The 72,089-nt window shown below is 38.5% G+C and overlaps 2 protein-coding genes across 3 annotated transcripts; one reads left to right on the top strand and one right to left on the bottom strand.

Annotated features, from left to right (window-relative positions):
- Window positions 1-16,640: 16,640 nt before the first annotated feature.
- Window positions 16,641-21,198, bottom strand: dctn3 (dynactin 3 (p22)). The gene is made up of 7 exons (XM_005929493.2): window positions 21,019-21,198; window positions 18,687-18,771; window positions 18,277-18,363; window positions 18,028-18,111; window positions 17,758-17,816; window positions 17,601-17,660; window positions 16,641-17,374 (listed from the first exon to the last, which is right to left on the bottom strand). The coding sequence occupies exons 1-7, from the start codon at window positions 21,118-21,120 to the stop codon at window positions 17,288-17,290; spliced, it is 564 nt and encodes a 187-aa protein (XP_005929555.1). The 5' UTR covers window positions 21,121-21,198; the 3' UTR covers window positions 16,641-17,287.
- Window positions 21,199-21,246: 48 nt separating this feature from the next.
- Window positions 21,247-69,207, top strand: atg5 (ATG5 autophagy related 5 homolog (S. cerevisiae)). Of its 2 annotated transcripts, none has more exons than XM_005929492.2 (8): window positions 21,247-21,504; window positions 21,944-22,099; window positions 25,953-26,080; window positions 27,327-27,405; window positions 27,754-27,916; window positions 31,379-31,473; window positions 45,647-45,764; window positions 66,785-69,207. In XM_005929492.2, exons 2-8 carry the CDS (start codon window positions 21,992-21,994, stop codon window positions 66,919-66,921), a joined length of 828 nt encoding a protein of 275 aa, XP_005929554.1. In that variant the 5' UTR covers window positions 21,247-21,504; window positions 21,944-21,991; the 3' UTR covers window positions 66,922-69,207. The 2 variants fall into 2 exon arrangements, with proteins under 2 accessions (XP_005929554.1, XP_005929553.1); XM_005929491.2 differs by having other exon boundaries at window positions 21,941-22,099; window positions 66,785-69,206.
- Window positions 69,208-72,089: the final 2,882 nt, after the last annotated feature.

The following is a 72,089-nucleotide window of genomic DNA, read 5'->3' as shown; positions in this document are numbered from 1 at the left end:
CTTCAGTGTTCCATCACAGTGTTCATGAAATGCTGGGTTTATCCCCTCCCTCTCTGGAGGGGAGAGGGAGGGAAAACAGGAGGACAAAGGAGGGGGAACAACTAAGCTGTAGTGCCTCTTCACCTCACTGTGCAATACCTTTTGTGCAATACTTTTGTAAATAGTCAACAGTGCAATAGACTCAATACTTGAAATGTGCAATTCACTTGTATTTTTATTTTTTATTCCTATTTATTCTATTTATCCCCTTCGTATATTTTATTTATATTGTCTCTGTATTTATATATATGTGTGTGTGTGTATAACTCTGTAACTTCTGTCGGTGCTGTGCTTTTTTGGAAATCGAATTTCCCAGAGGAACCCACCCGAGGGATTAATAAAGTTCTATCTAATCTAATCTAATCAAGCAGGACTCATGATCTTCACCAGCAGCTCCCTCACAGGGAAATCTTCAGCACTCCTCCGTAGGCTCGCCCCAGAAGATGGATAAACCCAGCATTTCATGAACACTGTGATGGAGACCTTTGGTTTGTGTAATGTTATAAATACTTGGATACTCCCCAGAGGCTCTGGACTTTTACATAAAGATATTATATTCAGTCCTGTAGAAAGTTGTATATTTAAAAATATATGATCCTCTGTGGTTACTCTGGTATGAATAACTTTGCATCACTTTATGGTAAATAACACACTATCTGCAAAAAACTGAAAGAATTCCAGATCACAAGTTTGTAGTTCAACGTACAAGTGACGACCTTTGACCTTCATCAGGTTTTATTTAATTGTGTTAGAGAAACTCAAACGTGCTCTTCATGCAGCTGAGTACATCAAGTGTTTAAAACGGAAGCTGTGCTGGTCTGAGATCAGCAGCTTTGTGAAACGCCAAACTGAGGTCCTGTTAATGCTGAAATATAGTTACACAGTTACATGGGTGATTAATCCTTTTGTTTTTTTGCCTTTAACTTTATCAATAAAACAGCTGCAGCTTTCACTACAGCACATGTGGTACTTTAACCTTTGTACTGTTTTCATCAGTTCATTTTGCAGTTAACATGTGAACATGTTGGATGATCTGTCTGCTGTCACTGGGTGGTGCTGAGGACTGAATCTGAGGGCAGCTCCTGTAATCACAAAGAGAACAGAACCATCAAACTCAAATATAAATTTTATCCCTCAAAATTGAAATAAAGCTGATTCTTCTGTCCTCACACACTCAGGATCTGAAGTTCTTCTCTTACATTTTTTTCAGTATTACAGTACACTACAGTACTTTAATCCATAGTTCCTGATTAATGAGGAGCTACAAGGTACAAGCTTTTTTTTTTTTTAAAAGTTACTGTCTTTACACATGTGGCAAGAGACTGAAAACATGCTGTTGTTTGCACATATTTAATATTCAGCTCTGCACAGGAGCTGAAGCAGGATGCAGCCTGTTGCTTTTACAGTATAATACTTGTAATAAAAGTACAGTAACAGTAATTAGTGACTGAGTAGCCCGGAGCATTTCTCTTGATTTCTTTAGTCGGTGTAAATTCATTCACTTGCACGGGTTAGCTAAATGAACCCTGACAGCCGAGTCCTCATCTTAGCTAGCTAGGTCTCAGGACCGAGCTAAGGAGGGTAGTTATGGATTAGCTTACAAAACACCCACTGATGTATAAATAGAGACAAGGGCAGTCTCAGAGCGGCGAGTCCCTGAGCCCTCACTCTCGTGTGAGAACTCAGAGCTGCCCTTGCTAAGCAACAAGTAAAACTGTGTGTTTCTCCTCTCTGATTCTCAGCTGAAGAAGTGTTTTAGAATATATCTCTTGACACTGGGACCTTTGCTTAGCGATATGGTGATACAATTACAAAATTGATCATCGACCTGCGGCCTAGAGCGTCCTGGTGCCACGTGCACTTATAGACACTCTTATGTTCAAACATTCGTTATGCTGTTCGTTATGGCCATACTGTTTGCACAGAAGTCCAATAACAAAACACCACTCGGGTTCAGATCCAGGAGGCGGTTCCTCCCAATCACGCCCCTCCAGGTCTCACTGACATTGCCCACATGAACATTGAAGTCTCCCATTAGGACAACAGAGTTCCCAGGCGGAGCATCCTCCTGCACCCCACCCAGGGACTCCAAGAAGGCTGGGTACTCTGAACTGCCACATGGCGCATAAGCGCAGACAACAGTCAGTTGTAATAAATAATATTGCATTGCATGGGGCAATCGTGGCTCAAGAGTTGGGAGTTTGCCTTGTAATCGGAAGGTTGCTGGTTCGAGCCCCGGCTCGGACAGTCTTGGTCGTTGTGTTCTTGGGCAAGACGCTTCACCCGTTGCCTACTGGTGGTGGTCAGAGGGCCCGGTGGCGCCAGCGTCCAGCAGCCTTGCCTCTGTCAGTTTGCCCCGGGGTGGCTGTAGCTACATTCTGTGGTGATGTGTGGGTGTTCATGTGCTAATGGGGTTTTGCCAGTAGGGGGCGCTGTATTTGAGAGGGCTCATGAATTCCTCTATAAAAGAAGACTGATTTGTAAATGAGAGAATAAAAATGTTTGGAGCAGACGCTCGCAAAACACAAGTGGATACTGTGTAATTATTCAAAGCTATACGAAGACAACACACATTCAGTGTGTGAATGGGTGGATGACTGAATCTGTAAAGCGCTTTGGGGCCCTTAGGGACTAGTAAAGTGCCATACAGGCCGTTTACCATTTTTACTTTGCAGTTTTAATAATTTACATTATTAAATACATTACTTCAGCTTACTGTAAAGAGTGTTGGATAGTTTTAATTTCAAATAGTGTTGCACAGCTTTAATCATTTTTCTATCAATATCTATTTGTGAAATATATCTCCGATAGATTTTCACTTTGGGCAAACATTCTTTGATCTTCACCCTTTTATGCTGCTGTATATATTAAAAAAAAGTAACTTATATACTCAGCTGTGGACTGAGGAGCATATCAGGAAACAGAGACTAAAGTTTTACAACACCATTTCTGACACTGACACATTTTCTTTGAGTACACTATCATAGTTTTATACAAAGATATAAGGATAGGGAGATAGCTGCTATGAAAATTACAACTGAAAAAAATTGTTAATCTTTTTCTGAAGCCACAGCATTTGACTGCTGCTGCAGCCACTTCACAAGTTTCTGTAAATGATGAAAATGTTTACGCAAATTCAGTTTAAACAGGAACTATCAAAATAAAGTTATTTACCTAAAGCCAAGCGAAACTCAAAATTATAATTGTGTTCTTAATAAATCAAATAAGTAGTATGAAAGTGCAAACAGCTGTTTAAATAAACTTTAAATAAACTTATTTTATATACTTACAATGTGTATGCTGCAGTTTGCTTAGATATTATTTAGCTTTAGTAAGTTTAATTGTTATTATTTGTTCAAGTATTTGTATTGTATCCATCCATCCTTTTTGGGTTGTTTGTGCAGGTCCAGTTAATGCAGTGGAGAGCCCAGACCTCTGCAAAGGAAGCAAATTTCTGCTGCTTGTATATACAATCTCATTCTTTCGGTCACTCACTACCAACAGCATGTTGCCATATGTGAGCGTAGGGGAAATTGACAGCTTTGTTTTCACACTCTTTCTCTTCACCACAGCAGACCAGCATAGCATTCACATTTGACTGAGACATTGAGATCATTCTTAAGCTCAGCTCGTCCAAAAGCATACCCAGTTTAATGTCTTTGTTGATATAAACGGCAGCGGTCCCCAAGCTTTTTTGCACCATGGACCGGTTTAATGTCTGACAACATTTTCACGGACCGGCTTTTAAGGTGTCACGGATAAATACAACAAAATAAAATGATACGACCAAGGCAAAAACTGTGGTATTTTTTAAAATATAATGATAAACACGAATTCACTCTATAATTGTGTAGCTTTATTATCTGCGTCCTCCTGAAAATGCGCCAACAACATTAAGGTCATGTCCAAATTCATGGGCTGCATCCTCCTGATTACGCATTTGTAGACCGATTACGTCACAGCGACGTGCCGATGGCTGTCCAAATTCAAGTTTTTAGCCCCGCTCGTCCGCCATTGGCGCGTTTGAGTTTTGGACGAAATGCATTCTGGGATATTTAGCTGTACCAAGTCCACACAAGTCACCACCGATGCATGCTTGATAAAACAGGCGGAGCGAGAACACATCCGGGACTTTTTCGCATTCTCGACTTGATGCGTACTTTGAATTGGAACAGTACTTGGTCTCCGACTGATGACGTATCATGAGTACACGAGAATGCAAGTACGCACAAGTACGCATATTGAGAAAGGGCCGTAGACTCCTCCGAATGCAGCCGACAAATGCGTCCTCCTTTTCCCCGAATTTGAAGGATGGGTCGGGTGTGTCCTTCGTGGCCCACCATATCCCAGAATTCATAACGCGGCCCAGCCAAACTCCAGTTTCCGGCAATGGCGGCCACTACTAAGTTTTAAAATTACTCTTATTAATCTTTCTGGTTCACAAAATAAACTTTTAACATATTTTCAGGCGAGAATGTGGGTGTGTAAACTTCAAATATCTGCTCGGTTTATCAAGATATCACATATTTCCAAAAGTGCTTCGACGTTTTCGGAGACATCTGTTACCCACCAGCTCGATAGCTAGCCGGGAGCTCGAGGGTTACTGAAGCCGCCGAGAACGGCACAACTCCCGGCACATCATTTTCAAATCACCGCGGACTTTCGCTTCTCTGGTTAAACGTAATATTTAAGTCACTTAGACAACCTAAAAATGTTACTTTTTGCCTTTTTTCAGTGTTTTATTTGTTCGTGAGTAAATCGATTTGGTTGAGATTAAAGTTATTAGATTAGATAAAATAAAACTTTATTAATCCCCCGGGTGGGTTCCTCCTTGGTTTTCACACAGCTGAATAAACGTCAAATAGGAAAACTGATTAAACAGAAGTGTGAGATGGTCGAGAATTTACGCCAGTGTCCTGTTATATTTTAGATAGCAAGGAGCAGACGGCCGAGTTTATTAAACTCCACCGAGACAGCGGTGACACTAATCAGAAGGCTAGACCGTCCAATTCCACAGCCATTTACTTCCGGCCTATCCGACCTTCTGAGGACCCGGCCCACGTAGACCGCGAAGGCCGGGTCCTCAGGAGGTCGGATAGGCCGGAAGTAGGATGCAGCCCATAAATTTGGACACGACCGATGAGTAACGTCCTCGTCTCTGCCCCTTAATGCTCTCTGATCACTATGGTAACGTGTAAACATTTCTTTCAAAATAAGACACACAAGTACAACACAGGAAAAGACCCAGGGAAACAGAGTTAACAAAAAAAAAAAAAAGTGGCCCGGTGGTTGGGGACCGCTGATTTACACCATAAAGATCATGTTGTATTTACGGATGTGTATGACTAGTCAACAAGTCATTTAAACATTGCTGCTCCTAACCTAACCTAAAAGTTTTTTTTAACCAAACTTTGGTTGATAAGCAAATAAGCAAATAAGTACTAGGTGTAGACTGAATTATACAAATGATTTTACGGTCACCACGAGATAGTCTTGTCTGCAAACATATTGTTCAGAAATGTATATAGGAGGCTGTCTCACAATGGTCCAGCAGGATTCCACAGTTACACTGACTAAGGTAAGACATCTGAAATTACTTCTTTCTATGGTCTCGTCCAGTGAATATTACAGTTAATAAAATATTATGTCTGGTGTCTGTCAGGTGCAGGATAGAAATCTTTGGAGTAATTTTTTAAGTCTTAAATTCTAACTGGTCACAAAAGCCAAATACCAGCTGGAAAAACTGTAAGCAATCTTTCTTTAGCACAACTCCTTTTCTTTCTGGGGAAATTTTTCATGGTACTTTGGTTGTAACCAAACTTTGTGTTTATTTATAGGGTAAATAGTGTTTTATTTAGATTATCTGCTTACCATTAAAGTTACGATTTTAAGCTTTTTCTTTTCTTTTAACCTGGTTTTACAAACTGCATATAGGCCAGCTACAACATTTAAGGAGATGCCTTGATAGTTAGAGTTTTTGATTTTGCTTCTGTAATTTCCAGCCATAAAATGTATCACTTTTGATGCATATAATTTGCTCAGTCTTTCTTAATTTATGGTTATGGAGGCAGATTTGCCAGTTATTGTTTACTTGTTTAATTTATCTTGTTCAACTATTCTGTCCTGTCATGTTTCCACAAAAGAAAAAATGAGGACCCTGATCATCATTGTAATTCTTCAGCTGGCAATCAATCTAATAGAGGCCAACAACGAGGATGTATGTTACTGTATTTTGTTTTATTTTACAATGTTTAATTCACAATGATGCCTTCTTTCTTAATGTTATGTAAAGAAAAAAATGCAGAAAAAATTAGATGTCCTTGGATACACAAAACAAACAAAAATGAATAAACAATTATTGCTACCATAACAGCAGTATTTGATTTGTTTTGCAGGATATATTAAGTTGGTAAAATTTTCTGTTGTCTTTCACTCACAGCTTGAGTTTGAGTTTGGAGATTTAATTGCCTTCCCAAAGTGTAACTGCCTAGGCAAGTCTGTCTATAAGCACTATGCTGTTTATGTGGGTGACAAAGAATTTGATGGTAAAAAAAAAGAGGAGAACATATTTGAACGTACAGGTAAGTGTAATTGATCTGGAAACTACTAGGACTTTGTTTGCACAAGTAAAAATAAGGCAATTCCTTGACCAGCCACTCTGTAAAATTTCACATGTAGTGACCTGTCAGTCATTATAAATGTTCCTTCACTTGATGCATTATATATTGTGTTACAGTATAATGTTTTCAACTGCTTTCTATTGGTTTCTCACATCTAGGTCCAGTTATAACACCAAGAAGCCTTTCAGATTGTATTTTTACGCGACTTGGTAAGAAGGTATACATGAAAGACAACTACCTCGATGGCCTTGAAAAATACCCAAAAAGCAATGAAGAAAGAATAATGGCACAAATCAAAGAGAAGTATCACAAATGTGGTACCTATGGACTATTTAAAAATAACTGTGAACACGTTGCAACGTATGTGCGCTATGGAGTGAGCGTTTCAATTCAGGTATGTTGATTTAATAGGGCATCGTGTTTGTCACGAAATCCCTCATTCGATTAGGAACAGAACAGAAACCATGACTTGGCCAGTTTTAATTTTGCATATGTTAGTAGTTAATTACACTAAATCAGAATTAATTTAGTAAAAGTGAATTAAGTACAAACCAGCCTTTGTTCTTGTCTAGTGTACAAATATGTCATGTAAATGAGTGGTGGCATATTTCCCTGGAATAGTATAAAATACAGAATTACCTCTCTACCATCAGCAAGGAGGGTGGGGCTGAAGCGTGTAGTGGTCCGGTGTTTGTGGTTTTCTTGCAATATGTCAAATTATTGTTACTCCAGTTTCTTTACTTGACTTGTTATAGGAGGTATTTATTTGTACAAAATTCAGAGCTACATTGTAACATTTAACTTCCCTTTATTTTTTCTTGTATTTACAGCATGACACTCATGTTGAAGGATGGTGTAAAAATGATCCAAGCATTAATGTTCAGGAAATACTGGACAGAATGAATGCAAAGCCCTTTAAGTTTGATGAGAATTGCAGCAACGAATGCCAGTTTGAGAGTCGTAAACATGGTTAGAAGTGTTTTTTCAGCCCTGTCAGCCTCTGACCTTTCTACACATAATGAGAAATAAAAAAGAGAAAAAAAATTGTGTTGTATTGTGTCTTTTTAACTGTGTCAAGTACCCACATTTTCACTGGAACTTTTTTTTCTTCAGCATAATCCCCTTTTAATCCAAATACGTTTCTCTTTAAAACTTCAAAAGTTAGAGATTCAGAGATCAAAGTGGGCTGTGTGTGCCCGTATTCACTCATACACACATACCAAGGGTGTAGATTTGGTTTTGGCATTGGTGGGGACAGATGATTCAACCACTGAACCCTGCCCTGTTTCTTTTTTTTTCCTTTTTGTCTTTGCTTCTTGATAAAAAAAAAAAAGGAAAAAAAAGAAATATACTTGCCTACATATGCTATTCAGCATACTTTTAAACCATTTAAAATTACAATTACAATTATATAATGTTAAATTACTATTAAACAAATGACTGACTAAAGTATTTTAGGCTTTAGTTTACTTCAGCCATATTCCATATAAATCAGGTATCATACAAACATAAAAATAACTTCAAATACAGTCATGACAATAAAAGAATATGAATTTAAGGACTTAACAAAATTAGTTCCGTTATATTACACCAACATTTCTTATACATTAGCACTAAGGGAACACTGAAAGACCTGGTGGTTTTTGTCCATAAAACTACTCCTCTAAGATTACCACAAAAGATCTCTCAGCAAAACTATACAACATTTTAGGCACTATTGCCCCGATCAAATCAGTGAGCTGGGATATTTTATTCTAAACATGAACTACTGTTACAGCAACAGACATGGACTACTGGTGCCCCACACAACAACTCAATGTCCACTATGTGAAGGAGCCAAACACATGCCTTCTCCTCTCGTTAACTGAGATAAACTGCTGGCATATTTGTTTTACATCTATACTGTCCAGTCTCTCCTGGTGGACATGGCACACAGCAGCATTGTTTCATCTCATTTGAGTCATTGTTGACCTTAGCCATCTTTTTAGTCTTCTGAGAGCACTGAAGCTTCTTTCAGCCTCAGTACATGTGTTTTATCCTCAGATTAAAATTATTATTATGTGCTTGATGTGCATCACCTTTGGCCCTGGCTCTTCCCCTCTCACTGCACTAGGACATATTGCTACCTGATAAAATAACACATGGATTCGTGCCATATAAAAAGTGAGACATGTCAATTCAGATTCTTTGTCAAATATACACTAATGAATCAATTTATATCAGCAGCCTAACAATTGTCATGATAATAAATACTAGTTAATCTATAGCACCAAATCATCACCTGTGACTTTGCCGCTTCACCTCTGTCTGAGCTACAACATGGCAGAGCTGCCAGAGTGAGACATTCCAAATACATGCAGTCACACATGTGCTTCAAATACAGTAATGAACCACCAAGTCATCATCCAATTCCACCTGTGATCTTGTATCACCATCTCTCTCTCACCTGACAAATAGGACATACATGACAATAAGAATAAAATGTGTAGCTGCTTCAGTGTTTCTGTCAATTTGTGCAGATCTTGACTCATCTGTAATGTTTGTAGGGTGAGTGCATTTTTAAAACAATTTGTGCAAACTGCACTACAAGGTGGAATATTTGCAAAATCATGACTACCTCATGATATTTTGTCTCAAAAATTAACCCTATGAATATGTCAGTACCATTAGGAAGAAATTATTGTGTCACCAACATTTTAAGTTAGACATATAATTCTAACAGCCTCTGTAAACTAATACAGCCTTGCGCGAGGCTGCCGTTTTCTCTGACAGTTTCAATAAAAATTAGAAATGCTACTCTGGGAGACTGAGAAAACTAATAGTGCTGCCTGTTGTGCAGTTAGTTTCCGAAATACTTTTTTATATCCAGGTTCTTCCTTTTTGCTGCCATCCTCCTCTCCTCCTTGCAGGTCCTCGCAGCGCAGGTTTGCCGCTGCTAAGACTAAACGGAGCTCCCTGAAAGGCACAGCCAATCACATTGGCCATATTTGTCACATGACGTAGGACTCCAGTAGAGAACGTAATTTAACTCTTTCTGCACCGCTGGGTGGATGAGACGTTGACAGATCGTTTTTTTCTTCTTATCGGGTTTGTTTTTCTTCACTCGAAGAGATTAAATTATTGGTGGGGACATGCAGTGGTGGTCCTAGCCTGTTTGGCCCCCTGGCGAACATTCCCTCTGCCCCCCCTCCCCACCCCCCACACGCACAAACACAAATGAAGAGAGAGAAAGTATGCATGGTATGCAAATGGATACTAAACAGAAATCATAATTCGTCATACAATGAGAACAGGACAAATCAACAATTCACGCTGACAACAGATGCGTAACGGGAGTCACGTGGGTGCTAGCGGTGACATTAAGAGGGCGTTGTCAGTCTTTCACTGGTTTGATTTTGACAGAGATGAGGGCTGGGTAGCCGTAGTTTTTGTTGTCCGCAGCACAACGAGTTTCCCCTTGTTGCATTAGAGCCTGTGATTTTTTAAGAGTTTTAATCGCGAGCCGATCACATTGCTCTGTAAACTTTTCAAGCACTTTAATAAACAAGCAAGCAATTCCACCTCTTGCATTATTGCGTAAAGTTGACAGCGCGTCAGGCAAATAGGCAGGCTCAATCCCGGCCTCTAGCGACTGAGGAAGTCACTACACTCCTCCTCTTCTTTTCTCTTTTTTTAAACTTTAAAAACGGGTTGTTTGTGAGACTTTAAATCAACAAAATATAAAATATACATTTTAAATTGTTGTTGATCCCTTTACCCCTAGTCCTAAAGTGTATATTCATTTTTTTACTCTTAAATATTTATTGTTCGTTTACTTGCACTGCTGTAACTGGAGCCTCGTCGTCTCGTCTCTCTATATACTGTACTGTATGTAGCGGAGATGACAATAAAGTTTACTTTGACTTCAGCAGCGAGCAGGCACACCGAGGGCTCTCGCGCTCACTTTTCGCGTATAGAATTTCGAAAAAACATCGGTGCAGATATAAGTCTGTATCATAATGTTTGCTGTTTTCGTGTTTGTTGGTTTGTTTTAATTTTGTTTTATTTTTGTTTTATTTTGCAAGTTGGTTATTAGATTCTGCTCCAGCCAGCCAGAGAATCCCCCGCCGCCCCGCCCTCTGCTTCCAAATAGAGCACATTTCATTCATAATTTCGTAAATCCAAGTCCATTATGTATTCATGATTTGTTCCTGGGTTGTGCGAAATCCAAGAAATAAACCCTACAATGTAAGAAATGTACGTAAAAATCACCCCAAATAACCGTAAAATGGCAACGGTAAATTACCATTAAATCAAATAGAGTAAATGATTGTAATATTTATGTTAAATTTCTGTATATTGACAAATGGTGATTTCCTTTTACTTTTACACTGCTAATATGTTGAAAATATATTAATTTACAGTAATATGGCACATTGTCTTCGAAAACAACAGGAAAAATCTTTAACATTATCTACAATTAATCACCCTACAATTTGCATAATAATTCTGTATGAATGACAATCTTTCCAGCTTTTTTATTTGAATTTACAATTTACAACTGTATGTTAATGACTCAAAACATACTGTGCTTTTAATTTTAACAAAATGTCAAAACATTGTTAGAATTATTGTGAAAATTCCGGTGAATTTTTTTTTTTATATTAACAAGCTCAGACTGTTTGATAAAACGGTATATCTTAACAGTAAATACGAGCAATTACTAAAAATAAAAAATATGTTTATTTCTTTAAGTTCTACAGTCTCACTAAGTATAGACAGCTATTTACAATGAAAAAAATATTTTGTGGCATAATTAATGGCATAAGGCCATTTTCTATTGTAGAACCAATTACCCTAAAAATAATACAGGCTGTGTGCTTTTACAGTGTTTTTTAACCCTTTAATACACATCATGAGCCACAAGTGATTGTGTTTTAATCTTCCCTATCATTGCAAAAAAATTACATTCAGATTTAGAATCTCAGGGATTCATCAGTTAACTTGGTTTGATCATTAAACATAATTTCTCCTATTAGTTAATTGCTTACTTCTCTCCTCGAACTTCCACCATTCATGTCCATCCGTTTATGACCACTGTGTACCCATCTTCTGATGACTACTTCCAGAAGGATGATGCACCATATCACAAAACTGTGATCATGTCAAACTGGGTTCTTAAACATCACAATGACTTTACTGAACTCCATCAACCTCCACATTCACCAGATCCCAAACCAAGGGCACCTTTGGGATGTGGTGGAACAGGAGATTTAAATCATGGATTTACCACTGTTCAATCTGTTTGAGTGTGATACCACCTGCTGACATTAAAATTAATTGATAAAAATGAAATGCCAAAAAAATAATGAAATAAGCAAACCAGGGAGGGCGGAGGGGGTCCAGGAGGGACCGAAACAAAAACAGAAAACAAGGAGCATGAGTCCAGAGTAGTTCATAAACACAAGAAAAACAGTGCAACACAAACACTGGAGGTCAGGGAAACGGGTCAAAAACCAAAAAACACTGGAGACCTAGAAACAGTCCAAGAAACCAAAAGTCCAGGAATATAGAAATGACCCAAACAAAACCAGAGCGGATCTCAACACGAGTCCACGAAAAAGTTCAGGGGGTCGACCATGTAGACGGCAACGGTCATGACGGGGAAACAGTTCTGGGGGCCGACTGTGCACGTGGCAATGGTGGCGCAGACAAAACAAATCAGGTGGCCAGCCATGCGGGTGGCAGTGGCGGCAACGAGGCGGAACGGGTCGAGCTGGCTCTGACGGCGGTGTGGCAACCGCAGGACCAGACGAAGACGGCGTCACACCTGTGCCTCCTTTTCGACTACCATCTGGGAAGATTGATAACATCATGGAGAAGCTCACGGCTCTCCAACAGGAGATTGAGAGACAAGTGTCGGACTGCTAGAACAGCTTTGAAATTCACATGAGTTGTTCGTACTAAAGTAAAAACCACCATCATTTCATGTGGCTACCACTTCAGCACCAGCTGTGGTCTCAAGGCTGGAGCCGAACAAAAACACCCTGATAACAAACAGGTCAGAAGGTTCCTTTGTAAGTTCTGCGCCATTAGCGTGCTGCCTGCTGTAACCCATAATTTCCTTCGCGATTAATAAAGTATTCTGATTCTGATACAGAAATAAATGCACCTTGAATTTCAAGTAAAGCTCAGTATTTGGTTTAAATTTCACAGCTATAAATATTGAAATAAATATATTTCAGATATTGATATGTTAAATTTAATGTCCATTTTAGAGTGACACTTGTCTCATGAACTGCATTAGCTAACGGTTATTTACTAGCTAATGTTAAAAAAGTCATGTTTTACGGTCCCGTAGTCTCTCGGCTTCAGATACATCACATAACAATAAAGGATCTCAGCGAAAGTAATACGTTTTTTTTTACTTTGATTTCTGTCAAACAATGCTGTATAAAATTTTTCTAGCTGCTAGTGTGATGATTACTTGGTGACCTGAGCAGCACTTCGGCTATTTACTGGCCAAAGCCACATCCTTCAAAGACACGTCGACACGGATATTCCTGCACACTAAAGCCAGCTAGCCTTCAACTTGGTTATGGTGTTCCATGTATGGCCTGCCTGCCAGCTTCTTGCACTATACTGTTATGTGCTGGGTATGCTCAAACACATCTTTGCACACTTGGGGTCATGCCTAGTGCAGTAGACGCCAACCTCTATCAATCTTGTGCTTAGCGCTGGTTTCTGTGCCTCTGTGCTATCTTTCGATCAAGCTTTGTCTAGCCACTGGCAGGATTTCTCAGTATCAGCCACTTCTTTTATCTGCTGGTGGTACATGCTGTGCATGGGCCTGTCCTTCCATGATGGTTCCTCCTCTTCTTTCTAGTATTTCTGCTGCCTGAGATATTCACTTACCACTAAGTTGCTATAGCAGTTGGTTCTTCCAGATGTTGGAACACTGAGCTACTAGTTGTTTCGCCATTAGTGTTGAAGATTCCGTAGGTCCCACATCTTCTTCATGCAGCCTCTTCTACTGAGGTTACTTGCGTAGTAGCATTCCAACAGCACAACATCCTGATGCCTTTTCCACTTCTCTTAGGCAGTATCATTAGAAGACATAGCATACATTTTCACTGCTATGCAGATGACACCCAGCTCTATCTGTCCATGAAGCCAGGTAACACACACCAATTAGTTAAACTGCAGGAATGTCTTAAAGACATAAAGACCTGGATGGCCGCTAACTTTCTGCTTCTTAATTCAGATAAAACTGAGGTTATTGTACTCGGCCCTGAAAATCTTAGAAATATGGTATCTAACCAGATTCTTACTCTGGATGGCATTACCTTGGCCTCCAGTAACGCTGTGAGGAACCTTGGAGTCATTTTTGACCAGGACATGTCCTTCAACGCACATATTAAACAAATATGTAAGACTGCTTTCTTCCATTTGCGCAACATCTCTAAAGTTAGAAATATCCTGTCTCAGAGTGACGCTGAAAAACTAGTTCATGCATTTATTACTTCCAGGCTGGACGACTGTAATTCATTATTATCAGGATGTCCAAAAAACTCACTGAAAAGCCTTCAGCTAATCCAAAATGCTGCAGCAAGAGTCCTGACAGGGACTAGAAAGAGAGAGCATATTTCTCCTGTTTTGGCTTCCCTTCATTGGCTTCCTGTTAAATCCAGAATTGAATTCAAAATCCTGCTCCTCACATACAAGGTCTTAAATAATCAGGCCCCATCTTATCTTAATGACCTTGTAGTACCATATCACCCTATTAGAGCACTTCGCTCTCGCTCTGCAGGCCTACTTGTTGTTCCTAGAGTATTTAAAAGTAGAATGGGAGGCAGAGCCTTCAGTTTTCAGGCCCCTCTTCTGTGGAACCAGCTTCCAGTTTGGATTCAGGAGACAGACACTATCTCTACTTTTAAGATTAGGCTTAAAACTTTCCTTTTTGCTAAAGCATATAGTTAGGGCTGGACCAGGTGACCCTGAATCCTCCCTTAGTTATGCTGCAATAGACGTAGGCTGCCGGGGGATTCCCATGATGCATTGAGTTTTTCCTTTCCAGTCACCTTTCTCACTCACTATGTATTAATAGACCTCTCTGCATTGAATCATATCTGTTATTAACCTCTGTCTCTCTTCCACAGCATGTCTTTATCCTGTCTTCCTTCTCTCACCCCAACCGGTCGCAGCAGATGGCCCCGCCCCTCCCTGAGCCTGGTTCTGCCGGAGGTTTCTTCCTGTTAAAAGGGAGTTTTTCCTTCCCACTGTCGCCAAAGTGCTTGCTCATAGGGGGTCATATGATTGTTGGGTTTTTCTCTGTACCTATGAAGCGCCTTGAGGCGACTTTTGTTGTGATTTGGCGCTATATAAATAAAATTGAATTGAATTGAATTCTCCCTTCCTCTATATCTGACGCGGACCTTGTTAAGCGACCGAGGTCTGGGATGGATTACATATAATGCACATATCCAAAGTAGGCTTGGGTAGCATGGGATGCCTAGGTTGGGGACCTTTACTGGATACACACGTCAAAGCCCCAACCTAAATTTCCAAAGGCAAACTAGGGCTGTATCCCAATTCAGGGTCTGCAGCCTTAAAGTACGCATTTCAAGGCCGATTACGTCACAGCGGCGCGCCGAAGGCTGTCCCAATTCAAAGGCTGCTCGAAATGCGGCCCTGAAATGTGTCCTTCATTTCCCTGAATTTTAAGGCTGTGGCAGTGTAGACTTCGTGGCTCAACATATCCCAGAATGCATAGTGCGGCGGTGGGTGTGGATAATTTTGCCGAAAAAAAAACGGCGGATGAGGGGCGGCCGAAGAGTAAACTTTAAGTACTGAATATTATGTCACTTATTTATGTGCAAATGTTTAATAACGAAGAGCATTAAAACATTACTGTTGGCCACATGTCGGCAAAGTTATGTGACATTAGTGACGTTTGTACTAACTTGGTTTTAAAGCCTTTACTTTAAAATATAGGCCGTTCAATAGCTGAGCTTAATCTTACAGAGAATGATCAAAGCTCATGTAGAAAGAAACAAACAAATGAACAACAGATTTTCTCCTTCATTTCTGTCAAACAAAGCTGTATGACACGTTTCCAGCTGTTAGTATCATGGTTGCTAGGCAACCTGGGCAGCGCAACAGAGGCTAGACCGTCCCATTTCAGAAGCCTTGCACTTCCGGCCTTAGCGGTCTTTGAGTATGCGGCCCTTGAGGATCGTTGAGGCTGCGTACTTTAAGGCTGCAGACCCTGAATTGGGATACAGCCAATGTTCCCACTATGCTATCTAGCTGCCACAAACACATAATTCATAAAACTTTAGTTACATTTCTGCCACTCTCTTTTCAACCTTTGATTATATATAGCATAACATACCTGATAAAATTCCAATTCATACTTTCTATATTCATTAGAATTAGCAGCTACCTTCCTTTGGGCCATTCTTGCCAGAACTCAGGGAACAAAATGAATTTTTGGCTTGAGACTGATCTTATAACTGAATAACTGACCTATTAGCATATAAAAACACTGGAGCCAACCAACTGAAGCATAATTTTCAATTTTAGTAAGCAACATATTATGTGCCTTGATCTATGCTGCGCAATATTCAACGAGCAAAAAATAGTCTCACCTTTTCTTTGAGCTGTTACGAACAAAATAAAAAGTGCTGTACTTCTGGCCTTACATGAGACAGCAGCAAAAATAATTCTTGGTCAATGTTCAGTCAGTCATGCCATTTCAATTTGTAAAGCACATAGGTATTAAGGTGTTCAGTGTTGTTTTGGAGTAAACATACAGTGACAATATTATATTGCTTCTTGATGTGGTTAATTATTTCCAAGTTTCCAATCTCATCTATTCTGTGAAAATGTGAAAAATGGCTGAGTAACCTATTAGAAACTGACAAAACATCAGAATGCACAAACAGACCTAAACAGATCCAGATTCTGTTGTAAGACTCATATACACACAACATGCAACACTTTTGAATATCCCCCCAAAAAGTCATATTTATTTATCAACATTTATTTGCTATAAGAGAAATCAGATATAATGAAATTGTTCAAACCAAATACTGGAAAAAATACTGAAGCTAATTTAAGGTTTTATAAGTCATGTCAAGAAGCATCCAGAGGGAAGTAACTAGGTGTGTGTTTTTGAACTGGGGGAAGAGCAATTTAAGTCTTGTGACATGCCTACAGTAAGGAGGACAGGAATACATTACAAGTAAAGTACTTTTGTCTGACAATAAACAGCATAACAACTACAAGTTTAATGATAGGAGTGAATTCATCCACAAATAAACGGTTACAGGAAACCCATTTTCTTCCAATATGAGTGTCAGTTTGGAACCACCAGCATTAGCAGGAAGACAAACCTGCCTTCAATATTTACAATCTGCAGTGACTATTTCTGGAATTGTTAATGTACTGTTTCTTACACTTTTGAGTATTTCTTACATCAGGTTAGATTATCAAAGTTATATCACCTAATTCAAATAAATTAAATGTTTAAAAAAAGAAAGAAAATAAGAAAGAAATGTGGTGATGCCATTGCCTCACATATCTGACACTCCCACCACAGTGCAGTGTTTTTCCACTTTCGTCATCTGAACGTATGTTGATAATCACTATTCCATAGGTCGGATTCCTTTGGCCTCTTCCATTTTTCTCAGGGTCTCATCCCACTGGGTGAACTGCTTGGACAACAGGAACATCTGGCAATCAAGAGGTCAGCTGTCAGTGGGTGGAGCTTTATCTCAGCAACAACTTGTGTATTATGAATTTTTCCATGACTGACCAAAGTAGCTATAGATAAAAAACTTTGGTAGTTTGCTAATTAAGTTTAAGATGTTTTTGATTGATTATTACATTTTGTTTACCCAAAGAATATATGTATAGCTTTGTTCTCATAATCACTGGAATTTAAAAATTGAAGTGTACCATTTTGTTGTATTCTTCAAAAAGCTTCTTAACTTCCTGTGACTGAACCTCACTTTGGTCCTGTAAAACAAACAGAATAATATTTACACATAAAACCTAGTGAGAGACAAACCCACAGGAGTAGATGGGGAAGAAAGAGAAAGAAAGAAAGGGCTACCTGCTGTTTGATGTGAATCTGTGATAAGCGCTGCAGCTTGGTGGCATGTTCTGGTACATCTGTGAACAAAAAAACAAGACCTGATGAGGTAAAACATCGAGTACTACAATAGGCACATCTATCACCCATTTAAAACAGGCTGAAACCCCTGGCTAAACGTAGGTAACAAAACTAAGCATAAGATCCCTCCAAAATGATGCCAGGAATATAAAACAACAAAACAGACATTGTTTTGTTGGGTATTAATGTGTCCTACAAAGTGAAACTCACCTCTGATGTAGGTGCTGTCCAGCAGTGGCTGCAGGTTGCTGACCTGTTCCAGTAAAGCAGCCTGCGAAAGCAAGAAGTCTTCCTCTGCAAAGAGACAGAGCAAGAAATGGATTCAGCTTCTACTTGTTTACAATATATATAAAAATTTAATACCAATACAATTTGCACATATAGCAATCGACATTAAAGTTAATGCCTGTGTATGCCTCAGTAATATTAGTTTTCATTTGAACTTTTAAGAGTTCTTACCTGCAAGGATGAACTCCAGCTTCATGGCATCAGGCACAGTGATGTGGTCTGTGAACTCAGGGTCCAAGTACTTTAAGAGGTCCTCAACTGCACCACAACACCAATGAGCATGATTTAAAGTTCAATAGACTCAGTCTAAAATCTAAATAAAGAAAAAAATTCTGCAAAAACATTTGGTGTCTTGAAAGTTAAAGGTTGTCACAGAAATTTAGAGCCCTTTCAAGTTTTTAATTTTCAGTAGCCACATTACTAAACACATCAGTTTATAAAGGTATTATAATATGAATAACCACATCAGTATAAAGTAGTTGCTAATTTAGAGCAATGTTAAAAATATATATTCACAAAAATACAACAAGCCAATAATCTAAAGTGTAGGGGCTGAGAGATTGGCAGAATGTGTGACTCACTCTTCTTGTGCAGAATCTTTACTCGTTCTCTCTTATTGGCTGTGTTGGTCAGACCGGCCTGAATCCTGGCCAATGACTCCGCACACTGCAGGGGAAAAAGTTAGTGGTTATCATCCTGATAGCAAGGGTTTTTGTTGTTGTTGTTGCTTTTTGTTTTTTGGTGGTGTGGTATAGGGGAGTATGCTAGCACATAAAATACATGCAAGAGTCAAGTTTATATGACATTGGGAGATACAGAAGGTACCAATAAAAAATAATAATGGCATTTTACAAAAAAAAATTCTTCTTATGCTTATGAGGACTGGAATCTTATTATCCTAAAAGAAATGTGAGAATTAGCGCGATGCAGGCTAAACATATGCTGTCTGTATTAGGGCTGCCACAAACGATTATTTTTATAGTAGACTAGTCACAGATTATTTTTGCGATTAGTTGACTAATCAGATCAGGCGTCCATTGGACGTACAAGGTACAGCTTATTGCACCAGCATGCATCTGCTCCTATATAACCATCATTAGCTTACAGCTTTAAGTGTATGTGCTAACTAAAAAATAAAGACAAGATGATAGTTTATTCAATTTTAATGAAATTTGCAGATTGTTTCGGTGAAGTTTAATAAACTCAACCGTCTGCTCCTTGCTATCTAAAATATAACAGGACACCGGAGTAAATTCTGGAGCATCTCACACTTCTGATAATCAGTTGTCTGCTTGACGTTTATTCAGTTGTGTAAAAACTATAACTTTAATCTCAGCCAAACCGATTTACTCAGGAACAAATAAAATACTAAAAAAAAGCCAAACAATAACATTTTTAAGTTATCTAAGTGACTTATATTACATGTTTAACCTGAGTAGCGAAAGACGGCGGTGGGTTTGAAAACGATTTGCCGGGAGTCCGGTGTTCTCACCGGCTCTAGTGAGCCTTGCCCCCGGCTAGCTATCGAGCTAGTGGATAACAGATGTCTCCGAAAATGTCAGGACGCTTTTGCAAATATGTGTTGTCTTGATAAACCGAGCACATATTTGAAGTTTACACAGCTACATTCTCGCCTGAAAATATGTTCAACGTTTATTTTGTGACCCAGAAAGAATAATAAGAGTAATATTAAAACTAACTAGCTGCCGCCATTGTTGGAAACTGAGCAGGGCTTCTGGGACACAGCTTCTTCTTCTTTGGGGTTTAACGGCAGCTGGCATCCTTGTACATGCAGTGCTGCCATCTTCTGTTTCAGCCCGTTATTACACTCTCAAATTCTACTTATTCCTGTGTCTTTTGGGATCTTACAAAGCTTCACACGACGCGTGGACTATTAAATTAGTCGTTGATGATTTTGATAGTCGACATAATCGTGACTAGTCGACTAATCGTGGCAGCCCTAGTCTGTATATTCCCTTACTACATTTAAGGTCTTATTTGGCTTTTTGCAGTACATATTGGATAACGGTTTCCACAGATGACCATTGGAAAGAAGTATTACATCTCATGTCACAGGCTGTGCAGCATCAGGACCAGAAAAAGCAGGCATTCTCTTCTTCACCTCTCTTGTGCAATGTCTGTTACTTTGGATGGCTAAACCATGGGTAAATTCGTCCATCTTCACTACCCCTGCTCTTCCCTATGACACCTGTCTCCTTATTCACATACATGCATTCTGTCATGCTTCCTATGACTTTCATTCTCCTTCTCTCCAGTAGAGATACATGATACCTTTTGTTTTTCTAAATTTAGAAAGCATTTTAAATCGTATTACTGTTTTAGTCGTTTAGCTCACAGGAACCTCATTCCTTAGTTTTGTTCCCTCTTATGCTACCTCATGTGTTGAGATGGCAATAATACTCTTAAATCTTTGAATTTAAAGTAAATTTAAGCCTAACAGCACACTGTAGCACTATCTCCACCTTTGGAATGACAAAATCTAGTGAAAAACAAACCAACTTAAATGCCTCTTTGTAAGCCAGAGTGTTTTTTCCAGATCACATGATACCCTGCTGAGTCCCCTCGCCTCAAAAAGCATCTCATCACTAGCTAGCCGAGGTTTCTTCGTTTAACCGTGTCAGACTATTGTATTGTTGATTATGATTAAGCACAACTTTTTTAATGTAAACAGATGAAAGCTAAATAACCAACAGTTATGAAAATAAAGGAATAGCTTCTTGATGGGCAGGAAAGTCAATTTTTCATATTTGTGCGAAACTAAATTGAACAACTAAAACAACTTCTGCTAACATTCTAGTGTATAAATTAAAAAAGGGCGTTTACTCACAACCAACGTTAGCTCCGCAAAGCTAACAACTAGCATATATACAGATATACATAATATAAGCGAACCTTTACAGGTTTTCCACTCTTGTTTTTTCTCTCGCCATATATACGACTCTCTAGCGCCCGGAGACGCATTTCCAGGTTATCCATCTCAGTTGTTTTATCCATTCCCGGAGCTGCCGATGAACACAACAGATCCCAAACAGGCGGAGGAGAGCTACGTAGTTGAGAAGGGCCGTCGCATACTGATGATGCGTCGCCCCCGGTTCTCTTTACCACTCGGCTATTTGGTGGAGGATGGATGCAAAACCTACAACGCTTTAAAATACTTTAAGCATTTAATATTTATTTTTAAAATTTTAGTGTCTTTTTCAACGTAAAATTGCAGATCATTTGGTATATTTCTGTAGTTGGTTTAGTAAGAATAGCGGTCGCCAGTGGTCGCTGTTTTGCGGGAAATTGGATATTTTTGCTGTTTTTCCGGTGTCAGCGGGGGAATGACAACATAGGCCCCTTTTCCATTCAATATATCTACAAAATATCGACTAAAAAGTAAGGCTCCCCCATCTCCTTCTCACAGTGTAAGAATGTCTGTCTGTGGGAAATATTATCAGTACCTTTGTAATTGGACTTTAAACATTTCTTTATTATGTTTCCATTGGGTAAGTTAGCCTACTTAGCCCTCGAGCTAACATCAGTTTTTGCTCTACAGCTGCGTAGTTCGACAATTTTGAAGTTCCTTTGGAGGTCTAAGAGATAGGTAGCGACCTATCACTGAACTGTAACCTAGAAATAACTTCACTGGCAATTTACTTAAGAGATATCTAAGTTACTCAAACCTGAAGTGCGCCAACGTGGTGCTAGCTTAACTTGCACTGGTTATTGAACTGAGGTTCAGCGTTTGGATGCTGAAAGTTTTGTCAGTGTTTGCTTGTTAGCCATGCTCCGATCTTTTGCTGACAGTAGGACGGTTTTATCTCTTCTGAAGCAGGCATCGGTTTGGGGAATTCATTCTTTATGTGCCACTGGGAGCAGCAGCATGGCAGATGACAAGGACGTGTTGAGAGACGTTTGGTTCGGCCGGATACCCACCTGCTTCACTCTGAACCAGGATGAGGTTACTGAGAGGGAAGCCGAGGCTTATTATGTAAGTACAGTTGTTCTCATCTAACATGATGCAAAATCTAGGCCTGACTTAACTTTTGTTTTTGGAGATTAATGCTTTCTGACGAAGCATGCTTCAAGGAAGTCCTTCAGACAACACAGTCAGAAGGAAGCCTCTTATTTAACTTTTGTAAGCCTGCTTACAGAAGGGTACATGACCCATATTCATAAGCATTCCGAGGATCCACTCAGCAGCAAGGAGTTCTAGGATAAGAATTATGTAAAAGAGTTGTCAAAGCAAAATGAAGGAACTAACTACCTAAGTGTGGAGGTGTAGCTGACCAGGCTGTGGTCTCACCTGAACCGAAAACATTAGTGAAATAGTCAAACCTACATAGATTATAGGTGTAGTTCTAAGTATCATCTAACAAAGTGTTTTTCAAACATTTTGTTCTTGCTTGCGAAAATTACATTTCTTTATACTTCCAGGTAGCCAGACATTATTGCAGTTGCTTTTTTTGCTTTGGCTTTGAGTGGCGTTGAACACTGTGCCTCCTTTTGCTCTCATTTTCAGTACAGTCCCTGTAGCTGACCATTCTCAAAATAATATATATATATTAAACCACTTTACACCGTCCAATGAATCATACAAACATAAAAGAAGCAAAAAACCTAACTCAAGGAATGAATCACTGTTGTATCTATGTATAATAAATTTAGGAAGGAACCTGTTTTAAATTATATAATGTGTTGTTGGGGGAAAACAAATCATTTGTTCACATCACTTTATTTGAATCTATAAAAACTGCCAAGAGTAACACAGTTTGACAGGCATAAAATAGTATTTTTGCACCAATAAAGTGATTCACGTATAACTATTAGGTGAAAACATGACTTACCTCAGCGTGGTGCACAGGAAAATGGTTAGGTAGGTGGAAGGCAGAATAGGAAATTGTAGGCCTAAAACACTATCTGGAGCAGATAAGAAGTATCTGAAATTCACACCCTTCAGAAATAGAAAAGAAAACAGCAAAGATCTGACACAGTAGAGGTGCAATCTTTCAGTTTGTCTATCTGCTGTTCACTGAAGCCTCATCAGAAATTAGTGGAAGGGTGGCTGTCAAGAAGCCATTCTTAAGGAAGGGAAACAGGGAGAAAAGGATGTGGATACACAAGAAATGGACTGAAAACACATATTATGGAGTGATAAATCCAAACTTGATGGTCAGGAAAGACGTAGAACAGTGTGTCTCTGTAAAGTGCATTGGAGACTGTCACAGTTTCGGGCTACATTTCAGCCAGGTGTGTTGAGTATCTGGTCAAAATTGCTAGAATTATGATTGCAGAAAAATGCCATCAGATTTTGGTCCATTAGGAAAGCATCTGAGTGGCTATGATCCCACATAAAAAATGCAGTAGAAGGATACCCGAATAGACCAGATATACCAAATACAGATTTTTAGCTTGGTAGAAGTGTGGAAACTCAATGTATTTCCATGTATGTTTGCACTTTTTTCAGTAACTTGCGGCTCCCATTTTCCATTAATCTAAAGAAAATACAAAGAAATGAGGGGTGGCTCATGACTTTTGTATATGTCTGCTGTATCAGTGTTTGTTACAGACTCAGTGGTTTACAAATAAATGAACAAGAAGACAAAAATCATATAGAATTAAAAAACAAATACAAGTACATATAGATATGTCTGTGAAGGTTCTCAGTCATCCAGGTCATCGTAGTCTAAGGAGCTTGGAAAGAAAAGTGTCTGGACTTCGAGTTGCTTGAAGACGTTTCACCTCTCATCCGAGAAGCTTCTTCTAAGGTCAAATGGTGGAGAGTCCCAGATTTAAATGCAGTGGGAGTTTCCCCCCAAAGAGGGACAAATGACCCCCTGATGATCCTCTACCTAATCACATGAGCCAAGGTGTGAAACTGGGTGTGGGTCACAATCAGCCAGGGTTTCGCGTGAGCTCATTGTGAAACCTGGTCCCACCTTATCATGTGATTTCCTGAGGTCAGATGGCCCAGGATGTGAGTGGGCGTTAAGGCGTCTGGGAAGGGATCTCAAAACTGGATTATAGATGGCAGAGAGTTGGTGTCGTAAACCCCGCCTCTGTTCAAAGATGGTCGCTCACAGTGGACGTAAATGGCTTCTTTCACTCCTCTTTCAAACCATCTGTCCTCTCTGTCCAAAATGTGAACATTGGCATCCTCGAAAGAGTGACCTTTGTCCTTAGATGCAGATGGACTGCTGAGTCTTGTCCTGTGGAGGTGGCTCTTCTTGTTGTGCCATGCGCTTGTGAAGTGGCTGTTTGGTCTCTCCGATGTAGAGGTCTGGGCATTCCTCGCTGCACTGTACAGCATACACCACATTGTTAAGTTTGTGTTTAGGAGTTTTGTCTTTTGGGTGAACCAGTTTCACACCTGGACTTCCCTTAAGGAACACAATTGCACTTGCAATGCACACCAAATGGGAATCACTGACCTAATGTAATGGACATTTCAGTTGAATACACTAGCTTTTAGACAATATTTACACAATACTTGGAATTACAAACCAGTTTGTGCCGAAGTACAATGACATGCCTATAATTTTTGCTTGTGTTTATACACCGTTCTGGGATATTTTGTAAGTTACTCTGTTTATCTGTTTATCCTAAGGGAAATAAATGATGAGCTTTTAAAACTTACACCAGCAACACCGTGGCAATTTAAATTAAGTGTGTAATAGTTTGAGACTGTGAAAATGCTGTAAACGATAATGAGATCACTGTGGTTTAACAAATCAAAGTAATTACTGCTACACTGTAACTCCATTTTATGGTTTCTGACACTTCTGATACTTCTATTTCTACCTTGTCTCAATCAGCTGCTGTACAGACTGTAAGAGAAAAAAAAGATACAATTGCTCTGCTGTTTAAAGGCATCCAGCAAGTGGAGTGTTTTCTTGTATGAAACTAAGTACATTGATTGATTTGAGTTAATCAGCACACCATGAATATCAATATAGCAGCTTCAGTTTGTGTTTACTGATCTCTTATGCTAGTCTTTTGTGATAATTGGATCTTCTCAAAAAAAAAAAAGCAACCCAAAACAAACCCATTAATTAACTCAAATATGTAAACTGCGAATTTGTTCCTCACTTGGAGGAAAAATGGTTGCTCTACACTTTGTCTTTCTACCATTTCCTTCTCTGCTGATGAGTCTCCTTCTAAAAGTCCTCCTGTCCACTGCTAACATTTTTTCACATTGAGAGTTCTTTCAAGGGCTGTGGTGCTTTGTGAAAATTTTTTACCTCTGTCAGGATTTATTTTTAGGGTAGAGCATACCGCAGTTATCACTAGTAGCTACTCTTAAGTCCTAAGAAGTCCTGTGAATACAGGCCATAGATTATGCAAATAATCTATTTTGTTTACAAGTCCCAACCAACATGTACTTCAAGTTTCAGGGTATCCATGTAAATTAAGTGTTAAGAGTCTTTGAATGTGGTTAATTCTAGTGAATTGAGGGATTGTGATCTAACAGCAGTTACTATGTAGTTGCCGTAGCTATGCCACGTAGCTCACATGCACCACAAAAATGTACAACATGATGCTACAGTTACTCTATAGATTGTTGTCTGCTGTTATGTGACATATATGTCACAGTAAATGGAAAAAATAACAAAATAATTCATTCATTGTTTATAGGTGTCTTTAATTCACAACTGTGTGAGGACATTTTACTCATCTGTAATATTGGATGTTAATACACAAAGAACCAAGCAGACACACAATATAGCTGCTCATTATGTCATTAATGTGCACTTTCTAAATTTAGCCCACGGCTACCATGTAGTTCAGAGTAACAGACTGTCCCTTATTAATGCACCTCTTCCCCTGTTCTCTTACTTTATCAGCTGCTCTTACCCAGAGTGAGCTACCTGACTCTGGTCACAGACAAGGTGAAAAAGCACTTCCTCAAAGTGATGAGAGCAGAGGATGTGGAGGAGATGTGGTTCGAGTACGAAGGAACGCCACTCAAATGGTGAGAAAATAACTGCTGTTGTTTGAACTCATTTCAATCAGTGCATCAATGGAGTTTTACTTTTCCAGTCGTAAGATGGTGGTTTGGCATTCGTGGAAGACAAATGTTAAAAGAACAGAATCTCATTCTCTGCTTATCATGTTTAAAGTTTGTTACTGTCATGATTATTTTTATAGAAATGTCTACTGATGAAATGTTTTTTGGCTGATCCAGTTAGTTTATTGTCCTACTTTATAAGACTGACACCATATTACAGCTAGCAGTATTATCTGGAAACTGGGTTGGGGTTTAATGTTATATTTAGGCATCATCTTGAAAATAAATGTAGTCAAATCTCTTCATTGGGAATAAATAATCTATTTGATGTAATTGTCTTTTGTTTTGCTGCCTTATGTAAACATATATGTTCTCTAAAGTGTTGTGCAGTCAGGACTATTTATTCATGCCACTATCAAGCATTCGAGAACAGCACAGAAGCTTTTGCCAGTATTTGCATTTCTTTTCTGCCTACTGACTGCTAAAATCAGAGCCAGTTATAAAGATGGAATTACAGCATGTAGCCACAAGATGTCAGTAGTGCAACACAAGTGATTAGCCTATTTCACAGCCTAAGTAATAGTAAATCGCTAAATAAAAAAGTAGTCATTAATTACTTATTGTCATATAGAAAAGTAATTTTATCTTCTTAACCGTTATGATAACCAGTATGATTAGCATATGAGTACAAACATGAAATGCATGCATTATTTTAGGCTCTGATGAAGAAAAGCCTCTTCATTTCTGAAACATCGAAGCGTGTTACAAACCCCTTTCTAAACACTGGAAGTTAGGATTAAAACTGTTATGATTATATGTTATGGTTAAACTTACCAAACCACTGCGCAAAAGAAAAAACATAGGATTATGTGAAACAAAGTCCTGATAAAATGATCTATGTAAAGATGGGACTAGACTCTCTAGTATAAGTCATAATCTTTAGTATAACTCACCAGCTGAAAGGCTTCTACAGGGGCCTGGATTTGAGTCAGTCCTGGGCCACCTCCAGTGTGTTTTCCTCCCAGTCTCTCTCCCTGCTTCCTGTCTACTCTACTGTCTACAGGTGATGCAACTGATCAGCTTAAATGTTTCCAAGCCCAAAGATAGGGGTAAAACTAGTTTCTTGGCTTTGGGAACAGATGCTGAACACAAACATTCAACAGGTTTTTCTCTTGTACCATAATTTTGTTTTTGCATTTCATGGATACAGGCACTATCCAATTGGAGTCTTGTTTGACCTCCATGCTTCTAACAGCGTCTTACCCTGGAGCATCACTGTGCACTTTAAGGTAAGAGCTGATCACAAGTTTATTGATTTGATAAGTCTTAGCGCTCCTATCTAATTTGTTTCTAGAAGCATGAAGTTCTGTTAAACCTCTTACTTGCTCAGCTACAAATACAATACAAAATATTGGAAATAAATACACAACAAAATATTGAAATAGGGATGAATGAAGAGGATTACTCTGGTTGGTGAACCAAAGCAGAGACAAAAAGACTGTGTTAATTGCCAGTTAATTATTTGTAGATATGTCTGTAGATATGTAAATAAAATGGCCTGAGAACATGTTTTCTTGTTTCTTGTGGTATCCCCATCATCGAGCTTTAAATATTTTTGCCATGTGAATATGTGTCAGAATTTTCCAGATCAGGACCTGCTCCACTGCCCATCCAGCTCTGTGATAGAGGCTCACTTCATGTCCAGCATCAAGGAGGCCGACGCCCTGAAGCACAAGAGCCAAGTTGTCAATGACATGCAGAAGAAAGACCACAAACAGCTGTGGATGGGCTTGCAGAACGGTGAGACACACGCACATGCCCATTTCAGGGTGTGGCGTTGACATGCACACAAAGAATACATCCAAACAGATTGGCAGATGATCTTGATGCATAAACAAACCAAAGAGAGAGACGGTCTGAGTTTGCAAACTTCTTTCCAAACGCCCACCAGTTTGTATTTCCACACCATCATTCCAAGCAGATTAATCTCCTACCGGCTTTATAGAATAGTCAAAGCTTGTGTTGGGAGAGGTGTCAGGGAGAACTGGATGCCTCTGATTTGTGGTTTGTTGTAAAACTTGTGCTTGTTTTTGAATTGCAACCCAGTCTGCAACATGATGTGCCTGGAATGTCTGCTGGTCAAGCTGATTAAAATGGTAACTATAAACACTTCAACCACCAGGACGGCAGCCACCCTTTGGACCACTCAGCAGCAAATGTGTCATCTTGGTTTTCTGTATAATTGCCTGCTTCTTAGTTATTATTAGAGCACACAAATGTTATTCCAGACCAGTCACGCTTATATCTAAATGTCTAAAGTGGAATTTATAGTTCTGCAAATGTGTCCGTCTGTGTACACGTTTCCATTTCGAGAGGGTGGAGAAAGGGATTTATACAGACTGCTGACGCACTCCCGTGCAGTCCTCCGAAATGCTACATCTACATCGCTGGAAGTGGATGACATATGCGTCTCCCAGATGCTGACTGGTTGATAGCGGACCAAAACTACAGCAGAGTTCACCAGGAAAAGAAGAACTGCAAAAAAAACCCCTTAAAGATAAAAAAAAAAAAATCCAGGATGAAAAGCACAGAAGGTGGCTGCAGTGAGCACTTCTCGACGTTGTCAACACTCAGTTTCAGTTCTTTGTATGTTATAACTTCACTCTTCTCCATGGCTGGCTGACATGGAGAAGAGTGTTTTTGGTTGATGGAGCAAAGCAAGAATGACCCACAGACTGGTTGTGCTTTTCCCCTGCCTCCATTTATTAACAGAGCTCACTGCAGGCACACAGGGTATCCTTGGACTGGGGCAAACAGTAAACACACCAGCCATCCTGAACAATAAATTCTGCTTAAAGTAGCAAAAGCCATTTATATGAATATTATTACAAATAAGTTTGCATCTAATGGTTCTTTTGGTTAGTTTGCATACTCTATGGATGTGAAAATTGTTAATGCCCATCTCTCAGATAGTTTGCTTATAGTTGTTATTATCCCATAACTGTCAAAACTGCACACTGTGCATGTGGCATTTGTAAGAGTCGAACAGGTTTGCAGAAAAACCCAAGGGTGTCAAACCCGCAAAACTTCAGCTGCTTGTCTCTCTCCCACTTTCCCCTGAAACTCGTGGTGTGAAAATAACAAAATATCACATTATTATGAAAAGGCAGATAAAAGTGAATTTAGAAGATTCTTAAAAAGATAAGGTTATAAACTTGTTTTTTTAACTGAGGGTTTTGTTTAAAACTGCATTTAACAGAGAAGAAGCAAGTCCTTTTAACCTATCCAAAAAGAAGGAGTTGGCCCCAGACATGAAAGTGAAAGATGAAACTTAATCTGAACTAAAACTTTCACATCCAAAACAGACCAGAAACAGAGAGGTCTCAAACTTTCATCCAGGAGAGAGAAAAACAGACTGTTCATGTGAAAGTAAGGCAGGGATGCAGGTGGGGGGTTCGACATTAGCATATGCTGTGTGGAAACATTTTGATGGTGAAAGATCACACTGTAACTAAAAGACTAAATTCTTGTGTTGCTTTGACAGTTGGCCCGAGTAATACTGACACTAAATTTCAGTTTTAGTGACGTGTCTCTATCTTTTACTTTAACCTCCATTTGAAGGTGCTGAGGTGTTTGAAAACTGGTGTTTCTCAGAGTTGAAGAACAATTTCATTCTCATTCTAGCACATGTCTTAGGCTAGGCATGTATTCAATTCAGTTCAGTTTTAATTTAAGCTACACCCACTCAAAACAACAGTGCTTTATATTGCACCCGCTCCAGCTCACTTAAAAACCAGAAAATCCCATAGAGTCCATGCACCCAATCTTAAATCTTCACACTAATTAAAAATCAAGTGAAAGTGGTGCATTTCCTTGGAAATTTTATGTAGTAAAGATAAACAACACAGGCTGTTGTTTTTATTGTTTATGTAAATTGCTAATGATACCCAGACATATGTGTCCCTCATTGCCACTGCAACACAATCTTCAAAATAAGAGCAATAAATGAGGGCCAGACTAATGAGTTAATCCACAAAGTGACCACCTCCTATGACCAGTTTTCATTCACTTTTTATATAAGTAAATACATTTTATATAATTATGTCACTGTGAGTCATTTTAATCTTCACGGCCCACACTTTGAGAATCATTGCCCTAAGCATTTGGGGACATTAAAAGGAAGAACTGTCTGTTAAGTAGAAGAGACTACAAGCAGCACCATCCCAGCCCACTAGCAACCCAGGACCTGTTAGTACTGTTGCTGCAGTGATCTGGATGAACTGAAGACTTTTAGAACGGCTCTCTGAGGCAGATGTTTCTCATTTTAATAGTATTGCATATATTTAAGGCTATCCTAGGCATTTGTTTCGTGAGTGTTAAGAGACACATCCTGGTCAAAAATGACTCAGAGATTTCTCAGTGCTGGAGGCCGGATAATGTTATTCAGAGTAAATGCCTGGATAGACGCCATGTTTCTGTTCAATAATCAATTTTTTTTTTTCGTAATTTAGAAGTAAAAATGACAGATGTCAGATGTACCTGTGGTTTAAAAAGTTTATGTATGTCACCTGGCTTTAGAGATAAATATTCCAAGGTAATCGGCATCAGCAACATCACTACAGCGTTTTCTAACAGTATAACTGTGTGATGTCAGAAATATTGGTCACAGCAGAGAACCCTGTGGAGCCACGTTGCTAACTTCTGTCTGTGAGGAAGTGAAAGTTTGCATCTATCACATTAGTACAATTGAAAGCAGCACAGAACATTTCCTTTAATACCAACGGTGTATTCTACTCTCTGTAATAAAATGTAGTAGGTGGTATTGAGTGCTACACTGAGGTCGAGCAGGACAAGCACAGATCAGTCCACTGTCTAAGGTCATAAAAAATAAATAGTAACCTTCACTAGCGCTGTTTCGTTGTTATGGTGAACTCTAAATTCTGACTGAAACTCTTCAAATAAATCATTCCTCTGCAAACTATCGCATAGCAGATTTACAACAAGAATTGGAAGAGTTTTCAGAATGAAAGGAAGGTTTGAAATCAAGTAAGGGATTTTTAAGGAATTACTTAGGAACAGCAGCCTGAATTATTTTGTGATACATATATAAAGAAAAAGTGTAATAACAATAATTTTTATTAATGGTAGGACTTATTTGAGTAATCTTTTAGGGACGGGGTCTAATAGGCATACTGATGACCTATTAAAAAGTTAGTTTTATCTTTGTGTGATTTTTATGTTATGTGTCTGTTTTTGTGTCAGATAAGTTCGACCAGTTCTGGGCCATGAACAGGAAGCTGATGGAATATCCCACTGAGGAGGGAGGCTTCAGATACATCCCTTTCAGGATATACCAGGTAACATGCATAAGGACACACGAGTAAAACTTAAAAACCACAAACCAAACTCTTTCCCCCACAGAAATATGCTTTGAACATAGTATTTCCACTTTGCACAATGTATTTTTAATTCATTGAAAGGGAAATTTTCCTCTTCTGCCCTGTAGATGGTGCCAAAGGGCTGTGCAAAAGTAAAGCGTGTTTCTTTAGCAGATAAATCAACCAATGATTTCTCCAGCTACTCACTGCCTCTCTTTGTCTACTGTAGTCTACTGTTGAGGTCACAGAATCTATTACTTGGAGTCACGATCTGTATTTAAAACAGCCTGTTGATTTGAAAGAAAGAAAGAAAGAAAAGACTAGAACTCTTGATGAAATGAAAGATAAAATGAACTCTTCTTTCTTTTAATTTTAAACCCTCAGATAATAATTCCTACACAATTTAAGAATTGTACCTAAGGATGGGTAAATATTGCTTCTGCCTGCTATAACTCTACATTAACAGTAAAAGAAAATCTTGTCAGTCATCCATGTTAACCTCTTCTTGGACCTTTTCTTGGTATAGTCATAACTTTAATAAACAATAAGAGCCTTGGTTCATTCAGTTTAGAACACACAGCCAAGTTTGCAGAGGAATGATTTACATGCCAGTCATAATATTCACCTGACACCTGAGTGTAGGTGGTTTTAATTTCTTTTTCATGCTGCCCGTAACTTCATTGCTTTACATGTTCCTACTTGTAGTCATGACCTATGATAAAACAGTCGCTCTGTAAATGATGTAAGCAAATCAAAAAAACAAAATATTTCTCGCAATATGCGTGTGATCCGTTGTGCCTGGGTTTCTGGGGAAGTTATTCATTTGTCCCTGTACATTTGATACCTGTAACACTCACAAGTTTGTCAGGAGTTTCATTGACCCATGTTCAGCCAATGTGTAAGCCTAAGGGTTCAGTCTGGTTTAAGGAGGTGCAGGCAGACAAGCAGCCTCAGGTCGGGTGTTTCCACTACGCCGATATAGCTTAATCCTGACTCAGGTAAAAAGTCCCTTTGGAGCACAGAAACAAGAAGGGATGAATAAGCAACTGGAAAACATTAGCCGTCGCAAGCCAGACAGTGGGGGAAAGCGCTTTGAGTCAAGTGTTGGGGGTTTCTACACCGATCACAAATGGCCGAAAAACGTCTGGAAAATGAACTTTACAACTTCTAGAGTACTTGGTACAGTTCACAGAATGAGTAAAAATGCATTTCTACAACAAAACATGGCATGCTAATGGACGAATCTGTAGCACCGCTGTAAACATATATAAAACAAGTCTGTTTTTATCTTACCGAAGAGTATCATTCAGTCCAGTCAGGGAAGTAAATGGCATGAACACATCTGGAATTTTGTAGCAAAACATGTTGACAGTCTGCTTTGAGTCTAATGCCTCATTGTGAGTGCAGAAACTCCCATCACTGTTGTTCTGTGAACAATTTAAAACTTTAGTCTGTCAAGGCAAGTTAGGAAATATAATATGAAAAAAATGGAGTGGCAAACAGTGCAAAAAATAGATCTGGTCTTAAATGACTGTGTCAAGTGTTATGTTATGGAACCGAAAGAGATTTGTAGATGTTAATAGCACAGCAGGACTTCAGTGTAATGGTAAGATGCTAGAGTGAACTTTCCTACTAAGCATATTTTTCCGTCACCATATCTGCTGTGACTGCTGGTAATTTCCCATCATGACGATTTATTATCAAGTGTTTTAAGTTTTAATTAGACGTGCTGGGCTCCACATATGGCAGCATTTACATTCTACACAACAACAAGGGCGACGGAGCAGCTGTCAGTCACTGTCAGCGCTGACTGTTTTGCATGAAATTCAAAGCTGAAAATGCTTGTTTTTACTTTCACATCTTCAGCACATAAATAAAACATTTTACACTTCAACAAAAGCATTCTTGTTTTCAGTAATAAAACATTAGCGACGCTTTAAAGTGGTACACAGAAACATGCAGTCCAACCAGCTCAGCCCGCCCTCTCAGACATGCACTTGTTGCAGCCACAAAGCTATGTAACTTCTCGTGGGTTGAAGAAACCCAAACCTTTCTACTTTTGGACATTTTTCATGACTTAATTGAAAGTTTCAATGGTCATTTATGAGCTGTGTTGGTTTCATGACAATTGTAGCATCAAAGCCTGTTACGAGCTCACATTGTAATTTCCAAATACACTAGAGAATGTCAGCATCATTCCTGAAAAGTCTGGATTGTTGTGGAGATGGTGTGGTTTTAGTCTTACAAACTGCTAAATATTTACAACCAAAGAAAGTCTGGAAAGTCTAAAGAAGAGTGGGAACAGAATCAGTTCATTATGATCTTAAAAATACTGCAGCTTTCTGCAGTGCTGGCAATTACTTTCACGGTCTTAAAGTCCTATGAGTGTCCACAGAAGTTTGCAAAAATTGTTTGGAGAAACCAAAACTCATGAATGTCTGTACTGTTTCATAAGTACGGCACAGCTTTGCTGAGCAGTAACTGTGGCTAAGTAAGTAGCCTGCTTTTAGAAAGGCAATGTTTTGCTTTTACCTAGATGACCAGACACCCTTTTGTTTTTGTTTGTTGTCGTTTCTCTCAAATGCTGTGCTCTACGGTGTTCTGTCTACAGACTTAATGCTTCTTTATGACATAGTTACAGTTTGAGATAATGAGGCTAATTGGGGATAACTCAGTAATAATTCCTAATTGACAAAGTTAGTGGCATTTATTCCTTTATTTTATTAGTTTATTACATGCTGATTACATACCTCCAACTAGGTGTGGGCAATATAGACACAAAATTACTTCACAGTATTTCAAGGAAATTTCCAAGAATGATATTTCTGAAATTTTTAAAAAGCAATGTTTTGTCATGATTGCAGCTTGTAGGCAGCAGGGTTATTCGCGGAAACAAATGAAGAGCATTTTCCATCCTTTTTTTCCAACGAGCTTCTGTCATTGGTGACAAACTACTTAAATTAAAGTGTGAATTTATTTTAATAAGCTGCCAGCAGCAGCAGGGTAGTGAAGTGCTGTAATATAGTGCTATGACTAAAGTCACTTAACCTTGTAACTCTTTAGCGGCATGCATATTGCCACAAATTAAAAAGTGAATTAAAACATCTCAGGTGAAAAATATTTTTTTATCATAGGTCGAGGTTTTTAACCAGTTGCTTAAGGCCCTGATTTTCCACCAGGTAACCGCATCAGTAATTTCTATCCACCGTTTGCTCTTCCTGTCATATGGAGTGCAACGAGTGACTGATCCAGAGATGCTCGGTTGAGTCATTTGTTTACTTTTGCTAATATATCCTCCTCGCGTGCTTTCATACCTTGGTTGTGCTCGACAAGTGTGTCTTTACCTCGATTGTGTCTTTACCTCGAGTGTGTCTTTACCTCGAGTGGTGAAACAAGCGTTGTGTTTGCACCTTAAGCGGTAACAGTCTTCTTGCATATTTTGCAAAGTATTGTGTTTTTCTAGAGGTTGTTGATGTAGCTATCTTTATAGCCACAAAATCATCATCAGAGGCTGCCACACAGCTCTCGTTCTCAGATATGCTTGGGCTAGTCTCGTTGTACAACCATATCATTAATATTGCAATATGATACTTTTATATCATGTAAAAACGTACATTGACATCACTGGCGATATGACATGGCACAGCTGCACCTGTATGATCACACAGCACAGGAACAGTTTTGGATTCTGTAATAATCAAAATAGAACCAAGTTAATAACACCTCTTGGTGTATTGTTAAATCTTCCACATAGTTTACATGATGGCTTGTTCCATCACTTCTAGTATTATGTTTGCAATAATGTAAGACTGGTCTATTTCACTTTAAGGGTTCAATTAAGCAATAAGTGTTACATATCCAGTGTCTGAAAATGTCTGGCTAAACCTGATCATCTTAAGTTTAATGTTTTTAAAAACTCATTGCAAACCCAGAGGAGTAGTATGAAGCTAGTTCAACACAGCCAGACCTTTCTTTGGATTATGCTTCAACAACACAGTTGTAGAGGACTGTTAGCAGTCATCTGTCAACCACTGGTATCAAGAGAAAAATGCATGTTTCTGACTGGTTGTGAGTGGTCGTCTGCCGAGCTCAGCTGCAAAGATGATGCTGCACCAAAAGCCGCCTTATGATTGCTTTGGTCACTAGCAGATTGCTGCGGTTGTCTGTCGTTAGTGTAAAAGACACCAGCTAATTTGCAACGACTCACAATTTTCCTCTATGAGTAGCACAAACTAAACCACTTTTCACTCTTTCACTACCACTTGTTGAGTAGTTTGCCTGTAATTGCAGCCAGGTTATGCTGTCTGTCATACAGAACAACAGCAACCTATTAGCAAATAAAGCATTTACAAGGAGGTTTTCAGTGCAGCGCCGTATACCTCTTTGCAACTAATTTCATACTAGCAACATCCAGAAACCACTGTCAGCAGCCAAAATACACGCTTTCCCTAGCGATCAACAGTTAACAGGTTGCTGATGAGTCTCTAGACCTGCATGAATGAGACTTGAGAAGTTGACTTGCCAGGAAGCATTAACTCATTAGGGAATACACATTTTTCCCATTTGTGACTGGTGGTTGGCAAATGGTTGCTGACAGGTCTCTAGGCCGATGTTAAAGAAGCAGTGGTTGGCTCAACAAAACCTAAGAACCCTATTAGACATAGTCAGCATAACAACAACAACAGTTACTACCTTTCCTTCTTAATCCAGGATTTGTTCATCAGGGTTATAAAAGGGCACATTTGTTTTATTGTTCAGAAAATGGATTATACTCCGTTTGCCAAGTACGTTTCAAATGTCCACAGGCAGCAACTTGTAAATTTGTAAATTCTAACCCTAACCCATGTTTATTGTATCACTAAGTGCTCTTTCGTTGCTGCCATTTATTTCTAACACCAGGGGAAATGGCTGATATATAGAAATAACATTTTTTTTATTCAAGCCGAAGTGAAAGTCTTTTTTTTTTTTTTTTTTTTTATGGTTGTTATCTGTGACAAATAAAGATGGCTGCTTTGATTTTTAAGCAGTATCACAAGTGTGGAACATACCAGCCAGCAAATCAGGAGCTTGCATAAAAATATACTTATTTGTTCAGCATTCCTATTTGAATATATGGATATTGATCTAGCAAAGTTTGGCTCAACAGATTTGGAAATAAAAAATATCCCTACAACTGAGAATCTGTATTGCTCTTGATAATGTCATCAGGAAAAGAACTAGTGATTTGTACAGCTGATTTCAGTAGGAAACTCTAAGAATAGAAATAAATATGCAGCATTATGCATCTTTAAATATGCAGTTACCATGGTAATCTAACCAGGTCAGAAGAGGTCCTCTTAACGACACTTAAAAGTTTGGCTTTGGTCTCTACACACACAACTAACTCATTCATCTTGTCGGAGTTTACGCTCCTCAGATTTGTCTTTTTGAGTGGAACATTAATACTTTTGAAGAGTGAGTCCTAGAATTAGGGGGAAAAGATCTAGAACTGGATTTATCCTTTAATTAAAAAGCTTTATGCTCCACTACAAAGGCCAAAACAAAGGAAGGAATTAAAGCAAGCAAAAAAAAAATTACAATTTATTTGAAACAACAAAGTTTGTAGCAGCTCTCCAAGGCATATTTTGTTGCTATGAGTATAGTATTTTGCTAGCTAGATTTGTTATGGCAAGACCAAGCATGATAAAATCAAGCTAAGCCACAAGCTTTGGAAAAAAAAACTAGATAGACTAGAATTGAAATGATATAGACGCTGAGAAGAACAAAGCTGCTTGGCACTCAGGAGTCATTGTGGATGACTTAACACGAGGCTGCCTTGAACTGAAAAATGACACCCCTACCCTCCACCTACAAACACGCGCACACACACACACACACACACACCCTCCCTCAGTGAGTCCTTCAAAGCCAGATTGTGGTCTTTAGTGTAAATAACATGTGCTGGGTTTGATGCAGACAGAATTAATGACAACACTCAGTCCAAATAACAGAGGGCTCATTTCCGTCTGGCCTGCTGTCCTTATGGAGATGAAGACACCTCATTGGCACGAACAACACATTTGTCTCTGTGTGTGCGTGTGTCTGCATTGTCTCCCACAAACATCATTAATAATTATTATTCGTAGAATTAAACTTCTGTTTTTATGAATGCTGCTTTGTTTCTGTTCTGGTCAGATCAAATTGACAGATTTATATTTTAAACCCTGTTTTCCCTCCAGGCTGTAACAGTGTAAATTATTTAGGTAAGGTTAATGAACAACCACAAATTCTCAGAATAGCTTTTTGATGGTCTTGACATACTTTTCACAACTACCTTTCTGTGTGAACTTATACATCTGCCTTTTCAAGCTTCTGTTTTTGTGTTGCAATTTTCATTTATTTGTATTTGTCATCAAATTGCTTCCACTTGAGCACTTTTCTCGTGTTATTCTGTGTGGGTTGTTTGGGTGTGTATGTGTGTGTGCAATGTGTGTGTGTGTGTTGTGTGTGTGTGTGTGCGCGCGCGCGCGCGCGCACATACACTGGAAACCAAAGAACCAAGTGAATCTTTCTGCTCCAGCAGTGACCCACTCAGTGATTTAAAGAGGCAAACAGGGCCGACCGTCTCGCTGCACGGAAAGTGAAAATTACTATCCTGCTTTTGAAGACCGTTTACATTGTTGCTGTACAGGTACTCCTCTCTGTTCCTGCTCCGTGACTAAGTGCTGAGTCACAAGCCCCTGATGTGAAAGCAGGCAGTCCGCCTCCAGCAACCTCTGTTGTGGTGTTCGGAGGGTGCCTGCTTCGAAGAATACAGGTTTATTGCCTCCGAGATATCTTGTAATGGCTGAGTGAGAAGAGGGGGAGGTGATGACTACACAGACAATTACAAAACTTGGGAATGCTGGAAACAGTTGTGCGTAATCTTGCCACAGGCAACAGGTGAATTGCTTGTTGAACTCGGGAAGAATGTTTTGCAGCATTTACAGTAATAAGTTTCCAGTATTTCTAATCTGCTGTTACTGCCAAGCCTTTTGGAGCAGAAATTGTGCAGCGATTGAAACAAAAAACAACCCTAACCCTACGAGACAGTAAAATACCCCTGGTTTTTTCACTTTTAGGGGTGGGACTCAATTAAAAAATCTAATTAATTAGATACTTTGTAATTAATTAATCTTGATTAATCGCAAAAGAAAATTTGCCCCAAAGCGCAAATGGGGTTTTTTTTTTGTCTGTTTTTTTAAATTTTAAAGGATTTTATTGGGCATAACTAATAGACATGGACATAAATATTGTAAACTCAAGCACTTTTAATCTATGGGGGAAAATGCATTGAAACTGCATTTCAATGCAAAACAGAGGAAAAAAAATAATATCCCTGGCCAAAATTGTGCAGACTTCAAAATAAAGTGTTATTTTAAGAACTTTAAGTACATTTTCAAAATGGTATTGTCTTTAAATAATAATAATAATAAAAAGTTTAACATAAAGTTCAGTTTTTCTTCTTAAAAAAATAAGGCAGAAACGTATAAGTTTATTTATACAGCTTCACCTTTAAACTCTGAATAACCTTAGCTAACATTATTTTGTACATTAGGCTAAAACAGTGTGAACATTAAACATTTTGGTGCAAAAAATAACAAATCTGTTGGACTCACAATTTACTGTCCATCTCTTTCAGCCAGTTACTTTGGCTACGTTCACTGCAGGTCTTAATGTTCAATTCCGATTTTTTGATCAAATACGATTTTTTTTTTGTCTGCTCGTTCACACTACAAATTAAATGCGACAGCAAACATGCGCAAAAGAAGACGTCACACACAACGCGCTCTGTTTAGACCCAGAGCAAACAATATTGTTTGACTGATGGCCCTTAACCCTTTAAAACTGGTCAGAGCGGGCACGCTCCGTTTTGCGTAACTATTTTTAAATCCCGGTAGCACTGCAACCATGTGAGCTAGCGCAATAATTTTTTTTGCATAGGAACCGGAGGAGTTGTACTTACATCTTATGCCATCAGCTTGTCCTAGGTCACAGTTTCCTTCCACATACAGCTTTGCAAAAACTGCATAAAAAGCACTTGCAGCAACAAAAACATAATACTCCAGAAACACGCTTTGCCGATCTGATCAGCTGTTCATAACACTTCCTACGTCCATCAGCGTGAACTATCGCATGTCCGCCATGACCTGCCCGAAACCGGAAGTGACGTCATTTTCGCGGAAATGTAGTTTTTTACCATCAAGGCCTCATGAGCTTATACTGGTGTTTTTAAAAGTTATCTTTGACTTTATGACTTTCTGTGTCGTTTCTGGGATGCTTAGGACTCATATTGCACTGCTGGAAATAGTTTATTTTGATGCATATGCTGCTTTTTTGCAAATTTGCACTATAATATTTATTTTCGTTTTTCCTGCAGTGTATAGAAATTGGTGTATTTCAAAAATAAAACTATGAAGAAACTCAAAATAAATTTCCTGTGGTGGGAAACTATTTTGTGCAACTTTTTTGTATTTACAGTTTTGAGGGATAAGCCTCTTAAATTTCTCTAACTAGAAATATATGTTAAAAAACAAAAACAATTTTCAATTTTTTTGTCGTTTATTGCACTTTTTTGCAATTTATGTAATTACTATGCACTTTATGCATGCATATTATTAACATTTAGGCTGTAATGGTTGTATTGATGTATAGCAACTTGAAAAGCTCCCAAAAATGGCTCTACAGCATGTAAAAATATAATATAAGCTGTGGCGGACTTGGTTCTATGGTAGGTCTTAAAGGGTTAATATAAAGACTTCGGACTTTACGTTTCCCAAGTTATTTTGTTTTTTACATAATAATGTAGATAACCTAATAATTATCCTTATTGCTGTTTTAGAGGAGCGGTGCTTCAAAGGATAGTCGCAGAATCCTGTCAGAATCTGCAGATTATACAGTATAAATAAAATGTTCACGTTTTTCCAACGTTGTCTTCCCAACAGTTTCACTGACATCTACGCTGGATGGCCAGGAAGCATTCGCGATGTCTTATTGGGTGCTTCTCCGGAGCTGATAATTGGCATCTGTCTTGTGTCGGTGACGTAAAAGACGGATTTAATGCGACATGACTATTCTAAGACATCGGATATGTATCGGATTCAGTACCACATACAAAAGTGACCCAGATCGGATTTGAAAATATTGGATTTGTGTCGTTCACACTGTCATACCATGATCTGATATGGGTTGCATAGGGTCAAAAAAATCGGATTTGATGCGCTTTCGCCTGCAGTGTGAACGTAGCCTTAGACAAACTAGCCTGTTCACATTTTCAGAGCTCAAGTTTGCATTTTTGTTACTATGTGACCTGCAAGTCTCTCACATGGGACAGAAGTGGCAGGACTAATCAAATAGTTTCAGGCCAGGACAGAAAGCTGTGGGTGGGTCCCTGCTCGTCTGGACCACCACTGTAGTCTGTCTTGCTGATGGTTACACAGGGCTTCCTCATCTGAATCTGTAGCGCATTTTCTAACCCCCTATGTTCTACCACTGACAGTCCAGACCAATCCATTTTGCGAGAGAATTTGCAACTTTGTCCGATGTTGACTTATTAATTTCCTCTTGTTTCTGGTCCTGAAGCCAGCCATTTCATCAAGTTTGGTCTGCTGACACTTTTTGTTGGTACTCAAACTGCTAGCATAATCGGTATACCATGAAATCATGCATTGACAAAAGTTTTCCTTTGTAATGCAAAGTGCATTTAGATGCTTTACTTTTTTTCAAACTAATTAATCGAAAATAGCACGTTAAACCCCCACCCCTAGTTATTTTGTATATATCGCTTGGTGTTAGGGTATTCTCTGTCTGGGATAACTTTGGATTCCAGTTCCCATTTAAGTCATGGAAAAGGCAGCACTAGCTAGCTATGGTAGAATGACCTGCTAGCAAGACTACTAGTTGCCATAACTACCTATTTTTCAACATGACTTTTTATAGCTGTGAGCACAAAAGCAATAATGTTGGTTTAAAAAAAAAAAAAGGTAATTTATAGCCCTCGTTACTCTAGCCTCATGCACAGACTAAGGTACTAGCAAAATTTATATTAACTGATATGTTTGATTTTTTTTTTTTTCAGAAGTAACCATAGTCGATGTATTATGTTATCTTCTAGATTATTAAATAAATGCAAACTGCTGTTTGTAGTTGTTGTTTTTCAGTGCTTAAATGTTGGTGATGCCACAGAGACCAAAGTAAAACAGTGAGCACTGTATCAAAAGCCCACTTCTGTCAAACGTGTCAGTGTCGTGTGATAGTTTTTCCTCCGTAGGTGTCCATGTCAAGCTCTGAGGAAAATGAAGTTGAAACTTTAATATACCAATGGATGGTCTCAGAGTTCAGTGGTAATCCTTTGCCTCACCCCACTCAGTCTGTAGAAACACATATGGATTGACAGTGCTTTAGGCGTCATCCATTGTTTTGCCTTCAATTAGGTGGATTGAATCTCCTCCATCAATTAGCCGACGTCTTGAGTTCCACTGTTCTTTTCACTCAGCGAGAGCGGTTCATCTCTTTTCACCTGAATCCCAGTGACACCTCGCCCTCTTTTTGTTGTCATGGGCTGCTGTAGCAGCTAAGGTGTCATGCCAGCTAAAAAGAAAAGTGTCTTCATCCAAACAGTATCACGCTTCTCTCCCAAGGGATCAATAGCACCTTCTTTGTATGCCAACTGGCTCAATAATTCATGATGCCAATTTAAAAATGCAATGAAGTAGCTGTCACTTAGCACACTCTCTCTGCTCTGGCCCTTGGAGATGATCCCGCACGAAAGGCCATGCTTCCTGTCAGTGACTCAGTTTTTCTGTGTAACTTGAGCATAGGCTTCGCACCTCTACTGCAAGCTTCTTCTTGCTGGTTCACGCCTGGCTCTGTGGTGCGTAGTTACCACTCGGTTATTCGATCCCTGTCCTTGCTGGTTTCCTTTTTACGGCTCCATGATTAGCCCTATAGTGTGTCAGACTCTCCGTTTGACACCTCAGGTTGGGTATCTGCCTGTACTAGGTTTTTCTTTGTGAGGACACATTTCTTCCATTGTCTAACAATGCTCAGCAGGTAGAGAAAGGCCCAAAATTTCCCATTGGAATTTAATTGTAATAAAATGATTGCATAGTTTTATGCAATACAATGCATACAATTAAAAAGATGCTATTTTGTGATGTACACACATTTTAAAACACTGACTTTATGACTACAGCTGTTTTCATTATTTAATAATTGGATAATTGGGGATAGGCAATAATCTAATTAATTTCAAAATTTAAGTGAAAAGGAGATATAATCTTTGCAGATGATTTTTTTTCATTGTCCTAGTCAATTATTCACTTTATTATAATACTTGATACAAAAGCGAGCATACATGGGAGTGCTTTTCCTTTTGATGATTTACAGATTAGGACAACATGTAGCAAATACAGCATTCATGCTTTGTTGCAGACGGGTGTGGTGCACAAGTTTGCTTCTCTTGATTTCAGTAATTGGTTAATTTCCCGTCAAACATACAACCATTTAAAATAAAATTTCATGGTGTAATGTTTCGCTTCATCAATCAAATGGCACGCAAAAGTCACAAAGAGTTGCTGACATCTGGATTGAGTCCAGAGGACATGGGTCACTGTAACAAGAACTAATGAATTTTTAACTTGATTCTGAAGCGATAGGGAGAAAAACCCTTACGAAGAACATAGATGCTTACGTACTAGAATCACATTTAATACACTTCAGGGGTATTTTAGGGGTGTCACAATATTTTTATGGTGTTATGAATAAATCATTGTGCAGCTGTGCTTTTTGTATGCCTTTTTACAGATATTGCAAGTGCATGGAAGTGGTATATCACTTTTAGGCACACATATATTTTGCCCTAGACATTTATTATTATTATTCTTCACTAATAATGATTTAAAAAGTGAAAATACTTTTTTTGGCACTTTATATAGTTGGGTGGAAACCAACATTTCCCTTTTAGTGCTTGGCAGTAGTGGAGTCGAAAAAATCTTTCAACAGGAAGAAACCACAAAGAGTGGGTTTCTACCTAGACTGGTGTAGAGGAGAGAAAAAATGTTTTTATATTTTGAAGTGTGGTTTTAAGTTAGGTGATTTCTACAGTTTAAAGTTTTTATCCTAACAGGTAAAATGATGCTATTTGTAAATGTATTCTTATTTGTGTTTATTTTATTTGCTGTTAACATCACATATTGGGTTGGCTGTAGCTCAGAGGAATGAGCAGGTCATCCTGAGCAGGTTTGATCCCTGGCTGCTCCAGTCTGTAAGCCCATGTATTCTTGGACAAGATACTGAACCCTAAGTTGCTCTCTGATCCAATTATTCATGTATGAATACTAGATAGTATTTAGGTGTAGAAAAAATGCTCGTATGGGTGAGTGAGGCATGTTGTATAAAGCGGTGTGGTGTGAGTCTACATAAGAGCCAGCCCATCTACCATTTTAAAACCAATCGTGCATTTTTCATCACTGAAGAGAAAGTTTTGTTTTCATTGGCTCACTATTTTTGAAAGTAGTGACATTCATTTGTGACAAAGGGCATGCCAATATGCCAGGAAAGACTCTCTTGAATCCTGTGCTTTGTGAAGTCCATTATCGGCTTCTGACACAGTCTACTGCGTTTTTTGTTTTTTTTTGTGCTGCCTCCTGGTAATTTCCCACACATCTCACTCAGGGAATGTGGTGGCTGGTTGAGCAATCTGCAGCATCTGAAGACCTCTGATGAACACTCGCGGGGATATTTGCTACATACGTCACATTTGTTCACTGCCCTATAAATAGTTGCTTAGTTTACATGTTGGGCTTTTAGCGGTCACTGTTACCTAGAACTGTCTCACTGAGACAGTAAAGCTCTTATCGTAGAAGGAATGTACAAAATGTGGGTAAACGGGAAACAAGGAACGGCTAAGATAAATAATAATTAGCGAGTTTTCTTCAGTTTTCTGCTTTTCATTATTTGGTTTTTGATCAAATATTTGTTCAGTTTATTTGTTATTCACTATGCAGCAGCACTTTTGTGGAACAGCGAGAAAGAACCCAGTTTACTGAGAAAACCACCTTCTCCATAACCTCAAACCATCTCTTGGAGAAGAGTATTCCTATCATGAAACAATAAAAGATGTCACATTTAATTCTATGGTTCACTGAACTATTCTCTGCTTCTGAGAACCTGAGGATGAGCCAGATGAGCTTTTAGTTTTGGTAGAAGCTGATTTTTCTGCCAAGTACATACTAAAGCACTCTTTAATGATTTCCAGGCTTGTTCAAATTGGTAAAACATGTCAGCATCAATTGTAACATATGTTGAAATGCAGTAGATTGCTAAATCACATTCTAAGCAGTCAAGCTCATCAAAGCAACACATTCTCAGCTGAGCTCAGAACACTGTTTATTCACAGCATTTGCATGCTTAGTGTTTTGGACTTCTTCCTCCATCTTAACCTTGTGAACTCTTTCTCGCCTTAAAATTTCCTCTGGTGTTTTCTCACGTTAAAATGGCCCACTTACGGGATATTTTGTCCCAGGAATTTTTCAAATTAATATCACATGTCTGATGAGTAAAATATTGAAATTTTATTAGTTTTCCTTAGCATGGAAGTTGGAATGAATATCCATATTTAATGTCTGACTTGAAGTTATGAACTAGCAATGACCTAACGTCTGAGCCTCTGGTTAATTCATCTAGTGTTCACTAAAGCCTCGTCAGAAATGGTCTCATTGGAACGGTAGCCTTCAATAAGCTATTTTTATGGAGGTGAAAAGGCTGAAGTATGCCAAAGTATACAAGAACTAGATTGGAAATCAGTGGCAGCAGGTATTATGAATGGGAGAATATGAAATTTTCATCAGTTCAGCATTGAGTGCCTACACTCACTGTTGTCCAAACACAACACCAGTGCAGTAAAAGTGTACCTGGGTAGAACAAAAAACAATTGAACACTCAGTCATGGATTGGCCTCTCCAGAGGCATTACTGAACAGAACAGAAGGCAGCCAACATCCAAAGAAGAGCAATGAATGTCCCTCAAGAAGCCTGGAGAACTATTACCGAAAACTTTGATGTTAAACTCAAATTTCATGTTTGATATACTATAGTTATGATTCTATACTTTCCTCTACTCTCATTACTTACAGGCAATGAGCGATAGGCCATTCATCCAGAAGCTGTTTCGACCAGTTTCACCTGAAGGCAATGCATACACCCTTGGTGACCTGCTAAAGGAAATGTACCCAGCTGCTATAACAAATGATGGTAAGTGGTGCACACAGGCAAGTTCGAAGTGAGGGAGTGGGTGAAATGTTGTGTCTTCACTTTTTTTTTTTTTTTTTTTTGTAGTCAGCAACGTAGTCACATTTGCATCTCCTTAATAACAGATAATGGCAATGCCATCAGGAATAATACAAGCATAACATCACTAACATAAACACACAAGACTGTAATGCCGACATCGCCACCAGTTAACACAAGAAGTAACAGAATGTGTTATCTTTGGTTTTCTTATCAAATGTGGGTCATGCCATATTCCAGAAGTGAGAGGAGAAAAGAAAGGATCCCTTCTTCTTCTTCTTTTTTTTTATGCTGCTACATGAGACATGTCTGAGATTCATTCTCAGAGATAATAAGGTAATATAACCATGAGATGGTCTCGGTGAAGAAAAACGGTGGTAGTTGCCAGAAAATGTGAATAGATATGGGGATGGGTAGATAAAGAGTTGTGAGTCATTAAGGCTTTGTTCACACTGCAGGTCTTAATGCTCAATTCCAATTTTTTGATCAAATCTGATTTTTTTTGTGTGGTTCTTCACACTACAAAATAAAATGTGACAGCAAACACGCTCTAGTGTGAACGGTTCACGGCCCTCAAAGCAGCCTGCATGCGCAAAAGAAGACACACAACGCGCTCTGCTTACGGAAGTAAAAGTGGCGGCTACAGAGTTAGTAGGTGTTGTTGCAGCCGTCTAACAATTTTTGCACAGTCGAAACCGACAGAATTTTGACAAATTAATTAGAGAAAGAAGAACACTGAGAAAAAAGAGAGTGCGTGTTTTAACAATGGGCTTGTCTGGAGCATGGGCTGCTACCTCCGTGCAGAGGTATATATGGACACAGAGTCGTTTAGCTTGAATAGAATTGTCTACCCATATGCCTCGCTCCGTCTCCGGTTTCCGCTGCCATGCTTTCTCGTTTGTCTTCTCCGGCGCTGATAATTGGCGTCTGTCTTGTGTCAGTGACGTAAAAGACGGATTTATTGCGACATGACCATTCAAACAGCAGTCGCTTTCTAAAACGTCAGATATGTATCGGATTCAGTGACCCCGGTTGGATTTCAAAGTATCGGATTTGGGCTGTTCAAACTGTCATACCATGATCGGATACAGGTCGAATAGGGTCAAAAAGTCGGATTTGATGCGCTTTCGCCTGCAGTGTGAACGTAGCCTAACAGACAAAGTCATGTGACATAAAGTCTTGAGGTGAGCTGTAATCTTAATAAAAGGAGGGGGGGGGATGTTTGGTACTGTATTAATAATAAATAGATATACAAATGACAACACCTGTTTCTCACTATCAACTCTAAAAATGTATGATTTTTACAGTGGGTTTTCAGTAAAAGAATTTATTTTTATTTTATGTTTTTTAAAAAGAACATATTCTGCCATTTAACAATAACTTTTCACAGAAAAGTGTGCATTGAGCTAACGGAAACTTTTCTCTTCTTGTGCACATTTAAGAGTCATGCTGAAAGACGTCTTTCATTTCCCACAGCAGAATTTCTTCATCTCTAGAAAAAACTGAAATGTATTGTTGAAAATAGACTTCTTTTTTATATTAGAATATACCAGGGATTCAGTGTGTCGTTGAACCTCTTAACACTGACAGAAAGGGTCATTTTCACTGGTCTAGTCCACTTGAGATCAAAGTGGGCTATATTTGGGCCACGATGTAAAATGAGTTTGACATGCTTGTGTCGCCTGTGTTACAGTTTTAAGAATAAGGAGAGAAATGGATCAATATGCTGAGATTTACTTACTTTATGTCCAGGTTTTGGGGCAGTAATCTGAGATGTCTGCTAAGGCCACAATATGATATTTTGAGCTCTGGAACCTAAAGATAATGGCTATGTTCTGTAAAGTGACCACTTGGGGGGGAAAAGTTACAAACAACATGTTTATCCTTTTTTTTTTTTTTAAATTATTTTATTTTATTTTTTAAATAAAGTGAACTTAAAGAGCAATGCCAGTTGCATATACATAAAATGACACCTAGTGTGGTATAAAGGCTTTGTTCACCTGTGGCATACACAGTTTACTTGCAGCTGTGATGGAGGCATGGAAATAATGAAAGAAGAGATAAGAGGAGAGGAGGAGAAAGAGAGCAGCAGCAGTCTAAACAGGCAGTGTCTGCGCAGGAGGAGAGAGGAAGTAGATAAGGACACAATAGTGTGTTAGGACAGAGGACCCACAGGAAACTCACCTGCATGAAAGAGACAAAACCATTAACAGCCCCCCTTCTCCCTCTGTCTGCCTAACTGTCTATTTAACATTCACTCTCTTTCTGTCTCGCCCTGATTGTTTACATTTAGGGCTTTCCGCAAGGATATAGAGCAGCCATTGAAGAAAACTAGCCAGCTAGGGACGTGTAGGTCCCCCAAAATAAAAACATGACTATAAAAGTAAAAATCTGGCCAATATGTTCACATGCACCTATTACTTTTTGTTAAGTTCTCTCTTTCTCTTATATTTAAAATAACTAAACTACGGACAACAAGCGACTGTTTTTACTTTGTTGTTAGCAACAATGACGGTAAACCCAGCGCTTGCCGTCCACTTATTTTCTACATAAACCTTTCACAATAAAGCTGAAGATCCTGTTGAGGTTTTTCAAAATAAACTGAAATGATGACAAACAGAAGGACCAGTCAAAACAAATCAAGGACCTTATTTCTAAACGAGGGGCTACCTCTGACATGGACATGGTTTGGTTCTGAAAAGTGGGACATGGACAGAAAAGAGCCGTCAGGTGCTCAAAATAAAAACCTTAGACTCAAATGTTAGAACAGGCTTTTTCCAGCAGCATGCCGTGTAATAAATACTCACAAAGAAAATGGCGGCTGTTACAACTTACGTCTAAAAATGTAGTTTCATGTAGGGCTGTGCGATATGACCAAAATCTCATATCCTGATATAAGACATCTATCGTCCCAATAACGATATAAATCACAAAAATTTAACATTTTCTGTAAATTCAGTGAATCTCGGGCAGCTCGACTTGTGTGAAGTGTTTCCAGTTGGGCGTCATGTAGCTGGAGTCGAGTGTTTTAACCGATGCATGAAACTATACATTTTTAGACATAAGTTGTAACGGCCGCCGTTTTCTTTGTGAGTATTTATTACAGGGCGTGCTGCGGGGAAAAGCCTGTTCTAACGTTTGAGTCTAAGGCTTATTTTTTAGCACCTGAAAGCTCTTTTTTTTTTCTTCTCATCGGTAAATACTCTGCATACTCTTTCACGTGATTCAGTTTATTTTGAAAAGTCTCAACAGGATCTTGAGCTTTATTGTGAAAGGTTTATGTGGAAAATAAACAAGCGGACATGCGATGGTTTTACCGTCGTTGTTGCTAACGACAACGCATAAAAACAGGCGCTTGTCCGCCTGTAGTGTGGTTATATTAAATATAAGAGAAAGAGAGAACTTTAACAAATTAATATAGCCACTGCAGTGATCATCAAAACCATGAAAAAATATTGCCGTAAACAGTTTATTTTGCGACACCACGAAACAAATGATAGTTTTAAATGAAACGATGGAAAAAGGACATTTTTATATTGTCATCCGATATACATCGTTATATCGAACAGCCCTAGTTTCATGCATCGGTCAAAACACTCGACTCCAGGTAGACGACGCCCAGCTGCAAACACTTCACTCAAGTTGAGTTGCCTGAGATTCACAGAATTTACAGAAAATGTAAAATTTTTTACATTAAATACACAATAGCACTAAAAAGCTTGATTATTATCATATTTTAAATCTCCTAAAGTATGTAATTAGTTTTATTTCGGCACCAAGCCACTGCAAGATTTGCTTGTATCAAAGTAACCCAAGATGTTAGATTTTTTCCAATTCTATACAACAAATAACACAGCACACAAAACACATCTTTTGCAGCTAGTACACTCAAAAATAATTCAAATAAAACAATAGAGTAGTGCTTTTTAGTATATGTCGACAAAAATGGTGCTAAGGGTTTAGGGTGTGATGCCAGCTTCTTCACTGTTTTGGTTTACCCTCACCCCTCTATAGCCTCAAAGCCCAGTTGAACAAAGCCTTTAACATCCATTGTACATTACCCACTTATCAGTAAATGGGAAAACGCAAAGCACAAGATATTTCCTTTAAGAGTTGGTTAAGCCCAAAAGCAGACTTAAAAGTAAGTAAATATTGGAGATAGAGAGGTAGCGCCCTACCTGCTACAGAGCATAGCCATTAACTTTACGTTCCAGAGCCAAAAATATGGTGTTGGGGCCTTAGCAGCAATATGGTAAAATATATTGTTTGGAGCACCCAGCATGGACAGGAATTGAAATCACTATATCAGAGGATATCATCAGCATAAGTGGAGCAGTTTGGAGACAAAGTAAGAGAGGCAGGGCTGAGACTGTTTGAACTTGTATAGAGGATGGAAGAATGTATAAAGTAAAGGATGCTGAATATGGAGCTGCCAGGCATTAGGAATAGAAAAATGCCACAGAGAAGATTTGTTGATGCAGAGAACCAGTGAAGGAGAACATGTTAGTTGGTGGAGCATGCTAGGGACAGGCTGCTATGGGTACAGATGATCTGCTGCAACAACCCCTAAAGTCAGCGGCCAGAATCATGAGTTGTATGAGTTCTTAGAGTTTTAAGATTGGATAGTGTTGTAGTGTAGCTGTAGGGTAGCGCACTGCGTTTCTGTGGCAGATTATGAATTGTAACAGAGAATGACAAAAGTGGATGGTGTGCACTTGTTGTTTGTTGTCTAACAGAGTCTCTGGATTACCAAGAAATTGTCCTGACCTAGTATTAATAACTAAAGCTTTAAGTGAAAAAGTAATTCAGAAATCATAATCTGTCCTTGTACAGTGCGTGTCTTTTGTGTTGTCATAGTTTCACAGCCTTTAGAGGCTTGAAACTCGGCAAGTACAATGTCTTTGGTTTCAGTGAAATCCAGCCAAGACGCGGCATCTCTGTACTGCACCGTAACAGCTGTCATAGTTTCCGTCACAGTTTAAGAAAGTTGTTAGAAGTTCATTTTATATGCATTGTAGTCATTGCCATATTTTAAGGTTTGCTTTTTTGACTGTTTGAAGAATGGAAGTAGTGGCAGATAAATCTTCTTCCTTGTTCTTCTTTGCTTTTTGTTTTTCTGTCTGTATAGTTTTCCTGATCTAAGGCTCATTTTTCCTCTTTGATCATCTATCTCTATCTCAGGTGTAGTCTTCATCTTCCCTGTCTGCTTTCGATGTCTTTCATGTCTTTGACGTTAAATCTGCTTTTCTTTGCTCTCCTCCCTCCCAGAGGGGTCCGCCAGCCTGCCTTCTTGATCAAGGTGAAAGTGGCCTTTTGTCTCTTGTCGTTTGTTTGGTTTCCACGTCTTCCTTGGCTGCTAGATGAGTTGGGTGATAGCCAGGGATTATGGCGGCATGTTTGGATTAGTGAGACCGGGACTTGTGTTCAGCGACTGGGTGGGGTGGTGATGTTTGGGGGGAGGGGGTTTGCTGGTACTATTCTTGAAGAGTTCAGAGAACCTTTCTCTTTTTATGCCGGCACTCGAACAAAAAGAAAATCTGGGGTGCTCTACATCTGTGTGATCTTTCAAACATCAAATAACAAGGGTTTTTCAAACAAACTCCTCCTCTGTTATGTCTGAGAGAGGATTGGTGCTGACCCTGCCAGGATCCAGAAACCAGTTGTAGCAAACAAATGGAGGTGGCTTGAATTAAGACATACAAAAAGGGGATTCCCAAATCATTCTCTGTGGTGGCCGAAAAGCCTGATTTGCCGTTAGGCTTTCGTTCCCTCCACACTGCGGGAAACAAACCCAAAGCAACATTTTCCTGTAAGCAGCGGTCAACACTGACGTGTGCTGAAGCTGTCTCATCTATTTAGGTTTTTTTTTTTTTTTTTTTTTTTTTTTGGTACCAGGTGTGTTACTGAGCAAGCTTTTGTTAAGAATTTAGCTTAGATTTGCCACAGAAATCACAGCCTGAAGGGTGACGCTGCCCACACATGACATGTGTTTGACAGACAGTTCTTGTAAGCGAAGTTGCAGGTTTTTATCGGAGGCGAGTACAATCATGAAAAACCCTTGCATTGATTATTGTCCATGAATAATCGTAGGAAAACCCCTACCTCATCATAGCCCCCACAGCCCCACCCTGACCAACCCCCCTCTTATTTGAGTGACAAATCCACACAGCGATCTCTCAGCGCACCCTCTTTCCTCCTCCCACGTTCACCCATTTCAGTAACATATTTGGTACAGCCCACTCACTATTGGCAGGCTTCCCCATACGGTTCGGCTTGGTTCGGAGGCTCGAGGGGAAGTGTAGGTTTCAGTGGCTGTTTTGATACAGCAGATATAGTGGGTTATGGTTCATGTGCGGGGGCGTCTGAGATGTGCACCAGACAGGGGAATTCAGAATGGCTTGAAAGCCTGCTTGATGACTCTTTCTATTGTTGATTAAAATGTGGTCAGCTGAGATCTTCTGCTTTCTAATTCTATCCGTACAGCTTTACTGTAAAAGACTGCGATGCATGTGAATGTTTTGATAAAAATTTCTATTGCCTTGTAGACCTTAAGCAAATGGAAACATGAATGCACTGCTTGTGCTGGTAGGATCGGTGATGTTAAAATTTTGTCATGTACAAGGTTTTTCCACATCCTTAAAGAGTCTTAAATATGCATTTATGAATAAGAGGAGCTAACAAAATACTGTATTATTATAAATGTTTTAAATCGACATTTTCAGAGTAAATTTTCAGCACACAATGCTGCTATTTGCACCCCCTGTATAGATATATATCATTCATTTTGCATTGAGACCATGTTTTTGTTTGCCTAATTCTTTCAGACTGTTTTTGTCTAGTCTTCACAAGGTGTTAAAAAGACAGCTCAGATGAAAAACACATGAACAAAATATTGCATCTTGTCATTATTTATTTAATTAAAAAAATCAAGACAAAATGCACAAGCACTTTGTGAAAGAAAATAGGCACATACCATGATTCAGTTACTTGTAAAACCATTTTTAGCAGTAATAACTTGATGTAAGCCTCATTATATATTATATAGTAATATAGCCTCAAAATTACAGCACTATATTTAAACGAAATTGATAATAGTATTTCTGACAATATGGACGTTTTGGACGTGATGTCACGGGCACCATATTGGATGTGATAAGTGGTAGCGATCATATCCCGTCACTCAGAAAGTTTACATAGAAATTATGACTACTTCTTTTTTTCTGCCTCACAATCTCCCTATATTCTGCATCAAGGACAGAAAGAGGGTTTTTTAATCACTTTTCTGTTTCAGTCTCACTCATGAACTGAAGTTTGGGTTCTAACATAAGAAATCCTATATGAACATATTTAATAAAATTTTGATATTATCACAATAAGTTATCGTCAGCAGATAAGTCATGCGACCCTCCCATCTTTGGACAGCTGACTGTTGATGGCTAATCAACAACATAACTCTACAAGGTAACATCATGTCAGCTAGCATTAGACTTTAGCGTCTTAAAAGTTTTAACTGCTTTCCCTTTGATCAGCATTTTGATTACGTCACATCATTAGATAGTTTATTTGTTAAGTGCAAGTCTGCTCATGATAGAGCCACGTCAAAAAAAAGTTCCTGTGTTAATCGTGAATAGGGGTGAACTATTCACGGATAATACAGGTAAACTAACAGCAGCGCTTACTGACAGAAAATTATGGCTATCTTTAACAAGTTACCTCAGTATTATTGTTGTTAATCACAAATGAGCTATGTTGACAGTTTAAAGGATAATGCACAGATGTGTCAATATCAAAATGGAATGCCCATCTTCACACAAAATACTGATTCAATTCAATTTTATTTATATAGCGCCAAATCACAACATAAGTCGCCTCAAGGTGCTTCATATTATAAATGTACTGATAAGCATTCACGTTTTTGTGGGCCTTCACATCTTGTTCAATAAAATGTAAGGGGTTGTTGATAATATAATGATATAAATCGTGTGACATTAAGACTGGGAGAATGTCAGGGCTACACTTCACAGCATGGGTAAACACACTCAGAGGGTGAAAGTTAACATCCATCTTCACCCCTCCCACATAACGAGGAAGATGCTAGTCAATAATGTGTTTTACTTTCTCTGAAATAACATATACACTTGTTTGTTTACTCATGGTTGCCATAGTTTATCTTATCTACATAATGTTTAGTAGGTTTCTCACTATGTTTCAAGAGTATTACACATCCTAAATAGCCGACCTCTATGTCGGGGGGTGGACAGTGAACATTGTAAAATGAATGGCAATTTCCACCCATCCTTTCCAGTTTTACTGTCAATGATGACGCAATTCAAAGTGTGAATTTTTTACCACAAGGTGCCACCACCAGCAGCAGCAGCATTATGGTGCAATAGACACTGCAACTTCAAGTGTAAAAGTATAAAATAACACTTTAGTTTTACCAGCCTGTGTAGGATTTTCATATAATTAAAAACACAAAACAACAACAATAACTCTTGCACACTGACTCACGTACTGGTCCTGCTGCCCTTCAAATGTATTAGCAGTAAATGATGCAAGAGTTGCACTGTTTTTTCTTTTAGCAAACCTGCCATGCATTCAGGTGTGAATGAGTAATTTGCCACATAATAAAATTGAAACTGGGATGTTGTAACTTGAATTGAGCTCTTTAATCAGCTGCTTTTCTACCGTGTAATTTTGTGATTAATTTCCAGCTACAGTTTGTTCTTACTGTCATATGAAGTGATAATTTATGAGCTCTCCAGCAATGGTCTGTTGAGTCATTTGCTTACATTTGGGCTTCACATCACCAGCTTCTAGCTTCTCTTCTATGGAATTATTGACATAAATATGATACCATACTCCTCCCTCATAATCTGGTTGTACTTGATGTTGAGTCTTTGCCATCTGTTGAAACAAATTTGTTGTTTACACCTGTAGTGGCAACACTTTCTTTGCATATCTTTCAGAGTATTGTGCTTTGTCAGAGGTTCAAGAAGCTCACTTCTAATTAACAATCATCACAGGCTGACACATCGCTTTCATTCTCAAACATGTCTGGTTTTGTCTTGTTGTTTGTGCAAAAGCAAAAGTAGATACACAGAATCATTATATCACTGATAACTTTACTTAAATTGTTAACACTTTTACATCACGTGAAAATGAATACTTTTATTATTGTGGACAATATGATCGGGTTATATGCACTGCTCTCTTGAGGTCCTGCATCAGCATTTTAATTAAAATTGATTTTAGGATTAATTTTTTTTTTTAGCTTGAATAAAGTGATATCGATGCATTGAATCCTGAATCGATTTTTAAATCTAAATGTATTTCCGCAGAAACGCCAGAATCTCAGGTTAAAGCTCACAAAACTATTTCAACAACCACCAAACAGCTAAAACATCAAATGAGAGCAGGTAAAAGACGTAAACACAAAACACGGATCGTTTACATACACGGATGCGCCATTGGGGCTGAAAGCCGACATCTCACAGATTCTGATGCTGGAGGTTTTGTCACTCTCTGACCCAAATTCAGTGAACCAGCTAAAACTACACTTCACATTTGATAAACATTGTCATTAATTCCCTCTTACTTTTGCTGTTTTGCTTCCACCATAATAAAATCACACTTCCACCATTATGCTGCTGTTTTTGTTTTGTTTTTTTAATGACCTCCCACAAGAAAGGCTTTATGCTGTTCAGTATCGAAGATATGTAAACTTTTACAAATTATCCCAAATTGCAAAATGCTTAGTTTTGTAACTTTGCCCTGCTTCACTTCAGCAGCATCAGTTAATGTTCATATGTTGATTCATGTTTTCTTCCATTTTTGATCTACTGCAGAATATTTTTAACACAGTTATCTGCTATAAAAAGCCAGACCAGGAAAATCTCCTTCATGCTTTTCTGTGTTTTATCCTCAGATACTTTGACACAAAGGCATCTGCCGTGATGCTCACACCTCTAAAGTCTCACAAGTGTCAGCTTTGTATTTATACATTGATATAAAAATATGTATATGTACTGATAAATTATCAGAATTATAATATTTCTGACTGTCTGAGTCAAAATTGCTCAAGCAACCCAGCTGAGGTCTGGAGTTCAGACTATTACAACATATTATTTCTTCGTTTTTTTTGGTTGTTATGTATATTTATTGGTATGCTTTGGATTATTTTTCTGTTGCATGATTTTTGGCAAGTTTTAGTTGTAGATGGCCCCGCAGTTGACCCAAGAATCCTTTGGTCTACAGAAGAGTCCATGGTTTACTCAATGGTTTACACTGCAAGGTGCGCAGGTCCTGTGGGGCATTCCCCTGGCAATGCTGCCAAATAAGCCACACTTGTTCATTCCTTTTCATGATTTGACTGTCATGAATTACAGGATTTAACATGTTAACTGAGGCCTCTAAAGTCTGAAATGTAGCTCTGTCTTGTTTTTGGGTGGGTTTTTTTTTTTTTTTTTTTGCTTTGCAAAGTTCTCTTTCATCTTTGTCACTTTATAGCTAGATTTTTGCTAAATAACCAAGGTCAGAAAATCCTAGAAAGTCAATTTGGTTTCTCTATAAACGGTGTTATCAGTAAGAGAAATGTTTCATCACTCATTCAAGTGACTTAGTGTCAGCTGACTGCAGCTTTCCCCAGCCTCATAAATAGCATCGTTGCACAACATTTAAAACTAGCACCATTGCTTAACAGAGAATTCTCATGGTCATTGAACAGTGATCATGAGAATCTGCATATTTATGATCATGAAACTGAGCTCATGGCTCATTGTTAGGTAACGGCACTAGTTTCAGTTGTGCAACTGTACCGTGTATAACTTTGGGGAAACCTGCTGTCAGCTGAGACTGAGGAAGTCACTTAGAAGTGTGATATAGCGTTCCTCTCACTGAAAATGCTGCGTCCAGATGAACAAAACCAGCTTTGTGGGACTTTTTCACTGTAGGGTAACAAACTTCAAATTGTGTGATCTGTTATAACCCCACTGATGGACAGCAACAATTGCTTCTCTAAGACCGTGTCTTTTCATTGTGTTAATACACATCTGAATGCTGCAGACCAGCCACACTGCCACCATAAGTAAAAGTAGCCACTTCAGGTCACTGAAGTATGAGTATGAATGATACGTTTAACAAAAATGTAAACTCGGTAGGGACGGGTTTCGTTTGCAAAACCACGGCACTAAACTCCTTGAGATAGGGTTACAGTAACTTATTCTAAATGGATATTTCTCAGTCTATTTTTAAATATACAATCACATTTAATTTGATTTGTCAAAGAAGTTATAAACTATGGATAATGGGATATCATTTAGGACTGATATTTTCATTGCAGTAATCACAATACAGTGATGTTACTAAACTCAACCACCTTATTGCAGATTTTAAACAGAGATAATGTTTAATGTGATTGCAAGTTTGTGCTTGTTTTATATTTAAAGTGGTAATCAAAATGTCCTAAAACTTTTGTAGTGTTGCCGACCAGTTTATGTAATGCTAAGGTTGCATTAATTCAAAAGTCAAGTCAGTTTTACATGTATGGGCTAAAATTAAGTTTGTATTTTCTGTACATTAAACAAATAAAAGCTCAGTCCACAAAACATAATGTGGATGGAGTGTTTTTGTTTCTGACTCAAATGTGTCTCTAGCACAGTGTTTTCAGAAGCTCAGTGTGTGGTAAAGATGATTAATTTCTATCAAGACACTTATGATTAAGATATATTATTTCGCATTTTTTCTAATCACAGTTCTTGTGCTGCTGCAGGTTAACGGTTAACATATGAAAACCATAGCTTTTATCAAAGGTCAGTGGTTTTGTAGAAAAAAGATATTGAAACTCTAGCATTCAGGGTCATTATCTAAAATGCTGCCTACTTTATTTCTATTATGTACAGGGGCTTCATATACCCATATGACTGAGCAGAAGTTAAAAGATGTTAGAATGATAGTTTAAAGAAATAATTTGCTAAATCAAAAGTTCACAGTAAGATCCAATAAAATGTTTTAAGCAATATTTTTCTACATATAGTGGAACCCCGTCTTACGAATACCCCATTTAACGAAAAATTCAAGTTACGAAGGCACTTAACGGCAATATTTCTGCCCGTGTTACTGCAAAATGCCCGCGTAATGAAAGCCGCTGGCTCTGATTGGCTGAGCCCAGAATGCCTACAATGCCCACAATGCCTTACGAATCATGTGACAACCCCCTTGACTTTCGTACATGCGCTTCACTGTTCCACTTGAATGACGTATTGTTGTTGCAGTTAGCAATTAGCCTTTAGCCTATCGTTCACTCAAAAGGCGCAATGGGTGCTTCGACTTACGAAATTAATTCGTTCCCGAGGGTCTTTCGGAAGTCGAAGATTTTCGTAAGTCAGGGTTCCACTGTATTGTAAATTTTATATACAATCTGTGGTGCTAAACCCAAATCATATAGGTACAATGTTGAATACCTAAAAAGAAAATGGATAGCATCTTTACAAAACCTAATGAAAATCAGTTTCACCAATTTATTTTGGCCATGTCAACGGACATGTTAATATTTCAGCCTTGCAGCCTTCATCAGAACATTAGGTCATTTTATTTGCGTACACCTTTGTTTTTAATTACTATCCTATTTTCAGAATATACATGAATCTTTGAATCTTCCAGACTGTGAAAATGTCATGACATAAATGAAATGAATAACAAATTATTAACGGTGTATTAAAATGTGTCAGACAGTAACATTACATGATGACTTTTCTTCAAACATGTAATCAGAGGCCACTTTATTAGGTACACCTCGCTAGTACAGGTTTGGACACCCTTTTGTCTTTATAACTGCCCTAGTTTTTTTCATAATATTAACACCCCACATTTACTGCAGATTTTTTGGCTACACATCTAAGATGTGAATCTCCCGTTCCACCACATCCTAAAGATACTCCATTGGACTGAAATCTGGTGACTGTGGAAGCCATTTTAATAATGATGTTCAAGAAACCCGTTGTGACATTATTTGACCTTTGTGACATCGTGTTTCATCTTGCTGGAAGCAGCCATCAGATCATGGGTACATGAGCAACAATGTTGAGGCAAAGCTGTGGTGTTCACCTTATGTCACCCCCAAAGGATTTGTGTCTTCGTTTTCAAGGATTGAATAGGTGAACTTGTTAAGCAAGTGTAGTAGTAGTAGTAGTAGTAGTAGTAGTAGTAGTAGTAGTAGTAGTAGTAGTAGTACCATTGTATGCAATGAGCACTGCCCAAAGCAGACGGGCCTCTGACCTCCGACACCAACAAGGCATTTTGACACAGGTATACCTAATAAAGTGTCCATGAGCGTGCACTATACTGAACCTTCTTTAAATAGTCACACAGCGATCTTTGTGTGGTGACTGTCAAGGCATTTTTCAGTTATTGTATTTATATGTACTGTAACTTAGACGAAATTCCTGCATGCATACTTCAGTACATCAGTAAGATTTCCGTAATACTCACAGAAAGTGTTTCCATGTGGAGAGTTGGACTCGCCAGCTTTCATTCAGTAGCTAGGTAGTCATTTTTATCCACCAGTTAGTCATTAGTAATTCATTCTGTCAACCAGAAAGTCTGACCAGCTGCCAGTCATGCAGTCAGCCGCTGTTTGCTGTGAGGAGACTGCAGCATTGTGGTCTTTCTAAATAGTCTTTGGCCGCGCTTGGTTGACAAAACATGCTCTCTTGGCCAGCAGTTGGGTACTACTCAACCACAGGGTGTGTGTGTATGTCAGCAAACAAATTACTCTTTTTTTTTTCTTTTTTTTTCTTTTCATATAGATTAGACTGTTTATTTGCTGTGTAAACGAGTTATTATTAATGAACTGATTTGGATTTTGGAGTGAGCCAACTGAGCACTTACTATTAAACCATAAGCTCTCTGTTTGGTCTTTTTAGCAGGTGTGGTCATGATTTCTGGACATGGAAAATCTTCCACTAAGCAACTTCCATTACAGAGATTTAAAGATATTTACAATCATCACTGATTACGTTTCTTGGATTTTTTTTGTCCTTTGGACAAAACATTTTTCCAAAAATACTGAAGTAATGGATTGTTATCTTCTTGTCTGTAAAAAGTACTTATGAAAATCAGAAGCTGGAATTGCACACTACAGCATAGTAATGTAGTTTAATTATACAATTTAAAATGCTGATGACAGGGAAAAAAAGTAGGTGATTTATTACTTAGCAGTAGAGCTGCTGGATATTGATGACTAGATCTGCGTGTTAATTCTTGTCAGCTGGCTTCAAAAAGATCTTTTCCCGGTGTTAATGGTCAGAGCTGTCACACGAATGATTCACAGAACTGTATTAGTCAAATCGGGAAAACACCACTTTTAAATCTCTATTCCTGTATGATATTCCTCAGCATTGTTTTTTTTCTTCTGTACGTGACACTTCTTCTGACGGTTATACCTGTACTTCTGGTTGCTTGAGGGGGAATCAAACTCTCCATCTTGAATATAACCACCTTTTTTCTTGGCATTAAAAAACAGGTTAGTGTTGTTGTTTGTGTCACTGCCAGAATGCTTGCTCATGGGTCATTTAACCTCAGTTTGAAGGGATTTCTTTCTAACAAGACATTGTGGACAACCCATTCTTACCCTTTTTAATGGTCTTTACCTCACAAATAAACTCATTTCACCTTTTGCTTCACTCAGCACTTCATGACAAGTAACTTGGTCTTGCTCTCATGAGAGAGAGCGTAAGAGTTGCTGGTTTTACCACGACTTCATTTTCCTAGCTTGTGTGTCTTACTGTGGTGTTTCAAAATGTTAAGCAGGAACCAAACTAACCTGCTAAAATGCCACAGCCTCACAGTGGTAACCAGCAACTCCATTTTCTGCGAGGTAAATGGAGTTGCATGTTTCTACAAATCAACAAACTATGCCAAACTTATGTAAAACTATGTATGCATCCATATTGGCATACATGCATTTTTAACATCAAGTTAAATTCCAATTTCAATATTCAAATGTTATTTACCACTATACCTGTGTTGTGCTCCTTTGTGCTGCAAGGGAACTTTGAGAGCAACCTTGAGATTGAGAGGGTGTGTGGGGGCGGGGTGTGAGTCAGACAGGGTAGTACGAGAAGAGGCATACAGACGCTGGCACGGCTCTCAGAAAAAAATATGATAATATATTATCAAGCTGTAATAATATAAACTGTAAAAATGTGTCAGCCTATCTTAGAAACTCATTTTCTACCCTGCTCTAGTTCAGAGTTCACATTGTGTGTCTTTCATAACACCTCCGTTTTATATACTTTCCTGGTAAATACCCATGTTTTTTTCAGTGGTTTACTACTAGCGCCTCACAGCGAGAAGCCTCTGGGTTTGAAACTCCTGGTCGGCTGGTGCCTTTCTGTTTGGAGTTCACATGTTTTCCGTGTGCCTGCGTGGGTTTCCTCAGTACTCCGACTTCCTCTCCAAATCTAAAGAAATGATTAACTAGTTTTTCTACACTGGTTATAAATGTGTAAAAAGTGCATACTGGTTGGAAAAAAGATGATTGTGGCATTTAATTTGGGTTTTAAAGAGCTCTTTATTAATTATGGTCCATTCCATAATCCTTATGGCATCATCTGAGTCACTAAATGCTTTCTTATGGCTCTGTCATACTAGATTACAAATAGGATGGCAACCTCCTGGTTAGTAGTTTAAAAAAAAAAAAAAAAAATCAGTGGTTGTCCGGTGATTGCATTGAATTTTTTTTGCTTTTGGCAACTGATTGTAATTAATTATGGTGATCAGCCGGTCACCCAGAGGTTGCTCATGCTGCCACGGCCATATACCGATCACAAGGAGATTACACGGGTTGGCTGGTGAGAGTTGTGAGGATTAGTACTTCATGCACATAATAAAATGAACTTGATGAGCAAGAATGTTAGGGGCAAAAGGTAATTTTACTTGCTTTGACAATGTCCTGGTGGTTAAAGGCTATTTTAGCACTCTACAAAGTTCAATTCCTTTGACAGTCTTTTGCTGTATTTTGATGACCTTAAGTCATCTTAGAAAGTTAAGGATTAAGTAGGTTACATATGCGCTATCTCTATTTCTCTATTTCCTTCTCATATAACACGAATATGATATGTTTCTGTGGTTCAAAGGAAAAAAGCTTGTTTTAATTAACTGTGTCAATTGTTTTTGGCTTAACATGTGTCAGCTGTTCCAGTGGTGCAGATGTTCGATGTGTTTTTTGCAGACGAAGTCATCAACCCAGGCTGACCTTACTGGCAATTCAGTTTGCCTTTTCCTGCTTTTTTTCTCATGTGTTTCCCAAATACTGTATGAATTTGTGTGGGTTTTAGCGTGACACTGCACACATTCGTCTGACTAATTTGGGTGCAGGTGGTTAAAGTGATGATCTAAAGTAATATTTATGTGTTTGAGTAGTGTATGGATGTATGAGAGTTTTTGGGGGGTGTGGCCCATTGCAAATTTCCCCGATTTCTCATAGTGATACTGTGATAATACGCCTCCTCCGCCCCCATCTGCCTTTCTGTTGCCAGGCAAGGGGTAAAGGTTAGTGATGGTTAAGAAATACCACCCAGAAATGTGTTGTGTGTGTGTGTGTGTAGGCGTGTGTGTGTCTGTGTCTGTGAGTGCGTGTAAAGCAGAGAGAGAGAGCGCGATTAAATGAGTGAACCAGGGAAAGTGTGTTTTCACTCTTGCTGTCACTTAAGCAGCATCTCACCTTTTACTTTCTGTGCTTTTGAACTAAATTGCACTTTTTCTCATGATTTTTTTTTTTTTTGGACATTATTGCCAAATAGTTAGTTAATCATTGCTCCCCACCCCCCAAACACGGTGTCACAATTATGTACTTTGTTTCACTGTTCACAGTACAAATGAATGCAGATTCAGAATGATCAATTTCAGCCTCTGACGATTTTCACAGGTTCATTGTTTTTTTGGTTTATATTTTAACACATTAAAGATTTGCTGCTCATAGAGGACACTATGGAGCGGATTGTGCATTGTAGGACCATAATACGACCTTACTAAAAGGATTTTGTGTAAAGTTTAAACCAAAAGCTGCCCTTTCTTAGTTGCACGCTGTACATTCACTATTTCTTTTTTCTTTTTCTTTTTTGCGTAACATTTTTCCCCTTTTCAAATTCCTTGTAACACATTTCAGTTCAGCTGTTTTTTGCTCAACAGCTCATCTGTAAGTAATGGACCTCCACCCAAAGATGATTTTCTTCAGAGTGTGGACTCTTCAAATGCTGTCATCAAAGAAGAAATAACATTTAAAAAAGAAAAGAACAAAAACTTTTGTTTTTTTTATCCTCTTTCTTTTTCAGATTGTGGCTAAGTGGTTTGAGCACAGTTAACCAGAAGTGCAAACAACACATCCTTTTAATTTCGCACTTCTTGAATCTTCAAACATATTTTATTATGTTTAAAATGCATTAATAATGCTATTGTGAGATAATTTATTTAATTTAATTAATTAATTAATTAATTAATTTCATTAATTAATTTAATTCCACCAACAGCTGTACTGGAAATGAATGGTGAAAAATCATAAATAAATTAAAAATTCAACAAAATAGTTATCACTGTTTAGATACAATTGGTAATGTTTTTTTTAAATTATTTTAATTTTACCAACTTGTTTTTTCCTCTCACATCTACATGGTTTGTACTTTTCTCAAATGCATTTCTAGGTGCTCAGAGGTTTAAAAGAAAAAACACTTAAAAAAAGAAGAAGTTTTATTTCTGTAAAATAAAGTCCTGTTTAGATGCTTACACATGCACAAACTGTATTCACCAGACTTCCTGCATGCACATAGCATCAGTTAAAATAAGCATGCAGAGGCCAAGCCATTCCTCTTTCTTTCTTTTTTAAAAAATCATCTGCTGGGGTAATCTTATGAACCGCTACTCTAAAATAGCACTTTAGCTATAATGATTAAACAATTCTGGTTTGTTTTGAAGACTAGTACCAATACTGGATTACATAAAAGCAGTTAAAGAGCTTTTAAATTTAAATTCCAGCTGCCACCAGTAGAGGCAGCTCACAGGTCTGGCCTAAATGTGCACAGCCTCCATCTTCAGAAGCAAACCTTTGCTGCGAACTTGCATTGCTTTTTCATTTTAACTTATTGCATGTTTCTGTTTGCCAGTAAGTCAGCAGGTGTGGGGTGGAGTTGCTTCTCAGACCGGCAGTTAACGCTCTGTCTTAACCGTCCTCCTGATATTACGTGGAACTGAATGAGGACAACAGTGTGTGTGTGTGTGTGTGTGTGTGTGTGTGTGTCTGTGTGTGTGTGTGTCTGTGTGAGGACAACAGTGATAGACAGGAAAAGGGCAATCACTGTCTGCCTTTCTCACGCAAAGACAAATGCAAAGTACAAATGGTAAAAAGCTCAAAAACGGTTTCTCAAAAATAAGTTCACGTTTAAAATTTCAAATCTAAACTAAAAGAATTGCAGTGTCATTTCTGCCTGTACGATGAACTGGACCAAAAAATTTTGACTGTTTTTATGTTAATTGACATATTAAACATAGTTTCTGTTTTATGGCCAATTAAAAGGTTTGTCACCTTCTGGCCTGCTCACTGCAAAAATATGTCTTGAAGCATGAATATCAGTCAGGAAGGAATTATTGGTCAGAGAAGTCAGAATATTTATGACTTTAATGAAATTAAAATATGAACAGATAACATAATTTGAGTTGCTTTATATAAACTGCCCTGCACATTACAAAAATGTAATGATTTTGTAATTTATTATATTAAAACTAGAGGTCAGTTCCTTACTCTAAGAAGAGATTATCATTAAAGCTCAGTGGTAGAAAATATGCGTGCATACTTTTTTTTTTTTTCTAAACATTTCTGGTCTTCAGAAATATGTCTGAGGCTTGAAATGAGTCTGAGCTGCTGTATGCATGCGTCCAACCACTACTTGGATAAGTCTGTACTTGCATAAATCTATAAAAATTCAGAAGCTTTTTAACATTTTAAAATCTGCTAAAACAAATGTAATTGTGTCTTAAAAATTGTTGGAAAGAATATAAAATGTACTAATTATTAAGGCCTTAGTATTAAGTACAGCTAAAAGTAGTAATAAGGATGGTCATCTTGACGTGGTCTCCTGTTCATTGCTCTTGTGTTACCATGATTATCTTTTCTTATTTTTGTACCATTTTTACTTTTATGACATTGAGGTAGTTTAGATGAAAGGAAAAAGCTAGTGCTTGTAATTGCTAAAGGAGTTTTATTCTTAATTTCCCATATTAAAATGAAATAATTTTCCAAATTCACACCTTATTTCTTCAGACTTGACAGAGCTCCTTCAGAGGACATCATGCCACTGCTGATAAAGAGATCATTGGTTAAACTAGAGGAGTTTACAGATTAAAAGTTGTCATTTAATCTTTAGAAATGTACACTCGACGAATGATCTGACCTCCGCAAGTTGAAAAGGTCGAGGAAGTTGTTTCTCATAACGTTCGTTTTTTTTGTGTTTTTAGTCGTGGTCCTTTGAGGGATGGGCGTTACCAAAGGACGCTGACTCTCACTCACCACGCACTGTCAGAGTGAAAGTTTAAAATTCGAATCCTGTGACAGGTTAACAAAAACAATAAACTGCCACTTTGCTTTTTAACTGAACACACACTCACATTTCCACTCATACTTTCTCTCTTCTTTCTCTCTCTCATCCACCACACCAGTGGTATTACTGTACTATCTGATGTGGTCTCTCTCACCTCATGTTAGCATCTCTTTTCCTCTCTTCTCCTGCATTACTTCCTAGTCTTTGTGCTTTTATCTTGTTTCTTTTTGACACCGTTGTCTTTTCTTTTCTCTACTCTGCTCTGACTTTCTCACGTTATTTCATTTTTTTCATCTCTCTTTCTCTCCTTTCTGCTTTTAAATTGTCACATGATGTTTTCCTTTGTTTTTTCCTCCTGTTCATTAATTTATGCAGCACTTTCACACTCTTTTGGGATGTCCTCTGTTTGTTTTATATCGGCACCCTTTTTTTTTCAGAGTTAAACTGCAGACAGTTTATCAGGCAGCCTCTTTTACTGTAAGCCATGCTGTTGATGTGTGATGTGTGGAAACAGTGGTTTAGCATTTTCTTGCTGTTAACAAGCAAAAACATGTTGGACTGGATGCCAGCAAAACCTGTTGAGCATTATTGGGACTGCACGAATGTGCAACTTACCCACATTGTTGTGCACCGGTGCTTCCGCTTACCATCATCAACACTGGTTTTTTGCCCTGCGGCGTTCTTGATTCTATTGCTCACATAACAAGACACCTTTACACATCGGTTCGTCTTAATGTTAATGACTCAGGAGTTTCTGGATCTCGGGTATATCAGTTTAATTTGCATAACAACTTCATTGACTGTGGCTTTCAGAAGGGTTCCTGTGCCATTGCAGTGGTTTCCTTTACAGAAACCTGTCATTTTTTTGTGCAGCGCATCCTCAAGGCCTAAGAATCACATCTATTTAGTATTTCGTATCTATTTAGTATTTCTTCTGGGACCTAGTTGCTTGCATGCTGTGATCTTTCCATATTCTCTGAATCCTTTCATGATAAAAATGTGCAATCCCTTAACCTGCAATGCCACATTGGGGGGGAAATGATATTCTGAACTGTTTTCCTGTACAGTTTTTACAGATTGATGAACTATTTTACTCGCTTGGATGCGCTTTTCAATTTAGACCTACTGGTCCGTTGCCAGTTAACTTAATTAGTTTTCACTGTTTTGTGTATTGGGTTTTTTGTTGGGTTTTTTTGGTCAAAGAATCTTTCAATATTTGTGTAATTGTGGTTGAAATAATTTGCATTATTTTGGGAGTGTAATTGTATATTACAGGAACAACGGCAGATTAAACACTGAGTTTGGAAAACCAGCACTGAGAAAAGAACATATTGTAAATTTGTACTTTTAAATAACTGATGGTATTTACTAACTGTCCCCTCTCACTCCATCTAGGTGAGCAGAAACGTTATCAGGTGGTGATCCACGGCATCGAGCCGCTGCTGGAGACGCCTCTGCAGTGGCTCAGCGAACACCTTAGCCATCCTGACAACTTCCTGCACATCTGTGTTGTTCCCACTCCGAGTGATTGAGGCCACTTCTGCTCCTGCAATGTACTGTCACTGTGATAAGACACTGGCCAGCCAGTTGACCAGCGTTTTCTTTTAGTGGAAACCTTAACGTAACAGAACTCTTTAATGAGAAGGAGGATGCAAAGGATGCAAAAGGGGATATTTACTAACCCTTTTCCAGCTTATCTATATATATTTATATCCTCTTAAAATTACTACTGCTCCTCCTCTTTCCCCCTCAAAAACTTGTTTAAAAAAGGAAAGAACTTTCTCCTCTCCTACAAGGAGAAGCAAGAGTTGAATGAGCAAAGGATCTCGTTCTTTTTTCTTTTCTTTTTTTATTCTTTTCCCACGTCTTCTCCTTCCACTCCTCTCTGAACAAGCAAACATCTCAATGGGAGAAGAGGAGGTGAACGAATCCTTTGTTTCACAAATCTGGCACACATCTTCCTCCTTGTCTTGTCGGTAACTTTTCTGTAGACAGGGAAATGGAGTTGTTTCTAGTTTGGGGTTGGTTCTAGTTATCAAATCCTGCTGAAGTTGCCTTATTTACTGCACATTATCATCTTTATCCTTATTGTCCTCTCATCAATGTGTGGACGTGTGCACATGAAGTCACTTTAAGCTCACATCACAACCTTTTTGTTGGTTAAAAATACGGATTCATTTGACAAAGTGGGCTTGAATAAAAAGAGGATAAACTGATTTGGAGTTTTGGCAGCAGTGACTGACATAATTCACTGATCTCAGCATACCCAGGAGGTGTTTTGGGCTGACTGTTTACCATTGAATTTTGAGTTATTTGCAAAAGCAACTTAGCAATCAGAATGTCCAAAGTGTTTCTGTACTGTTGATGAATTAGCATTAAATTGTAGCTTTGATTTTAAAATTATGAAATTCCTTTTTTTGTTTGTTTGTTTGTTGGCAGAGAAAAAAAACTGCCTTTGCACAACTTAAGGTCTTTAATTTTTTAGATTTGTTGCCCAGTGGATGGTGGGAATCTGCAACGCTCAAAACCAAATGTCCATAAACTAAAAATGACATGGTGGCATGGTAAAAGCCTGTTTTTACTACTAAAAAAAACAATGGAGATGTTGAATTTTCACAGAGTTAACATTCAAAAATCACGTAGCTACTAATGAGGCTAAAGCATTTACTGAGAGACTCATGGGGAAAAAAATCCACATGTGTTTTCAATAGCAGGTGTTGATATCTTTCCATCAGTACAACACTCTTTAGCTGTTTTTACTGTCTGTTTTTGTCAAATTTGGCAAGAGCGTCTTTTCTTCACTGCCAAACTTAAATGAGCATCTGGTTTTGTTTCATTTAAAGAACTCAGCTGAGATAATGAGACGGCAGGCGTACTTAGCACTAAGTCTGCAGTCTGTTGGGGGCAGTGGTGGTTTTACATGTTCTACATATGCTTTAAATAATTTTGTTTGTTGACACAAAGAGAATTGGCAATAGTGGGCAGCATTTCTTTTACAGCATAATGGCAGTAGCTGAGGAATGCAATGACTAGATGAGTTTGTAAAATGTTGCCATGTTTCTCTCTCGTATCGGCATCTTGACTTTCTTTTGTTTGTTTTGATTGTGATTTTTACTGTTCACAGTGAAATAAATTGCCATTAAAAATCAATCTGACATTGTTAATCCATACTGATTTAAAATCAAACTGAAATCTTTTATATGTATTTAAAGGCTCTGTACGGAAGTAGGTTTCATGTGATGTCATAGCTAGAGGGACATACCCACTCAGTTTCTCCACAGCGAACCTGTAGGAATGATTTACATGGCATTGCAAAAATACTTGCTCAACCCTCATAAAACAACATTATTTTATAATATGTGATAATTTTCTTGTTCTTCACTTCATACATGTGGCGTTATTTACTCAACCAGATTGAAAATACATGCAGCTCTCCATACTTTGAAAGCTTTCGCTCTGGCAACAGTGTAAGGTGAGCATTCTCTACAAGATTCACATAGATGTCGCTGAACTGGAGCTCTGGGAGAGACGTCACCACTTACAGGAACTTGGATAAACCTGCTGGGGCAGAATTAGTCCCCAACACTTGTAGTTTCTCTTCATATCTTCGTTTTTCCTCCATGGGGAGATGATCCAAGTAGTCTTGGCTTGAGATAGGTGGTAAAAACCCGAACACTTTTTCCTGCAGCACTACTGACTTTCCACTATGGCCCATTATGATAAAGTAATGTTTTGCCTGCCAGCGTGGTGAGACAGTCAAGTGACTGAAAACTATGAATACGAGTAAGGAAGTTAAAATGACAAAAAATACGACTTCCTATCAAACTTCTTATGTCTGTTCATGTGAAACAGTTTGAACTCTCTTTTTTTTTTTTTGCAATGAGAGAGTGTAGAGCACAAAACAAGTTCCTCATGTGCAGGATATCTTTCCTTTCTCTGGCTATACTTACCAGATTACCAATCAGGCTAAGCGGTCAAGCAAAGGTTGCTGTTAGCTAAAATCTATCCGTGAGCGCAGCCATGTGAAGGAAGTAGTGTTGGCAAGATAAAGTATGACCAATCAAAAATGGGTCCACTGGCAGCAGAACAACAAAGGGAGATAAAAGTATAATGTTAGAAAAGTATTAAAGGTTAAACACAAAACAAGCTAAAAGTGCACTGTTCGCACACCGTGGTCCAAGAGATCTTCCGAGAAGGGTGACGCTATTTTTCGGAGAATTGATTTGTCAGCCAGTGGTGACTTTTTTTCTTTTTCTTTCTTTCTTTCTTTCTTCTTCTTTTTTTTTTAAATGTTCCTCTCTTATATGGGACATAACCTTCTCCCGATCAGGTCACATCTACAGCATGAGTCACCAGTACTCCAATGAGAAGTGAAACACCTTCGTAACACTGAAAACCCAAGGTTAACCTTGAAGTTACTTCACCAAGGCCAAAATTCTGCTTTGCAATTCAGGTTTCAGCATCCAGTCAGGGGATCAAAAAACCCCAAAGGAAACAAAGAAATCAGAAAAGCAAAGTTCATTTAAGCTAAGAGTTTCTGAAGTTTGTGTATTTGTGCAGATGCAATTGAGACATTGAAAAAGTCAGATTGAAAGAGCTTTCCCATAAATTGCTGAATATATTTGCAGAAAGAAAACGCTGACTGTTCTTCATATAGTTGTACATTTTTACATTCATAGTAACAATCCTCCTATTATATAAAGCTCTACATGAACAGGCCTCTGCATATATATAACAGATCTGGGACCTTAAGTGTCAGTGTCTGACAACTCCCAGGGATGATGGCAGGTAAGAAGTAAAAGCATAAAGGGCAGTCAAAAATCAAAGTAATGAACTGGTATGCATACATAAGTAAACTAAATGTGTGTGCTTACAAGTAGAACAAATGTATCCAAACCAACCAATAAACTTATTAAAACTAAAGTGTGTTATTGTGTTCAAATAAAGAAATGAAAATACACAGGAGTTACCGACCTTTAGAGAGTGGCCATGGGTTTGGCCATCACGTAGAGATGAAGGGGCCATTTTTCATTGTAAAAAGATAACTTAATGGTATCAAACTCCATGTCTGGATTATCCAAGGTAATCAACAAAAGGACATATACATGATTTTGAAGATAACTTTATTTTTTCCAAAAATACAAATTCAGTTTGTGACTTCTTTGAGACATGGTGAGATCAGACACGTTGAAAGCTGGATTAATGAAGCCATAATGCTCTGCGCCTTTATAGCACTGGAGCGAAATGCTGCCCAGTGAAAGTGTCTTCTGTGTCTTTTGGGTTTGAAACATCAGACAGGACAGAGTCATCTTTGCTCCCCTCTGGTGTTTCACTGGCTTTTTTACTTTATCTACCTCATAAAGAACATCTCTCTCTTATGTGTTTTACTGCTGACACTCACCCTCCCTCTCGCTCTTCATCTCTTCTGGTTAATTATCTGTTGGCATTCCACCCACTGCTAATGAGACCACTAAACTGTCCAGACAAGCCTTGGGCTGCCCTGTCACTGTGTGTGTGTTTGTGTATATATATGTGTGTGTCTGCTTGTCCTATTTTTTTTCTTCTTCTTTTTCCAAGTAATTGAAATGTACAGTGTGTTTGTGTGTATGTGTGCACATAATTACAGAGATCATTTATAGCCCCCTACAGGTGTGTATGTCTGTGCTCTGAGACATGCATTTGAATTTTTCCCTCTGACACACACACACAAACAGTCTTGTCTTTTGTCACACTGCCAGTGTGCTAATCCAAACTGTGTGTTTTGTGTGAGTGATGTCACACATCATGTCATCACGTCAGGCTTCCTCAGCCGCCAAGTGTGATGGGACGGTGGGTTTATGGTGTTGACTCAAACCCCGGGGCTCGGCGTGGGGTAATGTGTGTGTTACTGCATGTGTTTGTGTTAGTGTGTTTGTATACTGTACACACACTGTGGCCGTAGACGCTGTGATGAGGAGTCTGTCTCACTCTGTCATCTCCCTGACTCAGACGTTTTAATGGGATTTCCCAAGCTGCGATCCAACCCCCATACTCAATACAGTGAGAAGATGGAGCCGTAGGAAATAAAATTCCAGGCAGGGGGAGTGAGATGCTTGGTGAAGTGTATGGATGGAATGAGCTAAATTGTTAGCAGAGATACTGTCTGTGTGGTGTGTGAGATTTTTTTTTTCCTGAATCAGAGTTGGAAAGTTTTGTCTAGAATCACACCGTGTAGCTTTTAGCAAACAAAGAGGCTTTTTATATATGGACACACACAGAAATATATACATAATATATATACATATTTAATTTTATTTGATTATAGATATTGAAACAGGTTTTAATCAGGTTGGTACAGCTGTTGTTGGGTTAGTTCTAAAAAGCTCCACTTTAGCTATTAGCAGTGGCTCAAAGTAGGCATTCATTTTAGCTGAGTCCTTCCAAATTATGTCACTTCATTTATTTTCTTACTATGTGAATTTCTTCTTCCTCTGTTGCTTCCTCTCCACAGCTGGTGCCAGCAGCACCGACAGCTGACATGTTGTTAATTTGACACATTTTTCTGCACCTTCTCGCCACCTCTTCCATACTAAACTTTTTATTAAACTTTGCACACAGCGAAGCAGGGGAGGTAGGGGCCTGTCGCTTTAAGAGATTTGATCGGACAATACTGTGTTAATAATGAAAATGAGCGAATGAGCTGCTGTCAGTGCTTCAGGCC

Source organism: Haplochromis burtoni, unplaced genomic scaffold (genome assembly GCF_018398535.1).
Source record: "Haplochromis burtoni strain Fernald_Lab_line unplaced genomic scaffold, NCSU_Asbu1 Contig_124, whole genome shotgun sequence".
Lineage (NCBI taxonomy): Eukaryota > Metazoa > Chordata > Actinopteri > Cichliformes > Cichlidae > Haplochromis > Haplochromis burtoni.
Note: the sequence above shows the minus strand (reverse complement) of the source record. Positions and strands in the feature narration are given on the sequence as shown.

What these genes read in the sequence shown, in the direction of transcription:
- dctn3 (XM_005929493.2), bottom strand. Translation starts at nt 21,120, where the DNA reads ATGGATAAAACAACTGAGATGGATAACCTGGAAATGCGTCTCCGGGCG. An exon ending in AAAGATTCTGCACAAGAAGA is followed by an intron (nt 18,364 to 18,686) that starts GTGAGTCACACA and finishes GTTGTGGTGCAG; the next exon opens with TTGAGGACCTCTTAAAGTAC. An exon ending in TTGAAGAATACAACAAAATG is followed by an intron (nt 17,375 to 17,600) that starts GTACACTTCAAT and finishes CTTGATTGCCAG; the next exon opens with ATGTTCCTGTTGTCCAAGCA.
- atg5 (XM_005929492.2), top strand. Translation starts at nt 21,992, where the DNA reads ATGGCAGATGACAAGGACGTGTTGAGAGACGTTTGGTTCGGCCGGATA. An exon ending in GTGGATGGGCTTGCAGAACG is followed by an intron (nt 27,917 to 31,378) that starts GTGAGACACACG and finishes TTTTTGTGTCAG; the next exon opens with ATAAGTTCGACCAGTTCTGG. An exon ending in AGCTGCTATAACAAATGATG is followed by an intron (nt 45,765 to 66,784) that starts GTAAGTGGTGCA and finishes CACTCCATCTAG; the next exon opens with GTGAGCAGAAACGTTATCAG.